At 39.9% G+C, this 72,089-nt stretch overlaps 1 protein-coding gene across 1 annotated transcript; it reads left to right on the top strand.

Moving 5' to 3' along the window:
* Positions 1–34,842: 34,842 nt before the first annotated feature.
* On the top strand, positions 34,843–37,699 carry LOC148037501 (uncharacterized). The gene is made up of 7 exons (XM_087677312.1): positions 34,843–35,309; positions 35,399–35,467; positions 36,614–36,788; positions 36,890–36,936; positions 37,028–37,096; positions 37,242–37,316; positions 37,406–37,699. The coding sequence occupies exons 1-7, from the start codon at positions 34,959–34,961 to the stop codon at positions 37,598–37,600; spliced, it is 981 nt and encodes a 326-aa protein (XP_087533438.1). The 5' UTR covers positions 34,843–34,958; the 3' UTR covers positions 37,601–37,699.
* The last annotated feature ends 34,390 nt before the right edge of the window (positions 37,700–72,089 follow it).

The raw sequence follows: 72,089 nt of genomic DNA, 5'->3' as shown, positions 1-72,089 counted from the left end.
CTTCTATCTTTTTAGGGTCGACTTTAATACCTTCTGATGAAATAATATGTCCTAGATATTCAATTTATGTTTGGAAGAATTCACTCTTTTCTAGATTAGCATATAATTGATTGTCTTTTAACAACTTAAAAACTAAAGACAAATGTTCATAATGCTCATTCTCATTTTTACTAAATACTAATATATCATCAAAGAATACTATGACACAATGCTGATGTTTCAAAAATATGCGATTCATCATACGACTAAATGTGGCTGGTGCATTAGTTAAACCAAAAGGCATAACTAGAAATTCATAGTGTCCAAATTGTGTTCTAAATGTAGTTTTGAATATATCAGATTTGTCCAATCTTACTTGATGATAACTAGATTTAAGATCTATCTTACTGAATATGGCAGACCCTTGTAGTTTATCCATAAGATCATCTACCCTAGAAATTGGATATCTATTCTTAACAGTAATTTTGTTTAGGGCACGATAATCAATGCACATGCGATAAGTATTATTTTTCTTCTTCACTAATAAGACAGGTGCACCAAATGGAGAACTACTAGGTCTAATTAATCCTCTGTTAAGTAATTCTTCTATTTGATTTTGAATTTCTTTCTATTCAATTTGGTTATGTCTATAAGGTGCTTTACATGGTGGTTGTGTTCCAGGAATTAAATCTATCTTATGATCTTCACGTCGTGAAGGTGGTAATCTAGGTGGTAAATCAGCAGCAAAACAATCTTGAAATTGGGCAAGAAATTGTGTATGCCTAGGATGCATTTGTTTTTCTTTAGCTTGAAGTTTATTCACCCATATTAAATAAGATTTGCTACTTTTACGTAATGCACGTTTAGTCTGAGTATGAGTAAGAAGTGGAAAATTATTGGAAGAGTGCATACCATGCAATGTGATTTGTTTTCCTTGAAAATAAATTTTAATTGAATGTGTAGAATAATCTATGTCAGGATTGTATTGATGACGCCAAGGCATTCCTAAGATAATGTCACTAGACTGCAAAGTATAACTAGGAAATTTCTTCGTTCAATATATTCACCAATTTTAATTTCTAAATTATGCACCTCTTATGTTCCATTATATCTCCTACCTAGGAATGCAGCCTTGATGCGATAATGTGTAGAAACAGTTTGTAAATTCAATTCTTTGACTAATTTTGCAGAAATAAAGTCATGTGTGCTCCCATCATCATGTAAAATAGTCTTTTCTTTACCATGCATAAAACATTTCATTGTTAATAAAGAATGAGGAGTTGGCATACCTGGAAAAGTATCCAAAGTAGTACCAATGTCGTCATCATCTTCCGTAAAGTCCAGCATTTCCTCACATTCTTCTTCTTCTATGGCTCCCAGGTAATTGATATGGATAGATGGCTTTTTCAATTGACAATTGGCTGTTAGATGTCCAAGTTGATGGCATTTGTAACAAACTATGGATTTTGATTTGGATACATTATTGGTAATGGCAGGAAGTTTAGGAATGTTGGGATTTGACTGTGAGGATGGCTTAGGGTTTGGATTGGTGTCTGATGGCAAGGCAGGTGGTCGGGTCCAAGATTTACGGAATGAAGATGGAAGAAAACGACTTTGATTGAATCTTTGAAAATTTGAATTGAATTGTTTGGAACCATAGTTACCATTAGTTGAAAATTGTTGTGGTCGCTTGTCTCGTTCTCGAATCTTGTCTTCAGTGTCATGGGCCAAGGAAATTGCATCTTCAAGTGTTGTTGGCTTGAACATATTTACTTCAGCATAGAAATGTCCAAGTAGTCCAGACATAAACTTGCTTTTCTGAGTTGCTTCAGGTATGTCTTCGAGCATACGTAGTTGCATTAGGGCATTCCAGAAATGTTCAGTGTATTGGGAAATAGGTTCGCGATCCCTTTGTTGTAGAAGATCCCATTGCTTGATGGATTTTTCATGGAATTGAGGAGGAAGGAAATTGTGCAAAAATTTCTTTTGGAAAGTCTCCCATGTAGTGGGACAATCAATGCTCTTGTGGACCACAGTCCACCATAAGGATGCTCGATCAACTAAATAGTTAGTGACACATTTAATTTTGTCTTTCTCAGCATATGTTTCTTCATGGAAGTAATCATCAAATTGACTGATAAAAGCAAGTACAGTCTTTCCATCGCGTGATCCATTGAAAGTACAAAATTTGAAGTTTCTTTTACTTATCATTATTTCTTTGCGGATGGATTGGGCTTCAAGTGTTGCATCGATGGTACATCGTATAAGATCTTCGGGTTGCGATTCATCTTGGTCAGTGGTAGATTGTTGTAGATTGGCCAATTGAACTTGCAAAGCTTGTCGGGCTCTTCGTTCTTCTTCGAGCTGCATCATAATCAAATCCAACTTTTGCTCCATCATTGGTTCGGGTAGATCACCTTCAGCCCCATAAGATCGTCCATGTTTTGTTCAGTCATCCTACAAAATCCAAAAGACCTCACACTCTCGAAATCTTATTAGTGGGATGAGCGTAGCTCAAAGGCGGGTTTACAAAGCTTGTATATATATATTCTTTGTTTGGCTTTTATGGTATCTCTCCTTTGCGATTGCGGTATTCGTTGTCACAACCGCCTTCCAAAAGAATAATGTTGTGTAGAAACTGTGTATAATCTACGTATGGCCTACGTATATACTTCTGTACTTGCTGAAACTAGTTCAGTAAGTCTGTAAGTGTGAACAGGGTCTACCAGAGATCAATAAACTGGTTCATGTGCTTCTACGTGTGAACTATCTCTATGATAGTTGTTAAGTAAGTCTTTAGTGACCTTTGTAACTTTGGTGACTCGCAAAACTTGGAAAGCTTAGAATTTAAAGCTTAAGTTACTCAATTGATTTTTGGGAACATGAGTATGTTGGCGGCGGAATCAGCGGCCGTCAATTTATACTGACGCCGCAGGTGAAAATTTTCGATTTTCAGAAGCTTTTAAATAAGCTTATTATTAAGCTTAATAAGCTTTTGGCTTAAGCTTTGAAGCTTTGAGCTATGGAGTTAAGCTTTTCTTATCTGTATGAAGATGACTTGTTGAAGGAAGTATCCGCATCGTCCTCCGCCTACAGAGGCTGGTCTCTCGCGATCAGAGGGTGCAGAAGGGGGTTCTTGACTGCCAAGGACACGTTAGTATCAACTATTCACGACGAAATTGACTGTAGAGCTCGATCGTTCCAAGAGCTCCGCCTTCACGCAAGATGGTAAGCGATTGGAAGCTCTTGATCTCAGCTTCACTCTAATACCACTGGTGCACATATCGGTCACTGTATGCGCGTGTAGTGAGCGTCAGAAGGTCCCCAAGAACAAAAGAACTCTACTTTTTGCACACAAATCAATGAAGAAAGCTTGCATGACATAAATAAGAGACCAATTGGGTGCAATCTCCCCCCCATGCCTTGTGTGAGCGCTCCACAAAGCATGTATTTAATATATTATTCATCTTCAAGCTCAAATAATAGCCCAAATTACAAAATAGCACGCTTTAGCTTTTGAGTTTTCTTTTGTGCCAATAAAGAATTAAAGCTAATGGGCGCCCAAGAAGTCAGGCGGTACCCAAATACAATATCCAATATAAGTATTTAAATCGTGCGCCCATGCACATATAAAAATAATAAATAAATATCAAGCGCTTTGATAAATAAGCGCGACAAAATATAGGTGTCATACCTAAGATACGCGTCCATCAAAATATTGACGATAACTTGAATACACGCTATCCTCCAATGCTTCCCACTGCCACCGCTGCTTGCTCTATACATCAACTGAAGCATTCACAATTGTTAGAAAAATAATACAATTAATTCTACAAAAGTGAATACCTAACAGTCTTCAGCTACATAGATAAATTGGTTAGAAATTAATCCTAACCTTAATTTATTACGAGTTTGCACTCTAAACTCATAAACATTTATTAATTTAAATATGTATTTTGCGGAATCACCCACTATGGAATCACCCATGTACACATAAAATTAACAAAACGCCTGAAAAGGATAGGCGTCCCCATCGACTTCTCACACAAAGAATCCACTTTGTGTATGAGCCCCGGTAATAATTAAATTTTACGGAATCCACCGTGGAATATGCCTCCTAGCATCAACCACCCCAGACAATACACATCCTAGAAAAAAATTCGGCATGGCCTCTACATATGTGCGATCGAAAACTTCATGCGATGCAACAAACAAACACCCAAATTCCTGTATCAGGCAAGAAAGAAATAACTACATACAGCACCCGTAATCGTAACACATAGACAAATCAGACTACCATAAAAATAGACCTCAAGACTTGACCATAACCTTGACCATCAATGTCAACTGAAAGACTTTTACGCGCCCATCCCATGAAGCGTGTTTATTAAAAAGAGGAAAAAAGTGCAATGAGGGGGAATTATTTTAATGAAGGGTTCATTTTAAGAAATTATTAACAATGGGTGACATTTTATTAGGTTATAAACCTTAATAAGAAAACGGCGGTTCCTTCTTAAAATCTTAATTACAAATTATTATGGTAAAACAGTGCTTTATCGCAATCCCGGACTACGATTCCCAGACTGGGTCTCTAAATGCAAATTCTTGAATTAAAAGTTAATAGTGATATGGAGCGCTTTTTTGCCAGTGGTGCTTCTTCATGGTGGCTAGTTCATTTTTATTACAATTTAAGGTGCCTCTTAAGTGCACGTAGTGCGTGCAAAGTGAACGGCTGGTTCATTTTAAATTTATTAAATTGTATTTTTAGTGCGAATGCGCGTGGAAAAGGTGAGTGAATAAATAGTTTATTTTAGCAATTAATTGTGATTAAGGAGGTAATGAAAATAAATGAATCTCGCAAAATAAATACCTGGTAGGGGTGTGTATGCAATGGCCTGAAGGCGCACGGAGGAGTCCCCCAAAAGCAATGAATCCAGTCAAACAAAATCAAAGACCATTGACTGAACAAAAAAGAAAACACCTTAGTGTGTTTGTTGATTTTTAATGTATTTTTAGTTTTTTATTTTGTATTGTGTGTGTTTTATATTTTAGGTATGTTTGTTTTATTTTTATAGTGTGGTTTGGTTTATTTGCTTTTTTTTATAAATTATTTGTGGTTTACTTTTTTTTGTTTTTAAAATAATTATAATTAAATCAAGATATATAGCACATGGATATGTGATGAAGGGGAAAAATGAAATTTCAACCATTTAGGAAATGTCCACAATTTATGTTAATTCAACCATGATTTTCAGATGATTTGTAGGATTAAAATGAATTTTTATGATGGGTGGTATGAAAATTAGGGTTTGTTTTTCAAATAATATTGTTGTCTTTTATGAAAAGATTTTTAAGTGAGAAATTAGTGGAAAAAGGGTAGGGGGTTTGTGGAAATTTTCAAGATTTTGTAGAATTTATTTGTGTATTTTTACTAATTTTAAATGAATTTTAACCATTTTTTAAGTAATTTTGAATGAATATTCAAAATTAAATTTTTTTGTAATTTAGTTGTTTTAATTTTCACCTTAAAAATAGTTCAAATAATTACAAAAAGGGGAAATTTTTTTTGTTTTTTTTGTAATTTTTTTAGTTTAAATGAATTTTTGAAATTAACTAAATCAATTAAATGATGTAAATCACATTAGTTAGGTAAGTGAGATCAAGTCAGGTCAACTAAGTCGGGTTAGTCTAGGTAAGTCGGTTAAGTCAGGATAAGTCAAGTCTGATCTAGTTAGGTTAGTCACGGTTGATTAGGTTAGTTTAAGGTAGTCTTAAGTCAATTAGGTTAGTCTAAGTGGGTTAGTCAAGTTAAGGTAGTTAGTCAAGTCCTAACTAACCAGGGTTAGACTAACTAACCTAGGGTTAGTTAGTGGGGTAGGCAACTAACCATGGTGCAGTTAGTAAGGGTGGAAACAAACTAGGGTGAAGTTAGTGTAGGTAACTAATTGGGGTGAGGTTAGGGGTCAACTAACCCTAGGTTAGGTTAGTGGGTAGGGAACTAACCTGAGTTAGGTTAGTGATACTAACTACACTTAGGTGAGAGGGTACTAACTAAGGTTAGTGAGTAGGGACTAACCCTAGTTAGGTTAGTGACTAACTTTAGTTAGGTTAGGTTTAGGGTTTAGGGTTTAGGTTAGTGAGTAGGGACTAACCCTAGTTAGGTTAGGACTAACTAAGGTTAGGTTAGTGGCTAACTTTAGTTAGGTTAGGTGAACTTAAGTGGGGTTAGGTTAACTTAAGTGGGGTTAAGTTAACTAAATTGGGGTAAGTTAACTAAAGTGGGGTTAGTTAACTAAAGTGAGGTTAGTGACTAACCTGGGCAGTTAGGTGGTGGGGGGAGGAGGAGAGGGAGGAGGTGGAGGGGCAGGGTGGTGGGGGAGGAGGAGGAGGAGAAAGAGGAGGAGGAGGAGGAGGAGGAGAGCGAGGAGAAAGAGGAGGAGGAGAGGGAGGATAAAGAGGAGGAGGAGGAGGAGAAGGAGAGGGAGGAGAAGGAGGAGGAAGAGGAGAAAGAGGAGAGGGGGGAGAAGGAGAAGGAGGAGGAGAAAGAGGAGAGGGAGGAGGAGGAGGAGGAGGAGGAGGAGGAGGAAGAGAGAGAGGAGAGGGAGGTAGAGGCGGACATGGCTGGCGGGGGTGGAGATGGGCGGTCCTCGACGGCCAACGGCTGGATCGTGGGCGGCACAGGTGGCCGTCCTCGAGTAGCACCGGTGGCGGACGAAGAGCGGCGGCGATGTCAGGAGGCTCCATGGCGGAGGGGCATTTTGCAGGCGCAAGCTCGTCAGGAAGGCGGCGTGCTCTGGGCGGCAACAGGCGGCGATCCTCGTGCAGCAACGGCGCTTAGGGGCGGTGGAGGCAGCCGAGCCGCAGGCAGGGGGAGGAGACCAAAGAGTGGGGAGGACGACGCTGACGAGAGGGAGGAAGGAGGCGCTGACGAGAGGGAGGAAGGAGGCGAAGGAAGGAATCGCACGATAGGAACAAGTAGGTGGTTTTTTTTTCCCTTTTTTTTAAATTCTTCTTCTTTTTGTTTTACTTGTTGGTTGTGTTTCTCCTTTTTTTTTTAAGGATTAGGTTGTCAGCTATGTGTTTTTTTTGTTTTTTTTCCCGTAAAATTTTATTTTTTATTTTGAGTTTGATTTTTTTTATTTTTTTGGTGTGGTGGTATTTGTTTTTTTAAATAAACAAATGAAAAATAATTACATAAAAATAAAAAGAAAAACGAGAGGGGCAAAAACACACCCCCGGCCCGTGTGCATGCGTGGGCAGGGGTAAAAAAATTTGCAGTGACAGGGTCAAATGGGTAGGGACAGGGATGCACTAGCCACGGATACCACGGGGAGTCTCGAGGCGCGTAAAACCAAAAACAGGAGTGTTCACGCATGAGGCGAGAAACGTGGTTAACGAGAAAATGAAGAAAAATTAATAAAATCCAAACCGTGTGTCGGATCAAAAATTTGTGAAAAGAAAAAATGGGTCGAGAGATGAGGAAAAAATGTTGGAAACATGCAACAGGGGTTTCGGGACAAAATCAGGGTGTTCACATGGAAAAAATGCAAAAAATAAACTCGAAAACACATATGGGCATTAATATCGGAAAATATGCATATCGGAACAAAGTGCGGAAAGAAGGAAAAGTGTGTAGAACAATATGTCCGACAATCCTTTCATGAGAAAACATAGTTCCGATCAAGATAGGATGTGTTCACATGGAAAAAACCCAAAAAATGGGCCCAAAAATGGACTCGAAAATTAATACGGGAAGAACTGTGCGTCAGAATAGTAGGCGGTAAAAATGAAAAATGTCCAAAAAAAGGAATTCACAGGTTTAGTACACCGAAACTCGGTGTGGGGGAAATTAGGAAGGGTTCACATGGGAAAAACACGAAAAATGCATTAAAAAACACTCGTAAAAATTAATAACTAAAAATCCGACAGGTGAAAAAGGGGGAGGAAAAAGGAAAAGATGGGGAAAAGGATGGCAAGACACGGCTATCAAACTAAAATGGAATTTTGGTGAAAATAGGGTAGGTTCATATGGAAAAATGTGAAAAATAGGCACAAAAAGGCCCTAAAACCTGAAAAAATTAATAACGGATGAACCATACCTCAAAATGACACAGAATAAAAAGAAAAAAATATCAGGGGGAATGGGGAGGACAGACTTGATACATCAGATCAGGGTTCTGAATCAATAAAGACACGTTCACATGGAAAACTGTCCATTTATGGGAATTGCTTCAAAAATTAATAACTTGAAAATCGTCTGTCAGAACAGGGGTTGGTAAAAAGGAAAAATAGACAGTTCAAAGGGACGAACAGGGCTGTGAGGTGGGATTGAGTGTTTGGTGAATGTAAGGTCCGTTCGTATGAAAGAAGCGCAAAACCAAGAATAAGGGCAAACGGTCAAGGGACAACCCCTAGGACAGGGTGAAATAGAACGTAAGGGTGAGAAAGGGACCCCATTAGGGTAAAATGAAATCACAGCATAGATGCATGATTAGAATAGGGTGTATATATGGGGGTATGCAACATAGACGCGCAGGGACGCGTCCCCACACTTAAGGCCTTAGCAAGAAGGGTAAGCCAAACTTCACGAACCTAGTACCTCACATTAGACCAACCATGACATCCCCACACTTAAGACATAACCATCACGATAAACAGAATGTGTAGGGTTAGAAGAACTTGGCCCATATTGTCGAGGAGGAATGTCGACTATCGAGGTTGTGACTGGTATCATTGACGGCTGCAGAATGTGTAGGGTTAGAAGAACTTGGCCCATATTGTTGAGGAGGAATGTCGACTATCGAGGTTGTGACTGGTATCATTGACGACTGCAAGAGGTAACAAGATATCGTCACAGTTGCATGAGATTGGGATCTCCACAACTACCAAAATATGATTTCTAGCTTGATGATTGCATATCCACAACTAGTCAAGGAAGAGACCTTAAAAGAGTTATTATACTCAAATATATGTTTTTAAAGTAGAAATTTACTCTTGAGACCATCCTAAGGATTAAAGAGGGACTATGATGAAAGGGTAAATAAAGTACAATTACATATTTGGGGAGAAGCTGGCTTATCCTTAGTACTAATTGTAATTGTACCTAACATAATGAGAATAAGTTGTTGCTTATTGCATCTTCTTTTACAAAGCATTCAAAGGAAACTTTTTTGGTTTGTTAAACTCAACCTTTAAGAATAGGTTGATTTTAATGGAATATTTAAAGTGATTTTTGAATTGACATTATGAAAAAAGAATATTTTCATAGCTGATGAAGATAGGTTGATTGCTTGGTTGAGTATTTGTACAAAAGTTTTTATGCCCTCGTAAGCCCTCGTCTCCAACAAGAGGCCGTACTTCACTTGCTCCTCTTCTGAGAATGGAAGTTTGTTGCTTAGTGGGTACCTGTCATAAAGCCATAGTTCACCATTAGTGTCCTCAAGGTAATTTGTTACAAAAAGATAAGCATGAATTAATTATGCTTTCTAAGAAAAATTAACATGCTTAATTGGAAGGAGAGCATCTTTTCCTTCAAGGAGCCTACTCATTCCAAAAATTTTACGACTTTCCATCAATCACAAGTTGATTTTTATCTACTCTCTTCCACTCTTAGTCGTTGATGGAGGCTTCATTTGTGCATTTCATTCACCTTACTTGTTCCCATGTTTGATTCCACCTTGCCTGTTGAAAACCAGAGTTGCAACATTGGAATGTGTGCACAAGAGGGAGAAGAGAGCTTAAAGTACAAGAATGAAATCTTGCTTACTGAGTTGCTTAGAGTACAACTTGGGTACACTCTCCCACACTTGATAGTGGCCCATAGGCTGTTTATATAGCCTTTGCCAAGCTAGGGTTAGGGTTTCCCCTACCCTAGGGCTATTCACACTCATTTTCCCTTATTCTCCCTTGCTTACAGTGGGTTCCTATGCCTGCCTTCTAACACCCCCCCTCAATGACAAGGTGGCATTGGATTACAAAGCATGTAAGAGGTTCCCCCAAAGTAGGATCTCGAATGTTGGTGAGAGTGGTTACAAGAGTAGGAAGCACCTGTTTTACAGCTTTTAGGAGAATAGCAATAGCATCTTCTTCATGTATTGGAGCTTGTACAGAGGCAAGCTATGCCATAAGTCCCTTCATATGAGAAATGAATTTTCCCAAATCTTCTCCTGAACGATATTCCAAGCTTAAGAATTCAATTTTAAGGAAGATTTTAGTATTTTTGCCAGTGGCTCCATAGATCTTTTCAAGCTCATCCCATTTTTCTTTAGCAGTGTTTAGTTGATCAACATGATGAATCAGGGATTCATCTAAGTGTAGCATTATGATTGCTTGAGCACGTTGGTCATCCTCTATATCAACCAGATTTGCAATGTTTACAGCTCTACTACCTTGAATGAGAGGCCAATACCCTCTCTCCATCATTTTGTATTTTATAAGTACCTACCATGGGTAGAAATCTTTGCCACCAAACTTTCGAATTTGAGGACGGACATTAGCATATGTTGTGGTCATTGGGAAGGTCTTACCACTTGTTAGGACAAGGGCAGTGTCTAGTCCCTTGCAAACTTCCCACTAAATGCGGAAGCAAATCAAATAATTTGAAATCAAAGTTGCAATGAAGAGAAAGGCTAAAAATCATATAAATGTAATATTTCAAAGTATGACTTTGATGGTCCTTTCTTATGTGCAAACTTCTTCCGAGGTTTAATAGTCTTTTTAGGTTTTAATGAAGTAAACCTAGACTGGACTTCAGGCTCCTCCTTGTGGTATGGCTTAGTGGATGAAGCTTGTGTTGGACAAGGTTGGTCTATGATCTCAATGCTTGTTGCTAATGATACTGAGGAGAGTACAATGACACTCATGCTTTTGGTTTCATTGACCAATGTACTTGAGACAAAGTCACTCATGGTATGCAACACACTTCTAGTGTATGATGGTCTATGTGTTAATTGTACACATAACCTTACAATAATATACAAAGAGAAATAAAAAAATCACTGGATTTTAGTGAATGCCCAACAAGCAATTAACCTGATGATTCATGATTAGTGTTTAGAAAACACTATTGTCAAGCTTAGTGAAATGCTTGAATGGAACCCGATTGGAAGTCAGGTTCCCAATGCTTAGTGATATCCATTGAGCATGCCCAAGAGGTTTAGAATCTGGAATAGGCTTCAGAGACTCTGCTTCAGTGAAAGAATCACTGTTAATGAAGCTCAAAATGAAAAAATGACAAAATGTCAAGCTTGGAGCTTGTTGGCTATGGCTGCCTCAAAAAACACAGTTAGGGTTTGGTAGAGATCTCTCTCTGTGAGAGGAATTTCCAGGAACCCTTTTTACTGAGGATAGCCCACTAGGGGGGCTATCAAAGCCCCAAGATAGCTGTAGGGATCGCGTCGCCTGCTGCGTGTATAGCAGCCCAAATTCCGCACTGTCAAAAACTACGCCTGTTTCTGGGAATCACGCAATGCTGCCACGCCGTTAACTAATCCCGAGGTCTATCATGCCAGGTTGATTTGCCTTGAGATAGAAAAGAAGTCCCTAGAAGAAATTAGAGGGAGATATGGCCTCCTTTGTCCTCCCCAAGTCCTCGAATGGAGGTAGGTTGCAGGCAGCTATGGAGGAAAGAAGGATAAGATTAAGGAGATAGAAGCTCATGTGCACTTAGTGATAGCTGAGGCTGAGGGAAGCTGAGGAGATCAGAGATGGCTTTAATACCATGTTGAAAACTAGAGTTGCAGCATTGGAATGTGTGCACAAGAGGGAGAAGAGAGCTCAAAGTACAAGAATGAAATCTTGCTTACTAAGTTGCTTAGAGTACAACTTGGGTACACTCTCCTACACTTGATAGTGACCCATAGGCTGTTTATATAGCCTTTTCCACGCTAGGGTTAGGGTTTCCCCTGCCCCTAGGGCTATTCACACTCATCTGCCCTTATACTCCCTTGCTTACAGTGGGTTCCTATGCCTGCCTTCTAACATTGCCCCCCTGAATGTTGAGATATCGAGCTCCACTCGTGATACGCCAGGGTGACCGTTGTGTATTTATGTCACCGACTTGTCAGTTGCAGATGCGGTTGGTACACCGCCCCTGAATAATGGCTACATGATAGCTATCCTTATCTACTCTAGTTCGTGGCTCAGTTAGTATGCCACCTTAGTTAGTTGAGTTTGGTTTTGAGACCCATATCTAGGGTTCTTCTATTTCTTTGTACTTGAGTTCTTTTGGCTTACACAACTAAGAAGAGAAAAACTGTTTTCAGCCTCCACCCTTGTGTGTATTCCCCCATTGTGCAAGCAAGAAAGCTACAAGTGAGACTCCTTCCTTCTCTCCCACAATCTTGACACTGAATCCTTCCTAGCATTAAGGTTTGAGGGGTCAAGGGCATTCAACACTAGCTTGCAGTGGTTTACTTTCGCATGAGCCAATCATAGAAGTTTGGATTATAGTCAAGATTAGCATAGCAATCCACGTCGAAAGGACAGATGCCTACTTGAGTGATGTAGGTGAGAACATCTGTGAAGAGGAAGTCATCAAAGTCAATCTTGCTAGCAACGTGTAACTCTTCCTTAGTTAGAATTTGGTCTAAGTATGGGTGGGTCACGATGTGCTCTTCTAGGGGTCGGTCACGAATGGTGGTTAACACCCTATAGGAGGTTGGAGCTACATACGTGGCATCATACTCGGAGGTCTTAATGGCACATCGTTGCTCAGCATTGGTCATGATCTAGAAACCTTCTTGTTCCCATTGGAGTCTGAGAGCATATTACTTCCTCAAGAAAGATGAGTCATTATCGGCTAGCTTGTGGTAGTAACTCTGCTCTTGCTATAGGAGGTGATCAGCCATTGTTTGAGGACTTGGTCTCGAGATATCTCGACATTGGCAATCAATTCCTCTATGACTGTGGGAGTTTTTACCATCACAAATTCGTATTCCTCCCAGGTGCATGGCATGGAGCAAGGACATCCAACGCTAAGGATGGATGAAGCAGGCCTAGGTCTAAACACTCATAGCTCTTAGTGAGTAGAGTGAATGTGGCATCCAAGCCCTTAATGCAGGTGATCAAGTCCTATCCTACGTTCTCGACCAGATCTTTATCCAGTGTGAGGATTGATTGTCATTCATAGGACGGCTTAAGACTTGCTACTAGTGGATAAGGCTTGATTGCACTAGATAATTTGGCAACTAATGGATGCGGCTCTGGTTGTTCCTCTTGAGAGTGTGGTTGTGGGCTCCTTGTGTGGTGGGCTCAAGGATGCCGCACTACTAGATGCCAATGAGGTCTTAGGGACACTAGTAGGATAGGGTTGAGGTAGTGTGTGAGTGGCAAGCTGTGGCTTTGGTGACGATAGACTTGTTGAGTCTCTATCGGCTTATATGTTTGAGGTTCTACAAGCTTTGCAGCTTGAGTTGTTTGTGGCACTTGGGTGTTTTTTGTCATGTAGCTTGGTGTGGTCAAGGTTGTGGTTGGCATTTGAGTAGTGCCCTTGGCCATCTTGGCTTTAGGTACCCATATCTAGGCATTACCCTCGTAATAACCTTGCACTTGCAACAAGATCTTGGGGACCCATTGTTGCTTAACCGTTTGTCGATGCCTATAGTTCCTTCTATGCCTCCTAGGTTTTGAATACGAGTTCCTCGCCTTGCAAGGTCATGATTGGGTGCTTTTGGGTGGTGGATCTTGATGTTTAGGCTTCCATTTGAACTGTGGTGTATGGGCCTTGGCTTTGATTTCAGTAGTTTGCTGGCTTTGAGGTTTGGCAGGTTGTGACGAGTTACAACCCCCCTCTTTAGGCTTGGTGGTGGGTTGCTCTACTAGTGGCCTTGCAAGCTTTGATGGAGCCATGCTGCCCTTACTAAAAGTAGTGACTATTCGTACACTATCAATAGCAAGGTGAATACGCTGCGAGTCGTAGTCAAAGTTTCTACTTTTTAAATGTTCATCCTAAACAGTGATTTTGTACTTGCATTCTTCGCATTCAACAACACATAAAAGATTATTGGTATGCTTTTAGACTCAATAGAGACTACAACCTTGCACTTTCCCACAAGTGTGTGATCGATCCCCAAATGGGCTGAGTTTGGCGTTGGTGGGCTGTAACTATGGTCTACTAAATTAAACCCAATGATTGTGAGTCAAGATATTAAAATCAGTGCCCTCATCAATCAACACCTCAAATGTGTGTGTTTGCTTGGTAGTGATAGTCATTCACAGGTACAGAGCTATGGCTTCCTCATCTTCATCTTCGATTTCTGTGATAGTGGCCACTCGTACCTTGACAGGGGATTCTAGCAGTGGGTAGCAGTCCTCGGCACTGAAGGAGCAGCAATCCTCATATTTTCTCTCATCATTGAAGGGGTGGCAGTCCTTGTATTCATCATGAGAACTATTCTCATTCGATTGCTCATCATCTCCTAAGTCTTAACGTGGCGTTTCCTTTTTATTAGTGACTAAGGCCTGATTGTACATTAATTTCAAGTTGTGCACCTTAGTCCACCACCACTTGGGTTCATCCAAGAGATTGTTGAGAGGTTTCAAGTTAGTGGCAGGGTTGCCGACTAACTTGCTCGCCAGGTAATCCAAGACCTCTTAGAGTTCTGGCCTATTGCAAGGGACACGAAACATGACAGCTTTGGATTGGCTACAAGGGCTTCTAGCCATCATGAAAAGTGGCACTCTAGGCTCCTTCTTGGGCATTCTCTCTTTCTCTGCAACTTGCTTGTACTCCTTTTCCTCATCTGATAATGGCAGATTGATTGTAGCAATTATATGCATCCAATCTTGCTCATCCTCTGGGCAAGGGATATACTTTGTGAGTGGCTCGTAAGAGTTTCTAATCTGTGCATCATCCTTTAGTATGGTGGAGATGGCATCGAGGTCGACTAGTGTGGTCTTCCATGTATCCATCTCTACTCTTATTGCTTTTGTTCGATTGCCCAAGAAGATTAAACCATTGCCCCAGTCTTCTATGACCCGTGCATTGCGCATCCATGGCCGGCCTAACAGGATGTCATAGTCCACTCCCTTCATGACTATAAAGTCAACAAAGAATTCAATTCTTGCAATCTTCAAGGGCCAACTCTTTAACACTCCAAATGGCCACACTTTCATTCCATTGGCCAAGGTAACATTGAACCTAGCATTCTCAACAGGTGGGTTACCCTAGTCCTGGAGTACTGCATGGCTCTGCAAACTTACTCCTACCCCCATATCTACAATTCCCTTCCTTATGGTGTCACATAAAGCTAGGATGGTAAGTCTGCATGCCTTTCGATGCCTTCCCAAAAAGCATTGACATGCAAGGACTTGGGCATCGAGTGCAGCGTCAAACTGGGTATCTGGGTTAATACATCATGATCGTATAGATGAGCTGCCCCTTGCTCCATTGGTCCTTCAACCCACTGCTTCAACTCTTGTCATAGTTTCAAATGTTACCTAAGAAGATCTCCTAGGCCTGGAGTCATCGGGGTGGCCGCTAGCATGGTGAGGAGGTCATTAGCTACTTGCCTCTCTCCTAACTCTATGCTTCTTGGACAATAGCCCTAACTGATTTGCTAGCCCGTAGTGTGTAGGCTCTATTTAAGCGGCACTACTTGTGGTATAGTCACACCCCTCAACTTTGGTTGTGGAGGCGAGGCTAGTGTACTTACACTTAAGAGATCATCGATCTCATCTTCCAATATGGACTCAACATCATTTAGGTGCTCCTAGGCTTCTTTTACCCATTTGACCTTTTCAATAGCCTCAAGTTGGCACTTCTTTAGGTTGGGGTACTCCCCACCAACCTTTGCACTCCCCTTCTCGGTCGTCTTTGGAGCTAACGTTTCTGCCTCTACATTTATCACCTTTTTCTCGATAGGTAGCGTCATAGCGCTCTCGGTTTTAGTGTGACCTTTGCGTCAGCTTTCTTTCTCCTTTGCCTTCAAATTTTATTTTCAATTGAGGCTGTGTCTAAGTTTCTGGGTCCAGGCAATGATATATCAGTCTGCTTTGTTTGTGCTTGCGCAAGTCATGACATGCAATGGGACGGGTATGTCCTCTCTGTTAAATGTCTCAACTCCAAACAGCCCCAATGGTACATTTGGCAACACATGTGAGTGATTCCACACTCTAGGCATCTAAGATCAGCCTTTTTCTGATTAGCCTACTCTGATTTGGGGCAGCATGAGGAGATATGTCCTGGGTATCCATAAGTCCAACACGAGATTGGTTCTTGGGTTTGCCCTCCAAAGTCTCTACCTCTACCTCTACCTCTACCTCTACCTCTACCTCTACCTAATGCCATCATCAATACAACCATAAACATTGCATTGCCATTTTTGTTATACAATATGTAGGGGTGCACATAAGGGTCTTTGTTATTCTGCTCCTCCACATAGTAGACTAGAGCATCACTCGATGCATGGGTTACGTAGGGACCAAGTGATCTTGGTAAACCTTTGGGGTTTATCTTCATCCTAGGAATGGCCAATTAGGCATCATTAGGTGACAAGAGAGCCAATGGGGCTCCCCTCCCAAAAAAGTTTTGCAGCCTATTCGCTAGGTAAGGTTGTTCGTATGGTTGCAAATATGGAAGTCTCCTCAGTAGCCTACAATGCAAGGTATCATGGCCGAACCTATCACAATTGGTGCAAGGTCAAGACTCCGGGTGTCCTGACACTCGGTTGCAGGTGGTTTCCACCACAATACATGCATTAGATGTGAGGACATGTTGGTTGTCTCATCATTTCTTATAATTTGGCTAGCTTTGTCTTCATCTCTGCTAGCTCCTGACTTGCATCCATGCCCTTCCCTTTATCCTAAGTACTTGGGCATGATCTTTCACTTGACATTGAAACTCTCTTAGAGTTTTTGGCATTTGTCTCCTCTCGAGTTGAGCTCTTAGAGCTTCTCTCTTTGAGCTAGTTGCCCACTCTAATTGCCTCATCAAAGACCCTAGCTAGCGTGTCTCACTACAAGCTTGAATTGCCTGCCAAGGCCTTGTAAGGTTCCTCACTGTGTATCCCATTGATGAAGACTATGGAGACTACTCCTTTGGTGGGTCGCTCACCAATTGGGATCCTCTTGAAGAGACTCCACACATGGATGACTTAATCTCTTATGTCCTCCTTTTCTTTTTGCTTAGCATTCATTAGCTGCACTAGAAGGTTATTGGAGTACCCAGGCTCAAAGAATCTCTTGATGAAGAGAATCTTGAGGTTGTTAAAGTCAGTTCGCTTAGGAGCATCATAGACTTGTATACTAGGTACTACCCTTATCTCCTAATCATAGACCAAAAGCTTGAGATCATTGAGTCAAATCGATGAGGCCATTAGCCTCACAAACTTGCTTGAATTGCTCTATGAAACTATATGGACCATCATTTGGCTAGTACTTATCTAGTTGCTTAGCTACGATGAGGATTCTTGATTGCCTCTTAGAGCCCTGGTGAACTCCTAAACTTGCAAGCAATGAGGTTGCCATTGCAGCGGCACTTTGCTTTGTTGATGAGTTGTCTAGCTATTGCTTCATAAGAAGCTCGCTCAATGTGAGATCACCTTCCAGCGCTCTGTCCCTCTCTATATCAATGCCTATCCTATTTCTGCTTGCTAGGGCTAGCAGTCGTTGAATCTCGTGCATTTCTATGCTTTGTCGCAAGCTTCTGGCTTGCTATTCCTGATTGTAGGTTACTATGCCTTGCAAAGCTTCCCCATGCTAGTCTCCTCTCCGCTTTGAGGTCTGCTATGATATCCTCAGACATCCTATCATGGTGGTCTGTCCGAGCCTGTAGGTTGTAATTGGTGACTAGCCACTAGATTTTTGTCCTGTCCAGGTCAAGCTCTTAGCCATGTCTGTGGTTAGTGCTTGACTCTTCCATATTCGTGGTCTCGTGATCCACTAGGTTGTCAATGAGATTGATCAAGTTGGGCCTACTCCTCCAATGGTGTCACTCCTTGCAGCGTTTGACTCTTGGATTGCGTCTATGCTTGGTCCTATACTTAGGGTTCTCGATCACCCAACTATGTTTTAGGGTCTTCTCCTACCCATGGGTTCATTCTGATTGTTAGGTCTTATTATTTACAACAGTCCTCAATTAAACTCACTTAGATTATGTGTGTGCTTGCTCTGTTCCATGCACCGTGCGAAATCAATATTTCATCTTTTCTTATGTGCACTTCAAGTGTTAGAAAACAATGTGGGTGCGAATACAAGATGATGATTGCAACTCTTGCACTCTTGTCAAAGTTCTCAACCTAATGGGGCTTTACGTTCAATTATCGGCTGCTTTCTCTAGTCTCTAGGGTTTGTGCTACATCGTTCAACTTGCTCAGGGTCAAATGGGGTTTGTTGGGTAGCCTACGGCTCTAATTGTGTCGAATATGCTTGCATGTAAGGCTTGTGGTGAATTCTCCTATTGCGGGTTGCACTCTTTGTCATCTTGGACATAATAAATTTGTCAATTTTGATGTGTCAAAATCTGATCTGATTCTGCAGTGTCTGATTTCAGGAATCGAACATCTGTTGGTCTGATTGTCCAATCAAATAGTCCGCGTTTGAGTGGTTCGATTTTGGTCTGATTGTCCGATCAAATAGTCCGAGTTTGAGTGGTCCGATTCTAGTGGTCTGATTATGGGTTGGTCTGATTTTTACATGTCTAATTTTCATGCGTCCGATTCTTAGGTAGTCCAATTGTGAGCGTCCGATTATCTGATTGTCCGAGCGTCCAAATTGGACGAGTCCCATTTGTCCAATCAGACGGGTTTTTAGGGTATCCAAGTCCAAAAAAATGTAAATGTCTTAAGATTATCAAATAGCTAAAACACACCCTCGAGGAAAGCGGGAGGGAGAAAACCCAATGGGTCAATCCCACAAATGGGTGGTCTTGATGAGTTAAGAGCTTTCCTTTTAAGGAGCTAAAATTAAGAAAAGACTGAACGTGTGACTACCTAGTGTGTCATCTTAGAAACCTCATCAATGTTGTTTTAGGAGATCAGACTTGAGAGTATATTCTATGGGTAGAGGGGTCGACATGTATTACTCCCCCTCATTTCTTACTCACTATAAGCCAAGTATAGCATTGATCTGCTTTGGTTTGAGTTGACTTGCAAATGTAGTGCCTCATAGAGCAATACTAGTTAAGCTATTAGATTACCTTAGCATCGAATTAGAAAACCGGCGGATTTGGGTCAATCCTTATGGGTTATGATCAAAATCTTCTATTACAAAGTGGACTCAATAGAATTTTGGTGACAAATCTCGTATTATTCTAAGTAAGGAGCAATATCTCTTGGAAAAATCTCTTGATGGACCATTAAATCATGTCACTAAGGGCTTCTCAATTGTATAGTCGATAACTTGATGTATGCCATAATTGATACACATGTCCACACATTGCCTATGCAAGAGTAGTTAGCAAGTATATGGGAAACCCTCATGAGAAGAATTTGAAGGAAGTAAAGAGTATCGTGAGATAATGAAATGGAACTAGGTTTATGTACATATGCAACAGAAGAAATGTTGTATCTATTCTTGAATATGTAGATGTTAATTTTACAAGGAGTATAAACTCTATGAGTTCTACTATAGGTTTTATCTTCATTTTTATATGTGGTGCAGTCTCTTGGATCCCTTGATAGCAACCATGTACAACTTTATCTACCATTGAGGCAGAGTATATTACAACCACTAAGGCCTACAAGGAATCTTTATGGCTTACTAGTCTAGTAGGAGATTTGGATATTGCAAGAGAGGTGCTTATATTGCATTATGATAGTTAGAGTGCCATTTAGCCCTGTCATCCATGCAAAAACAAACCACATTGAGATGGAATATCACTTCATCAAGGATGTTTTTGGATAAGAAGCGCAAAGAGCTTGTCAAGATCTATATAGATGATAACCCAATAGATCTTTTTAGAAAAAATTTACCTTATGAGCACTTTGAACACTATAGAGTGTTGATGGGCATTGGATAGTATCTTCACTTTTTTCTTATGCTCCCATAAAGGCACATTGGCCTTTAAATGGGAGGTTGTTGGGGTAAAGGCCAATGGCTTATAGTCGAGTGAGAAACCCTTGTATATGCACATAGTGTACCAATGGCTTATAGTCGAGTGAGCACCCATTGCATATGCACATAGATACCAAAGAATAAGGGTACGATTCCTTTTATACCCACATAATTCTCTTGTGTTCTTTTCTCTCTCAACCATCTTGCAATCCATAGCTTCTACCTTGTGTCCTAGCATTGCTTCCCTCTCGCAAAATTTATCAACTGGAGGGAGGGATAAGCTCAGCTACATTGAGTTTTACTAAGTCCACACCCTAGTGCTCTCCCCAAGTGTTTTAAAATGATTTGACCTTTGTACTTCTAGCATGACTTTGAGATTCTTTTCACCAATGGGGAGGCCTCAATAGGTTTGAACTTGGTTGGAGTGAAAATGACAATGTGGAATGGAAGGTTCTTGAATATAGCACAAGATACTACCCTACGCTCTTGAGTTGATACACTATAAGTGATGCCCAACCTTCTTCTATGTTTTCCAAACATCCAATGATCAATTTGTTGGCCAATTTATTTGTAAGGCTGCTTAGATCGATGAGCCCAATCCCACCTTATTTCTTAGGGAGAGTGCACATGTGCCATGATACCTTGGGTATCTTGAATTTACTAGAATCACCTCCCCAAAGAAAATTCATGAACAAAGATTCACTTTGACCCAAACCCCTCTTTTTTTTTTTGGGGGGGGGGGGGGGGGGGGAGGGGGGGAGGGCAGGGTGGCCTTCAGGAGGCTAAGGAAGTACACACAAGTGAGGATAAGGATGTGGTTTAGTACTACGCATCTAGCAACTAACCCATGTCAAAATCCATTTCACTTATCCAATTTTTATACTTGATCAACCACCTATTGCCACCTTTCCTTTAAGGTAACCTGAAAACCCATGGGGATCCCTAGTAGTTGGATGACCTTGCCCCTCCAATATGACTAGACATCCAATAGCTAGGATGGGATTTCTTAATCAAGGTCTTGATACATGTCTTATGATTTAAAATTAAGCCTAAGGCAAGATAGAATGCCTCTAACCATTCCCAAAATATGGAGACAGATTCCTAGTCTTTGTTCAAGGAGGCATTGGTATTATTTGCAAAAAAGTTAAGTTTAGATCATATTCATAATTGTTGGGTAGGTGATTTCCTCTTATTTTCCCTTTTTAAACCTAGCCCTCTATCAACCAACCCACCCAATAGAAGGGGAGCAAGTGGACATCATTCTCTTATGGAACTTCTTATAGAAACTTCTTTTTCCTTAATATGTGTTAAATTAAGTTAAAGTATGAAAATGCTATTTACAAAAATAGGAACTTCCAATTTCCCATTCAAATACAATATAGTCCTGCAAGGGTTTCTCATAGGAAATAGTTTCCAACAATGATCTAAGTTTTAAAAAATGAATCATTTTCATTTGGGGGATTCCTAAAACCCCCTCTTTTCTTTTTTGAACCTTGAAAAAGTGATGCCCCCCACTCACCCTTTCTTCTTCTTCTTCTTTTGCTAGCCACCTCCTCCCCTCACTCCCTACCCCCCACTCACTTTGGCCATGGCCCTCCACATCCTCCATGGTAGTTGTATAGACTTGTGGTGTGCAAAAGTTACTTGTGATCACCGGTCTAAAGAATTCACCTTCACTAGCAATTGACTAGGACATCATGAGTCACTTCAATTGAAAGCTCAATGCAACTAGCTAATTGTGCAAACACTCTACTTGTGTTGTGATCAATTTGATGAGATGGACGATGAATGGAATTTAATTAGTTTGATGAGGATGATGAGTAGCTGGTGATACTAATGCTTTAAATTGTATGGTGGAAAATTGTTTGATACTGAGGCTTCCATGGTACATATTGGCTCAAGGGGGTTACTCATGAATATATGTATGTATAACGTGAATTCAAAATAAGGGTTCTGACTGGCCAAAGACCAAGCCACTTTTAACCTGGATGTCAAGCCAACTCCTAGGAGTTGTTGCACTGAATAGGTGATATTGATAACTAATTTCTATGATTTGTACTAGCCTTCCTCAATAGTTACGACACTCGTTTGTAGTAGTCCAACTAATTTAATATCGAAAACTCAAACAAACATATAACATCAAATTAATTTTATTTTTCTCTAACCCTAAGAACTTTTCATAAAACAGCCAAAACTATATTCTTAGGTTTTCTATAGAAGATCCTAATTTTTGGTTGAATTAAAAACATGATTTTTATCAAAAAATAATGTAATGTTCATCCAAAATAACTATTTTTGATTTTTAAGATATAGTAATCAGTTTCCAAAAATTCTAGAAAAAAAATTAAAAATACTTCCAAAAATACATAATTTATCAAAAAATATCACATATCATAATTGTTTAACCAAATATTTCATAAAAATTTATCTATATCATTTTTAAGCCATTTAAAATATTTTTTTAAAAGTTTTTTATTTTTAAAATAAAATAAGACCTACATAAATTCTAAAAACTATCCAGAGTTGAAATTGAGATTCACAAGTATTTTATAAAAATTCCAAACTAAAGAAATATTTATGTAAAATTATTTTTTTAATGTTAAACAAGTTAAGGCACTTACGTAAAGTACGAGATTCGTAATTGCGTCTTTGGGAGCCGTGTCCTTTGTAGTCCAGCAAAGGGGAGTCTATCCAATCGTTCCCAATGGTGAGCTCATCATTTTCCCTCTCCCAAGAGATCAATTGGTCAATTGCATTGTTGCCATGGAAAAGCCACTTGTAACTCTTTTAAGACTTAATCTTGATTAAGTCCAAACATACGAGCTTAGCTTCCATGGTTTTATGTTGATGACTAAGAGAGAAGAGAAGAGAAAGGCTCCAAAATGGAGGTAGAAGGAGAAGACATGGTAATGGCTATGGAATAGGCATGGGCTTCAATTCTCTCTTCTTGCTCTCTCCAACTTCAATTGTTTCTTCAAGTCCTCTTGCTTGGATGGCTTGAATTGATGGCACTTCCTTCAGGATGATAGTGTCCCCTTCTTGATGATGGCGCCCTTCTCTCCCTTTAGTTTGCTCTCTCTCCCTCTTTATAGGATGGTACCCCCTCCTCTCTTTCTCATGACTCTTCAACTTCCACTAACTCCTCCCCTTCCTCTTCTCCAATTGGCTTTTGGACTTCCTCTCCCTTTCCTCTTCCTCTTCCAGTTAGTCTTTTCCCATTCTCCCTCTCTTCATCTCCCACTATGATGTGCCCCCTAGGATGAGGGCGCCCTCTCCTTGGTCATAACCTCTTCAAATCCACATGCAACATTTTTTCTTTTAGTTATGGTTTTTTTTAAAAACTCATTTCCTAACCTTTAGAACCATAACACATAAAAGAACACCCCCCCCCCCCCCCCCCTTCTCTTTCAACTAGCATCCTCTCTTACATAATTTTTTTTTTTTTTGTTAGGCTAAAATGTTAGCTACTTTTCCACTTTTATTATACGACTAACCTCTCTTGCATTTTTGCCTATCAGGTTGCCATCATCAAAATGTTTACCCTCCTTGCTCATATTAACTCAAATACTCATGGTTCCACTAATAAAAAATAATCCCTTCTGATTAGATAAAACTATCGAATTCTATTTGGTATTTTCCTAAGTACCCTCTAGCACAAAAATCCTTTGAACTAGGATTTTCCACTTGTCGGACTACAGAGACACGTCCTCCAAAGACGACATTACGATCGCATCTACATTAAATTAATGTGAAAATTTGGTAACAATGTGTCAATTGTATAGAAAATTGCTAAAAAGTTTTGCAATGCTAGGCATTGTTTCTAGGTGTTGTCAGGTTCGCTATATATATATCCTCTATATCACGTGCATTCATGGACTATTTATAAATATCCTAATATGTGAATTTCTCTTGAATAAAACACTCAACCCTTTTTTATTCAATTTGTAAGTAACCGCTCTGTATGACACCCTTTTGTATGTTTAAAAATGTATCAAAATAGTATTTTAAAAACCCAAGCATGTTGGTCAAGAGATGTTTTCCTAACACAAGGCAAGTTTGATGAGTTTGATGATGACCAAAATGTGATGGGTTTGTCTCTCATAGTCATATCTATTGTGAAGTGTATACAAACCCACTTACAACTACATCCAACTTCCTACATATAAGTTCATTGATAACACAAAAAAGTTTCATGTTCATAAGATGTCATGCATTGAGATCCCCCAATGGTAGAAAATCTCATAGACCAAAGAATCACATGATATCCTCCATAGTGGCATATCTAGTGAGTCTATGAGTATATTGTAACATACGTATTTTGAAGTCTATGAATACACTAATCCAAACAAGGAGTGTGACATGGTCAAAACAACTTGAACCTTATGGTGCAAATGGGGCTATTTTGATGATATTGGATTCATCCTTACCTATCATAGCTTTTGGCTATATGAGAGAGAGAGAGAGAGAGAGAGAGAGAGAGAGAGAGAGAGAGAGAGAGAGAGAGAGAGAGAGAGAGAGAGAGAGAGAGAGAGAGAGAGAGAGAGAATCAACAAAGAGTTGACTACTTGTTGAATACTAACTTAAAATGGGATGGCTTACAAGATGAAAGAAGGAAATGTAGGAAAGGGTTTAGAGTATGTTTTCCAATGCAGATCTCATTTATAATATTTGGATTGAAACTACTAAGACAAGAATTAATTTGATTAATAGATCACTTAGCAAGCCATTGGATGTCAAGAATTTCTAAAGAGTTATGTTTTGGCAAGAAACCTATGATTAGTTGCAAGTCTTTAGTTGTGAGGCTTATGTGTATATCTCAAAAGAAAAATCAAACCAACTTGATCCAAAAAGTGCATTTTTCTTGGATATGGAGATTCACATGAGATGGGATATTTTCTTTAGGATCTTGAAGCTAAGAAGATGGTTCACAACCATGGTGTTATCTTCAATGAGGAACCTATCAAGAAAGTTAAGATACACAAGGTAGTATTCCAAGGTAATGGATAGGCATCATATCACAGTTGTATGTATGACTTATCCTACATGATGCACAACTAGAATAGGTAAGAAATATTGAGCTAGATATTCCACAACTAAGTGGATGACCTCACATACAACAAGATAGTTGAGATAGGGTGATGAGCCAATGTGAAATGATCAATGAGAATCTCTAGACCACCAAAGAGATAGACTGCATCTCTTGGCTATATCATGGTGATATATTGTGGAGAACCCTCATGTTGATGATATGATTAGGGATGATGGTGATCAATGAAGTGGTCAAAGATGCTACTTAGGAGTTTGTTCCTTTGCCTAAGGAAAATCATGCATTGTGAATGGCTTTACAAGCTAAAAATATCTCCATATGATACATTTCCTAAATACAAGGCAAAGTTGTTGATTGAGGATATTAAGCAAAAGAAAGGCATAGACCTTGATTATATCTTCTCAATAGTATCAAGATGATCGTTCTACATATGCTTATATTGGTTTAGAAGGAGGATATGGAACTTATATAAATAGATGTCAAAATAAATTTCTTGCATGTGGATTTTCCTAAGGATATATATATATGCAAAAGCTAGAAGGGTTTGTTGTGCAAGGCAAGGAACAATTAGTATATGAGCTCTATAAGTGCTTATATGGATTGAAGCAAGATCCTAAGGAATGGTGTCACAAGTTTGATGCCTTCATGAGATCTAAAGGATACACTAGGAGTGAGGCTAATTACATCTCATACACAAGGAAGGCTGTGGATGATAGCCTTCCTTGTATATTGCTTATACATAAGGAAGGCTATGGATTGTATCAAAGGTGGGATCTCAAGGATATACTAGGATTAAGAGGGATTATTGCTTATACACAAGGATATGGGGCTTAAAATCTATACACTAATTTGTGCATTTATAAAAAATGAGAAAACTTTAAAATTTTGGATTTTATATAATTCCTAATGGTTTTTAATTACATCTCTCTATGATGAGGTGGAATTTCTTGGGAGGCCCAAAATTGAGTCCACATTTCTGCTAATGATTGTTCATAGGAGGACTAGCCTTCTAAACTCATGGTCATCATGCACCTTAAAGTCAAAGGCCACCACTATGATAGATCAATGCCTTTCTTGATATTTATACAAGGCTTTAGTAGGGGCTCCTCCTCCTCCTCCTCCTTTCTTCTTCTTCAACCTATGGACATGTTCAATGGGCAGTCTGTCACCTTCTAGTAGGAAGGAGCTCTTGGAACCTTGAGCATCATTTCATAGATTTTCCACTATTCTTGGGTCACTTATTTGGTTCATGTGTTTCTATTAGCCCTTTTTTAATTGTAATCATGAAGCTTTGGTAGTTTTGGTGAGGGTATCTTTGTGAATGGTGATAGCTCCTCCATCTTTGTACTTGTTAATAGAAAGGAACCATAACATAGACACATACACCTAAGGTCATTATCCTCATATCCTTTTGCATGTAGACAAGTCTCTAGTCTTTCCCTAGTTAGCTCAAAATCTATCACTTATCCCCCCCCCAACCCAAGTAAGTCAACTTCATTCAAGGTGGCGATGGCAAGGTTTAGTTCTGCTTTCAACTCTTCTACATAGTCCAATGGTATTTACATTGTGGCAGCATGGTTATGATATAGCTCTTATTGCAATCTGAGAACATATTCGCACATGCATCTTTCTCTTTATAATGGCTTTCTCAAAAGAGTGAGTTGGCCAAGTTCATAGCCATCTAATGAATCACATTAGTCTAGGTCCATTCTACGTCTCTTTCTATCTTAGTTATAGCTTCACTAAGGCTAGCCTCACAAGTGCCTTCTAGGCCATCTAATGAGTCACATCAGTCTAGGTATATTCTACCTCTCTTTTTATCTTAGTTACAACTTCACTAAGGTTGGCCTCACAAGTGGCTTCTAGGCCCATAAGGGCCAAGTCAAGCTAGCTATAGGCCTCTTCTTTATCCATGATCTTCTATGTAAGGGTTGCTACCCTTACCTTTTCTTGCTCTAGATATAATGTTAGTTGAACCACCTCAACGTTGACCTTCTGTTCTTATTACTAAGCTATTTCAAGGTTGCAGAAGGGCTTTAAGCTTTTCTAACTCCCTATTCTTCTCTTCCATTTACTTGCTTCTCTCCTCATTTTTATTCTTCTTCTATTGTCACTTTTCTTCTCTTCTAATTTTGCTTGTTCTTCTCTTCCAAAACTCTTTTCTTCTCCTCTACATCTTTACACTTTTCTTCTAGTGCCTTACTTTTGTCTTTCAGTGCTTTTCCCTTGCCTTTCAATCCTTTGTTTCTATCCTCTAGCTGCTTACTTTCATTCTCTAATTCTTGGTCTTTATCATCAACCTGTTTTTGTAACTCATGGTATTGTTATTTGGTATGTATTAAAAATCTTTTATGGTTTTCTATGGTTGCATCCAATTGCATCTAAAGTTCATGATGCTTCACCTTTAGAGCTTGGGCCTTTTCTCAATAATAATTATTTACATGAATTTTCTAGGGAAACCTGTCAATTGGCATTCCCTAGTAGCTATTGGTCATCTCTTCTATTTCCTCTAGTTTGTGGGCTTCTCCAACTATTGGATTACCTCCCCCCATGGTTGTCTTTCCTATTGTTTTCTCTCTCCTAAGCTCTTGTAGACCTCCCTATAGGGCGTGAGGGGATGTTGCCACATCCATTAAGCTTAGGCCCTCCACCACCTTCCACTTTCCCTTACTAGAGTTCTCTACTCTTTTCTCTCATTATACTCCTAGACTCCCCGTAAACTCCTCTCCTCTCCTTAGCATGTCCTCAAAGAAGGATTATTGTAGGCCTTAGAGTAGGCTCTCTTGGTCCTTCAAGCATTCCACATGTTCTCTTTGCAATTCTTTGAGGGATTCTCTGAAGAATTGGTTGAATTCTTCTATCTCTTGCCTATCCTTTCAATATTTTTAATTCTTTTGCTTTTGCCTCTCCTCCTTTGAGTGCTTTGGACTCTTAACTACCTCCTCATCTCTCTTCCTCTTGTCCCTTCACAAACAAGAACTAAGGCCATCAATCAATCAAAGATTACCTCTTGCTCACACTGTAACAAACAACTTGATCTTATTTCCCACATGATTTTGTTTTTTGTTTTTAAGCATCTCTATGCAAAGAATGTAACAAACAACTTGATCTTATTTATTGTAATGTCCCACTTCAACAGGAAACCCTCTATTTTAATTAAAACTAATCAGAAAAAAATTTCCCCTTGTCATTGCCGACGACAAGTGGGGAGGGGGGGACACAACAGGTGGCGAGAAGGAAAGATGGTGTGGTGATGCCAATAGGGGAGGGAGCCGAGAAGGAGATGACAGGAGAAGGAACATGATGACGGAGAAGACAATGAAGTAGATGAAGATGACGAAGTGGGAGAAGAGGACAATAATGTCGAGGCCACCACCCCTCAAAACCACCAGTCCCAGTTCGTTGCGGCACCGCCACCACTACTCCACTATGCCCCTCCAATAATACCACCTCTCCCCCATTATATAAACCCCCCCAATCACAATAAAGGAGGAGGGCCAAGATGCTGCAAGAGAGAGAGAGAGAGAGAGAGAGAGAGAGAGAGAGAGAGAGAGAGAGAGAGAGAGAGAGAGAGAGAGAGAGAGAGAGAGAGAGAGAGAGAGAGAGAGAGAGAGAGAGAGAGAGAGAGAGAGAGAGAGAGAGAGAGGGGAGGAGAGGGAGAAGAAGAAGAGGAGGAGAAGAAGAAGAGAAGAAGAATAATAATAATAAGAGGGAGAGAGAGAGAGAGAGAGGAGAAGAAGAAGAAGAGAGAGAGAGAGGGGAGAAGAAGAAGAGAAGAGAAAAAGAAAAAGAGAGAGAGAGAGAGAGAGAGAGAGAGAGAGAGAGAGAGAGAGAGAGAGAGAGAGAGAGAGAGAGAGAGAGAGAGAGAGAGAGAGAGAGGTGAGGAGAGGGAGAAGAAGAAGAGGAGGAGAAGAATAATAATAATAAGAGGGAGAGAGAGAGAGAGAAGAGAAGAAGAAGAAGAAGAAGAAGAAGAGAGAGAGAGAGAGGGGAGAAGAAGAAGAGAAGAGAAAAAGAAAGAGAGAGAGAGAGAGAGAGAGAGAGAGAGAGAGAGAGAGAGAGAGAGAGAGAGAGAGAGAGAGAGAGAGAGAGAGAGAGAGAGAGAGAGAGAGAGAGAGAGAGGGGAAGAAGAGGAGGAGAAGAGGAAGAGAAGAAGAAGAAGAAGAAGAAGAAGAAGAAGAAGAAGAAGAGGGAGAGAGAGAGAGGAGAAGAAGAAGAAGAAGAAGAGGGAGAGGGAGGGGGGAGAAGAAGAGGAGGAGGAGAAGAAGAGAAGAAGAAGAAGAAGGAGAGAGAGAGAGGGGGGAGAAGAAGAGGAGAAGAAGAAGAAGAGGAGGAGGGAAAGAGAGATTCATAAGCCGAAAGTATGACCCCCAAACAACAGAGGGAGACTCGTGTCAATGGTAATCCTGCATTTGACAATGGAGCCACCGGCTAGGGCATTTCAATGAATACAAATACAACATTGGGTATGGATAATTCATATCCGAATATCCAGGTATTAATTGCCATCTTCACTATTCATTGAGACATAGGGTATGTCGCTTGGCATGTGCATGAGTTCTTTTTAACAAGTAACCTGAATTGTTTTTCAATAGTTAATGAGCTCATAGGGGATTTTAGAAAATTATTCCGTATCCATAGATGATCGAGCGAAGATTTACTCATATGATGCATTGAGGTTTGCACAAACCCTTGTATTTGAATACAATAATTAGGATTAATACTACAATACCTTGAGATCCATCCGATAGTGATTATGTTTGTCAATCCTATTTGGGAATTGGGCTAGATGTGGCAACATCTCCAAGCCTCAAAGGCAAGAACTCTAGGGATTAGGAAACCCTAAGTCGACCGACACTTTTGAACTTGTTGAGAAGAAGGCTAGGTTATCAATCAATGAAAGTGAATAATAATAATTACGTCATGATCAATGTTTGAAACCCTAATATATGCTTGAGCCAAAGAAAGGAGTGTTAGGTAAATTTTACATAGAATTGCTCTTTGATCCCAAGGGGGAGAGCAAATATGCGATGGCAAGGTTATCATGATTATTCTCGCAATGTTGGGAAAAGATATCACCGTTTTGTTGATTGACCTAATATCATCCTAAATGTTTTTTTGCATTTAGCCTAATTATTGGAATGTGATCTGGATGATTATTCCAAGTGCTTGTGCTTGATGGTAAATGCATGGCAGGGGTCTATGATAACAAGTTGCCATGGGAAATAAAGGAATGTTTCCTTGGAAGATGATATTAGGCTGATTACCTTGATTGTGCTTGATTTTTAATTGGATTAATTAAGAAAGGATATTTGCACAGGTGGATCATCTCCAAGATTGCACCGCAGATTACCTCGAGAGGGCACTGCTCGAGTCATGGGCTGAAGGTCGAGTGGTGAAATGGCCAACCATAGAAATTTGTGTCTCACTCCTAGGTCTCTTGGGGTTAGTGGAGCTTTGGACACCGCTTTCCGAGTCCAGAACAGAGTTGTAGACTACCATGAGCCCAATTCTAGGGTGCTGGAAGATCCTATTCTAGATCATGGATGGAAATTATGGTGCCATGTGATTTGGACTGGGTACTTCTATTGGACATGAGGGATACATAATTTCTCCAGTATGGGTAGGAGACAAAGATTAACGTGAAGATAAGTTAAGGAATTTGTTTGAACTTGGTTGTCAAAGGATTGCTTATTCTGTATTCATGTTTGTGCTATAAATTACGCGAACGAACCTTGTCCCTAAAGGCTTAATTAAAGAAGCTGGTTTTAAATTTCACACATAATTGTGGTAGGATATGATTAGAAAACTAAAGCTATCAAGGGAAGCAAGTGGGCGGAACCCCCACAGGGCTGGGTCCTACGGTAGGGTGGTCCTAGAAATTTGGGAGGCTTCTCACAAGGTTTTTCGACCCTTAAGTATCGTGAGGTTAAAACCTGACTTGTACCATTTTAGGGGACCAAAATGGGACTATGCCCTATGGGAAAAGAGGTTAGTGCATCCCTCTCGTTTCACATTCTCTTTGAACCAAGTGCAATATGGATATGTTTCGGATTGGGTATCTCTGCGTAAAGTAGGATGTCCAAAACTTGACACTTAGAATGTTGTCAGGAGACCTTGACCCTTAGGAACCCAGATTTCAGGTTGATCCTAGTGGGCTTGGGCCATGGGCATTTCGTTGCTAGGCGAACTCGAAAAACCCTAGGTGACAAACCCTGTGACATTCCATGGGAGTGTCGGGCGGTGTCGCTTAGACTTGTCTCTCGATGGACCACTAAAAACATGCTTGGACAGCCAATAGGCGTGCACGTTATAGTTGGTATCAAAGCAAAACTTCATAATTTTTTGTGACTGATTAATGTATGGTTCATAGATATATCTTAAACAGAATAACCTAAATGGTATGGCTTGATTATCAGGTACCTTCTGCGCCCACGAATGCTGACATGCAAGAGAAGAAATTCCTTCTCAAGCAAATTAAGCCACCTGAGTTTGGTGGAGAAGGGATAGACGTCACAACAGAGGTGGAGATATGGATTGAGTCGATGGACAATTATTTCTCTATTTTTGCTGCTATCAATCAAGCAATGATACCCAAACTTAAGTTAGTTGGCCAGGCTCAAATATGGTGGAAACAATGGTGCAAGGACCAAGGTATTTCTGAAGTTGTTGTTACTTAGGCTTAGTTGAAAACTGCAACAACCCAAGGGATTTGAGGAAAAAGGCAGGAAACACCTAGTATGCAGATTGAGAAAGAGCCTTTATGGCTTTAAGCAAGCACTTAGGGAATGGTACCACAAGTTTGATGCTTTTATGCATCCATAGGGCTATGCATGAAATGATATGGATCCATGTTTATACACAAAAAAGGCTCATGATGGCAGCCTTTTGATTTTGGCACTTTATGTGGATGACATGTTGATTGCTGGGAGAGCTCTTGATGAGCTGGATACTCTGAAAAGTCAGGTCAAGAAGAGCTTTGAGATGCAAGATATGGGACAAGCCTCACATATTCTTGGGATGTACATTACACATGACCACTCTCAAGGGCTCCTTTACTTATCACAGAAGGAGTATATCTAGAAGGTCCTTGAGTGGTTTCATATACAAGATGTTAAGCCTATTGGCTATCCTTGCCTTCTCATGTGAAGGTGATCTAGGCAAATTGTCCACATTTTGATGAGAAAAAGGATGAGATGGCCAAGATCTCTTATGCATCTGTAATGGGCAGTTTGATGTATGCCATGATAGCCACTCGTCTTGGCATAGCTTTTGCAATGGGAGTTGTGGCACACTATATAGATACACCTAGTAGGCAGCATTGGGATGCCATTAAGGATATCATGAGGTACCCGAAGGGCACAACAAATATGTGCATATGTTATGGTGGCCAAAATACATGAGTCATAGGGTACATTGACTCTGATTATGCAGGACATACATATAGTAGGAAATCCACCTTTGGCTATTATTTCTTGGATGTCCAAGGTGTATAAATGCACGGCCCTCTCTACTGTAGAGGCCGAATATGTTGTAGCCATTGAGACATGCAAGGAGGCTCTCTAGTTAGGCTAGACCTTGGTATGGTGACTGGTTGGTCCCTACACTGCATTCGGATTCTATGAGTACTATCCAGTTAGGCAAGAATCCAATCTTTCATGTGAAGATGAGGCACATTGAGGTGCAATACAACTTTATCAAAGAGGTCATTGATGAGGACAAGTCTGTTGACCTTGTCAAGATCTCAACTCACCAAAACCTTGTAGATTTGCTCACGAAAAGTCTCTTAGCAGAGTGTTTTGCCTTCCTTAGGAAGTTGATGGGAGTTGGATGAGATGACCTCTATTCCTCATCCTATTGTACTCTATGTATACATTGTATTTTGTCACTTTTTTATTATTCCCTCTTCACTCGAGGCACATTTTCCTTTAATTGGGAGGTTATTGGGAGTAAAGGCACTTGTGCCTAGCCACCAGTGTATTACTACACTGACAATACCCACACCACTTGCACATTGCAGGTGGTTGGGCACCTATCACTGTCACTTTATTCTTTATTATTTCAATGACATTTGAATAAAGGGAAGGCTGGTCACACATTGTGGCTGTTGGAGTTCCCACATCTTGAGTCTCTCTCTCTCTTGCTCTCTTGCTCCATCTGCCTTAGCTCACACCTCTTTTGCTTCTGCTTGCTCGTGCTTTCACTTAGGCTTCTCCCTTCAATAATGTTGTTATTTTTTTTGTAAAGAAAAATTTCTTAATGCATGGCATGTACTCTTTGGGGGATTATGATTTATTATCAATATTAAATACCAATACAAGGAAAAATCACATTACTAAGCACAAAAATATTACTTGAGGCCTATCAACAAAGGAATAGACACAATCAAAATTTTAATAACTTTATTAAAAATAATTGCAATGTACATGGTCATCAAAAACTCATAAATAGATGAAAGGACATTTACAAGAGTCTAATGTCTTTGATGAAGGTAATCCTTAGTAGCATGACAAGGGATTTGTACATTGAATGTAATTCTCAATATGGTAGAGATATAAATTAAAAATCTTTCCTTTCTTTTTGATATTTCCACTCTAATCATCATTATTCAACATAATATACCTTTGGAGATCAATGCTCCACCCCTTGTGTGACTATGTTGATCATTGGTGACTCTATCTTTGTGAGCCCCCCATATAAGAAGAAGGCAATTATGAGCAACACATTAACTTAATAAGTCTTGATTTCAACACTAAATGGAGGTCAAGTGTAGCCAAATAGCTAGAGACAAAACATAGAGGAGGTTGGCACACTACTAGCATGGCTAGATGCATATGTAAAGTAATTACTATACCAAGTCCTTATTTGGAGGGCCTATTGTGACATAGCTTTTCCCACCAAATTTCTTAGGGGGAGGTGCATAGGGGGTGGATCAAATCTACTACATGATTCATGGATCTACCAAATCTATGATTGGTGGTTTGTCTTGATCATATGCTTGAAAAAGCATATATGCAATACTCTATTTTGCATATCAATTTTTGGTTCATTTTACAAGCTTTAGCTATACTTTTCTACATACACAACCTTTGCTCTCTCATGTTTCCTATGTGCTATCAAAGCTTCTTAAATATAGCATATGACTGGGAAGCATCAATTGTAGGCTTTTTTACTGTCCCATTTTTTATTGTGCACCTTTCAAGTTTGCAAGAGACACATGTGTTTGCTTAGTTAATAGATTAAACATATGGTGATCAACAAGTCTTGAGGTTAAATTCTTACATCCATACCAGTCAATAACTAGTCATTTACCTTGGGATGACACAAAGATCATTAGAGAGAGAGAGGGAGAGAGAGAGAGAGAGGCTGGGTGGGTGGATAGGTTCTGGATAGCCTCGAGAGCCACAATGAAGGTGATCCCATCGATTTGACAAGCTTGCTAGAAGGGAATCTCTTAAGCACATGGACGTTGCAAGGCAGAAATATATATCTTCTGTAAGAGTTTTCTTGCTTTGCTTAGGTATTGAAAGCCAACTCATAATCACAACATATTGTTGTGTTGTCAATTGGCAAAACCAGTGGTGGTTGATTTTGATGGCATAGCCCCCATACTAGCCGCATCATGCAAGGCAATATTTCAGTAACTATCATAGCAATTGTTGGTCTCCCTTGTGTGCTCAATGAAAGAGGGCTTTGCACATCTAGATTTTGCTATCAGCGGTCCAACATGGTTTTGCTTTTAACCTATCTCTAGACCCTCTCACACACAATTCGCCTTCTTACCCTACAGCACCTTTCTTTTCTACACTTGGCTCATAAAGCCATCCATGGTAATGGATTGCGAGTAAAGGATCATCGTCTCAAGGCTGGGCCGAGTTTAATCTTCTTGGCTCGCGCTCTCTCTCTCTCTCTCTCTCTCTCTCTCTCTCTCGCATGTGCAATGGGCGAGGCTTGCACTAGCAGCAGCGGCAGCGACGGCACTCTTGGCGAGCTTCGGGCTGCCGAGCGTCTTCTGTCCATTCGCTCTCGCATGCAGCGTCTCTGCAACAATACAGGCAGCGATGCAGGCAGAGCTAGCGGCAACAGCAACCATCATCATCTTCTTCTTGATATGACTGTCAACAAGAACAAGAACAAGAAACATGCCAGTGTTCAAGGAGGAGGAGGAGATGCTGATGATGGTGATGGTGATCCTGATAACGAGATTATAAACACAGAGACCATCTCCAAACGCAGGGTCTTCCAGCTCTTGGAATACTTGTATCGTGATCATCCCGGTGCAGTTTGGCGAGTACACACACACACACACACACACACACACTCTCTCTCTCTCTCTCTCTCTCTCTCTCTCTCTCTCTCATATATCACTTTTGATTGCAGGCTGCCAGCAGAAAGGCCTTGGATGCTCAACAAGAGAGCCAACACATGAAGCATCTTGTCTATGGAGAGGTACTCAAGTCCTCTACCTCCTTTGGATCATGCCTTTCTTTAAGGTCATTCTTAGTATAAGGTCTTTGTAGAGATGATGTGTGATGCCTCATGTGCAGAGTGCTAGGCTCATTTGAATACTTAGTAATTGTTAAGAGATTGTTGAGAAGGGGTTCTCATGCATATAGTATTTGAGTTTAAAACTACTCTAGAAGCTATATTGTAGTTTATCATTAGGCAATCAACATCATTTTGCCATCCAATTTGATAAGAGAGATTCATGGAGTATCATGGCTTTCTTCTACTTGAGATAGTTCAAACCAACATCAGATTGGGCACAATTATGTGCAAATAATTTGTGGTAGGTGTATGTGCCTTTTTAGCCAACTCAACCCAAGATTGCAATCATTTGACAATGAAAATTGACCAATTGTTTGAGCCTCATTTGGCATTCCCTATTATGGAGACAAATGACACTTCATGTTAGGCTAACCATGAATTTCATGTCTAATATTGTGTATAAGAAGTTTTAGGGTTTTCCTAATCACTAGCAACATATGTGTGTTTAGGGTTGTCATGATGAAAATCTACATTATCATGTGAATTAGAACATCGTTACAATGGGAGTGTTTCAACTAATGGGGGTGTTTCAGCTGCTTACACAAGAAGGCATAATGGAGAACATTATCACAAATTACTACATCTAAGAGTATTTCCAAATCCTTGAATTGACATAACTAGAGTAAGTTTTGAGCACAATTAAATTCTATCTTTGTGCTAAGTAGATGTTTGTAATATGCATTTTCAATTTATAAGAGATTTTTGCACCATCTAGCAAGAAATTACTTCTTTAAATATATACTTGAAATGAAGGAAAAGAAGAATAACTTAGTCCAACTGCATCTTGCTTTAACGAAGGTGCTTACAGCAATAAGAGATATAATTCTATTGCTAATTCAATCATCTTGCTATAACAATAGGATTAATTCTGTTTGCGAATTCAATCATATTGTTGTAACAAAGATGCTCAAACCTGAAATAAGAGACATACTCTATTGCCAATTCAATCATATTTCAAGCACTAGATTCACTTGAATGAAGACCTAATTTCTATGATGATATGTATTTTTAGAGATATCTTAGTGACATATCTATTGGCTTTCCCAGATAAGCTTCATTGCTTTAGAGAACCTTTTGTCATTGTATGTTCCGTTGGTAAATCGACAAAAGCATGATGGGATTATATTTTATGACCTTGGTTGTGGAGCTGGTCGTGTGGTGTTTGCAGCTGCACTTCTACACACAAACATTAAGAAGTCATGTGGAGTGGAAATTTTGTCTAGTGAGTGAAGCTTCTTTTTGAAAATTATAAAATGAAATCAAGCGCTCAACTACTTAATGATTTCATGGATAAGAAAATTTGTTGATGAATGAATATTTCAGGCATGCATCATATGAATCAAGAACTACTCCAACTTTACAAGATTGAGGTATGCTTTCAATTGCACTTTCGGATCAACATCCATATGGTTACTTTATGATTTGTTTACCATCACATGCTTGAGGTTTTTTTTTTTCTAGATCCATCCACATCTTCATCCTCTTAAGCAAAATCAACAAGTACAATTTCTATGTGCAAACTTCCTTCAGGTGATTTTTTCTCTAATTGATGAGTTTTAAAAAGCATAGCCAATCTACATCTCAAAGTGGTTTCATGTTCATTGTTTGATTGTTCATATTGATCCACTAGGGGCAAATAAGAAAAATAATGTGATATTTACTTTTTTGTGATTAGGTGGATTGGGGTGATGCAGATATGGTCTTTACAAATGCAACTTGCTTTAATGATGTGCTTTTTGAGAAACTTGAGGTACAATGCTTTAAAATAATTTTAAGCTTATAACTATTTGAAGATCCATAATTAAAAATACTCATTCTTGTTCTTATCCATTCATATAGGAATGTGCAAATGTGTTGATGAAGGAGGGCTCAATAGTGATTACAGTAACAAGACCATTTACAAACCAAACCATTTGGGAAACATTGGAACGACAAGAGAGGAGAATGAGTTGGTCCTCAACGATGGTTTTTGTACATAGGAAGAGAGGAGCTCCATTGAGCACTTTGCAAACCTCATCATCAAGTGTAAAGTAGTTAATGATTTTCTTGTCTATTAGGGCAAAGAATACCTCAAAACCAGTCAAATTATTAATTTTCACTAACAACAAGATTAGAGAATGGAAAATGGAAGAATGTGATTCATATAAAGTGAAATGTTTCATTTGATTTTCATCTCATTTTTCTAATATTAGTCAACTTCTAGCGATGAATTATCTCTAAACTTATCTCCTCTAAGGCATTTGAGATAGAAACTTTGTACTTGATGTAATATTTTTTGCCTACCTTTTTCTTTCATAGTGTTTGACACAACTTTTGAAAGTGATATAATTTTAATGCACCTTCAAATTCTAATAATTATAAAGTTTTGCATCGATCTAAGTGTCACATTCAAATTTAATATGCTTCACACCTTATTGTGCACTTTCAACCCCTTAGGCTAGCATTATTTTTAAAGAACCTTAGCTCAAATCTAATGTTCTTCTTTTGGCACCTCAGTTCTATGGCTTCTTCCATGGCCTTTTCCCCAACCTCTATGACTGTGTAAGAATGCTTTTGACATATCATTTTTCCATATCATGTAAATAAGTAAAAAGTTCCTAAGTTGGTGACTCATATAATTATATTTTAATAAAAAACCATCCATCATTTATTAGATACACGGCTTAAACGTGTGAATAACATAAATCTATGAGCATAACCTAACTATTTAAATTAGAAAATAATACATAAATATTAAAATAGTAGTAAAATTAGAATGTTGTAATTGAAATACTCTTAAGGTCTTTAAAAAAGTCTCTAGGAAATTGGGAAGTGCTAGATGGTTAAGGAGGCCCATATCTAAGCCACACAATATTCCTCGTGTCATTATTTCATTCATGGAATATGCGAATTATTCTTGCTTCTTCCTATAGAACTTGAGCTTTATCATCCTTGTCCATATATGTAGTGGATTATTTATGGTCAATAATCAATGCTTATGTATTTGAATAAAGTCTCTTGTGAAATAATGAGAGGGAAGCAATGGTGGGTTGTGAGGTAGAAGATATGGAGTAAGAGGGTTGAGAGAGAGAAAAGCATAAGAAAGCTTAGTGGGTACAATGAATGGCACCCTGATTCTTTGCTATGTTCACTTATACGTATGAGTGTACAGTGTATCCTTATACAAGGACTACCCACTTGGCTATTAGCCATTGCCCTTTAGCCCTACAACTTGCTAGTTAAAGGTCAATGCACCTTTATGGGAGTATAAGAGAAAAGTGAAGATACCATCCACTACCTATTAACAATTTGCAATGTCTAATGTGTTCAAAAGGTAAACTCTTCTTGTGAGAAAATCTATAGGCTAATAATCTATATGGACCTTGACAAGCTCAACATACTTATTCTCAAGTACCTTTATGACTCGGGGGGTGCACCTTATAGAACATGTAAAATGATACCACGTGAGTTCAAAAGAATGGTATTTGATTTAGTAAAATTTACAGGATTATAATTACAAAATGGGTTTTTAATTACAATTTGAAAACAAATCTATAAGATTGGTAAAGTAAAAGGGCTCATTTTATGGTCTTATAGCATGTAAATAAAGGGTATTTCTTAATATCATTTAACACATGTTATATAGATGATTTCTTATAGGTGCACCCCCGAGCTTTATGATGAAATGGTACTTCACTAATATGACTTGTCTTTGCATAACATGTAGGGTTTCATGCCAATTGAATGGCACTCTCACCATTATAATGTAATGTAGTCACCTCTCTTGCAATGCCCAAGTCTCCTACTAGGTGAGGAAGCCATATACCTTTCTTGCAGGTCTTAATGGCTACAATATACTCGACCTCAGTGGGGTAAATAAAGTTGTACATGATTGCAATCAAGAGTGCCAAGTATTTCAAGAATTCACCATAGCTTAGAATAAAATTGAAGAAATTTGAGAGAACCACTAATTGCAAGAAAATAGAATTGAGAGGCATGAGAGACCAATTGGATACAATTTTCTCCCCGTGTATGGATGAGCACATCCCCCATCTATGTGTTTAGTTAATTTTATTATCTTGGTGCTCAAATTACAAAACATGTCTCAAAATAGATCCATGCATTCTCTTTCTTGCACAGTTCTTTTTTCCCAAATTTTTTCTTAGAAATAGACTATCTTTCCTAAAAATAAGTTCTAAAAATATTAATCCTAATCTGTTTAAGATATAAATTAATAAAATAATAATTTCAATATTTTATAAATCAACCTTCAAATAATCCACTAGCACTTGTGTGCATACAACCCTCATGCTAAAGAGCGAGCATCCAAAATATAATAATTTCGTACTGCTCAAGCACCTAATAAATGAATATCCATTGTGCACTATAAGTACTCTCCTTGAATAATATCTTCACTTAATAATCTGTTGCACCAAGCACAAACCACATTAGTCCTTTCCATTTAACTACAAAGCATGAGCAATCAATGTCAAACATACATCTGCACAAAATACAAGTTAGAATTATTTGATAATTAAACCATTTTGAAAATCCAAAAATTAAATTAAATTATTATCTTATTTTTTTGTAATTCTTCTTGTAATCTTGATAGCATATTGAAGGGTAACAAGTACCTCTTCTCAATTGAATAAAATAATCAACAAATAAATGCAAGGATGGCCATCCACACTACTAATACTGCCTCAATGCAACGAATTTGTACTAAATTAACGAGGAGAATAAAAAAATTATATGCTCCCTTAGTGCAACGAATCTATACATAGCCCAAAAGAAAAATAAGCCAGTCATAGATTTTCATAGGTCACTATCTTAGTGTGGTGAATTTGTGACCTTCGTACTTATAATGTGCTTGTGAATGGTCACACATCAATTGAGGAATTATAAGTGGGAGATAACAAAGATTTTCAAACCCATCAGGATTTCTCAATAAAATGGTTTTTATATTTTTTTATAATTCCGACATAAGGTTACACCAATGATTCTATAGCTTGACTACACCCACATAGTCCATCCTTGGTTATGACACTTTTATTGTGCCACCTCTTCCTTCCTAGCATGTTCACACTTAGTGATCGCATATACATAAGTTGTGGTACTTTCATATTAGTCTGTCATCAAGTTATAGGCTTAGTTCTTTTGTGTGAAAAGAAGAAGAAAGAATAAGAAGAAGATTTTAGTCCTATCTCTTTGTATTCTCAAGTCTCCATTGATTGTGTTTGTGTGTGTGTGTGTGTGCTTTACCTCTCTCCTCTCTTTTTTGTTTTCATGGTATCAAAGTTGTCCCATGGCTACATGAGCTCGATTGAAGGCTGAGGTGAAGGCATAGGAGCACGGAAGCAAGCAAGCAATGGGTAAGAATCTTTTCCACCTTAGGTTATAGCTGTAGGAGCTCCTAAGGCTGGCAGGGCCACAATATTCGAGTATACTGAAACTTTGTGAGAAAGAAGAATGGTGTATATACTACAGATTGGTCCTTTAGGGCTTTCGCACTATGATTTTTGGCATCCAAGGTCATTTCGGCCTCCATTCTAGACCTGTAAATTGGTCCCAACAATAGTTTTTGGGTATTGGCTATATCCGTTGTTTACGTGTGCATATGTTACAAATTTTGAATCTATAAGGTTTTTGGTATTCGATGGGTTGCAGACATAAAAGGCCTTTGCATGTAGATTGCAGATTGCAATTACTATTGTGCAGTCTCACTGAAAAAGGCTTTGTGTTTAGTTGTTATGCATTTGGTATCATCTTGCTTGCAAATTGAAGGTTTTGCTAAGGCTCTCTATTTTGTCAAAATGTCTAATACCTTCAACTAGATTGTTAGCGAGAAGCTTGATAAGAGCAATTAACCTGCATGGAAGTTCAAAATGATAAATTTCTTGAAGAGCAAAGGTTTTTGGAATTACATTGAAGGAGACATGGCAATAGCACCTAAAGTTCTTGTACGAAATGCTATTGCTGAACAATTAAAGGCTACGAAAGATTGGGAAAGCAAACACAAAGTAAAGTTATGTATTGGTTGTCTATCAATCTTACAAATAGCATGATGGGCTATTTGCAAGAATATGAAACCCCCGTTATTGCACGGAAGAGTTTGGTAAGGCTATTCGAAGTAAATACAAAGGCCAGAAAGTTGTAGCTCAACTTAGAGTTGAAAGTCAAAGCTGAACCAAGTGAAAAGAAGGAACTTGTCCGTTAATGATTATGCATTGAAGATCAAGAGTATTTTGAAAGCTCTTTGATCTATCAATGTGGTGGTTGATGGTGATGATATTGTGTGTGTATGCTTAGATGGACTTAGGGATGAATACAAGAGCTTCATGTTATCTATGAATACGAGGGATGGTATCCTTGATTTTGCAAAGTTGATTTCTATGTCGATCCTTGAGGAGAAGAACCTTGGCTTGGATTTCTCTTCATCTAAGCAAGAACAAGTATAAACTTTTACTCTATTAGTAGAGGTAAAGGTCCTGGAAGAGGCCAAGGTGGTGTTCATGTTTAAGATGATGATGCACAACAAAATATAGAAGAACAGTCCTGAGAAAGGGGGAGTCAAGAGGACAATGTATCTTATTCTACTGATTATACTAAAATCTTTGTTCATCAAGGTGATCTTATGAGCTTGAGTAGCAACAATGTAGACATAAATCATAAAGTCAATAACAAAGTCTTCAACTAACTCCTAAAGACAAAGAATCGTTGTTGCAAGCTACCATTTCTTTTGTGTGCCAGTTTTAGTCATTACTTTTGATAATCTATCAAAAATATTATTGACAACTTTGATAAAAGCTGTCTTTGGAATGGCATGCTATAAAGCTCTTCTCTGGGCCTTCCTTATCTCACTAAAACACTTCTACATATAGAAAAACCTAGATCTGGTCTTTCTCCTTGGCTTGGAAGGCTCACTTCCTTGAGCAAAGAGGATCTAGAATGATTTGTTGGCTGATCAGGCACTCTAGGGGAGATTGGAACCTTTTCAGTTGTCTGCTTTGTCATTGCTATCACTATTTCTTGAGAGAGAAAATGACAAAAAGAGTAATACAAAACTATTTGCTAGTATCATCGATATGACGCATAGAGGATAAGTTGATACGATGCAAGAGCATCAAAGCCAAATCTCCGTAGGGTCCTATTCGTGTCGTATTGTGGAGGGAGCAAAGCTGATACGGCACAAGCATGTCAAAGCATAATCTTTGCCATGATCCTTTTCTCTTCGTATCGTGGATGAGCTGATATGGTGCGAGATTGGCACAATGAAATCTCCGTAGGGGTCCTCCTCGCTTCTATATCGTGGAGGAGTAAACAGGCACGTGCAAAGCACAACCCCCCTATTCACGGCAAAGCATAATCTTTGCCACAATCCTTTTCTCTCTGTATCGTGGATGAGGTGATATGGTGCGAGAGTGAAACAATGAAATCTCTATAGGGGTCCTCTCTCTGTATCGTGGAGTAAACAGGTGTGTGCAAAGCACAACCCCCCCCCCCCCCCCCTATTCACATCGTTTTGTAAAGTCTTATTTTTTGTGAGACATTACACCTACCCAAAAAAAAATTTTAAAAATTCCACAAAACATTTAGGATTTGAAAAAATACTGGAATTTTTTAAAAGAATTTTCTAAGCTCGTTTGCTATTTTAAAACTATTTTAAGCAAAAAAGGCCTAAAAATGACAAAAAAACACAAAATATCACCTAAATTAGCATATAATGATATGGCGCAAATAGGGGGCTATTATTTTACTTTTTTTTCTACCTATCATTACATCATTTGGATCCAAAAGAGACTGTCTTTTTAAATATATATTACATCTTATTGTAGCTTGATTTATAAAGCCATCTTATTGTGGATTAAGGGGGAGCATCCTGTCATGGTTTATAATCCAATGCAACTTGGCATTGGGGGGGGGGGGGGGTTATTGAGAGTGTATGCATATGAATCCTCCTTATGCTAGAGAGGATAAGGGGAGCTGAGTGTGAATGGTCTTGAGGGGAAGGGGAAACCCTAACCCAAAAAAAACACAAAAAATCACAAAAAATGCCATCATGATACGGCGCAAATAGGGGGTTGTGCGATGACCCAACCCCCCTATTCGCACCATATCATGATGGCCTTCAAATGTAATATATCTCACTTTCACAAAAAAAATACCTTCAAATGTAATACATCTCACTTTCACAAAAAAAATGCCTTCAAATGTAATATATCTCACTTTCACAAAAAAATAGGTCATCATGATATGGCACGAATAGGGGGTTGGGTCATCATGCAACCCCCCTATTTGTACCATATCATGATGGCCTATTTTTTGTGAAAGTGAGATACATTACATTTGAAGAAAGTCATTTCTATTTCTTCCTACAAATCAAGGGAAAAGATCTTAAGAGATTTGCAGGATATGATAGCATTAATATCATCCCATGACATCAAGCCACCATTTAGGTATTGAAATTTGATAATGCTAATAAGAATCTCAATCGAGGATATTGAAACCCGATAGTGCTTTTAAGAATCACAATTGAGGGTATGATGAGAAAAAGGCTCCCAATAGCTAATATCAAGTAAAAAGTTGTATCCTTCATATTCTCCGAAGCATCATGCACACATAAAATCCTCTTAGTCCTAAAGTTGATCCATTAGTGCTTGCTAAAAAGTTGATATTAGAACACTATATAATGAAGATATTCTATTTTCAAGTGCCAAGGTCAAGGTGAAAATTTTCACTTTCTATTCTTTTAGCTTGAGGTTCATCCTTAGTATATCTATCCCTACCAATTTGTATCAACACTATGGGACTCTTTTAACCATTTTCTTATGAATCAAATTGAATAGATGGAATAAAAATCTTGGATTTGGTTGAAATAAAATCTTATAGAATGGACAGCCACCATTGAGAGTTGTATGTGACAAAGCTTCACACGTGCGAATCATGAGAGAGTTTCATGAAAATCTTTGGGCAAGACATAGAGCTGTTTGGGCAACTTATGAGAAGATTAGAGAGCGCTACTGGTGGAGATGCATGTATAGAGATATCTCACAGTTTGTTGAGACATGCACTAATTGTCAGTTGTTTTCTTTAGTGAGGCATAGAGACGATCTTCACCCTACTTACCCGCTATATATTCACTACAAGTGGGTTCATGATTTGATTACTATGCTTGTTGGATTGTGGTAGATGCGTTACATTGTTTTGGCATGAGAGGATCTCATGAATCAGATGGAAGGAAGAGCATTGAGGACAAAGACTACTTCAGTGGTCTTCTTAAGTTTCTATTGGAGGATGTTATTTGTAGGTATGGATGCATTGGGAAAATTATAGCAGATAGAGGTGAGTTGGATGCTGATGAGGCTAGGGAGTTTTTCTCTCGCCTTGGCATTAAACTTGCTTTGACTTTAGTATATAATCCAAAAGGCAACAAGAAGAGCGAGAGAGACCATCCACTGATTGTGAAAGCCTTATTGGTCTATGACAGCAGTCTAGACAACTAGCACAGTGCTATCCACAAGGTTTCAAGACGATGGTTTGGGCCTTATTTGGTGTAGCATGTCCATGAAAATGCTATGTATCCCTTAGCAGAGCTTGATGGTATGGCCTTGTGGATACTGATTGCAAGAAAGAGAATCAAATTGTTTAAGAGGAGAAATGATGTAGCCTTGAGGAGTTAGATGATGAGTTTTATGATGGACTTGATGTAGGAGATGATGTAGATGAGGATGTGAATATTGCAGATGATTTCACAGAAGATGAGAAGATTATGTTACCGTCGAGCTTGGTGGTGATGAGGATGGGTAGATCTAGGGCCCATCTAGAGGATGTGCAGATTTGGAGGGGGCGAATGTCGTGGCACTACACGTCCACGACTGCAAACTTGTGGGCGGAGTTTTTCGCTAGGAATTTGAACTCATTAGTCAGCATCATTAGGAATTTGTTTTCTGTTGTGTGTCTTTTTGTTTGTAGATGCTTTTGTTTGTAGCACCCTTATGACTATGTATGGTAAATGTGGCAGCCTTTTGGAAGAAAAAAGTGTATTTGCTCATGGATCTAATTGTGGTGCAGTATTTTGGAGTGCTCTACTTTCAGTATATGTGGAACGGGATAAGGGAGAAAAAGCTTTACGCCTCTATAGGCAAATGGTAGAGGATGGTGCAAGTCCAAATCTACAGACATTCATACTCATCTTGGAAGCATGTCTCACCCTTCTTCTAGGAAAGGGGGAAATGCCTAATGGGAGAATGACCTATTTTATCCTATTGTCACCTCACTAGAGAGTGCATCTGTGAGCCCTCTATCCTCCCCGACACGGGTATTCCCTATGAGGAGAACATCCAATGAGATAGGACCATCCACATAGCCTACACTTAAACAAGTTGCTTAGGAGCCACGAGTCGCACTGCTATGCAACTATTCTTTGCCCAAGTAGCATGGTATACCTACCTTTTTCTCATGATCTATATCATCATCTACCTATGGGTAGATAGATCAAGAAGGGACCCAAAGGTCATTGTGAATACCTGTGAGAGAATATAAAGAAGAATCAAATATTGACATATATACCTGTGGAAACATATTTGCAAAAGATTACTAAATCTAGTGTTAAGCTTGTCATTTCATAGTCCCCCTATCTCCATTCTCCTAAATCCTCCCCCTTTGGCAAGGATCCCCGAAAAGGAAAGCAGAATTACCTATGACCACATCAAATTGTCTAATTAAAAAAATCCCCTAACCTAAACATTACTGCATGTGTGAACCTAGTTTAAATCTTTTAATACAAACTAGGTGCTTTGCGCCTAGATTATCCTAGCACTTCACATTGGTGTTCTCTTGATACTTTGCATCAATGTCCAAAAGCATGTTACATGTAGCCATACATTTGGCAAACTATATCGAGAATTACTTCTCCTCCTCCTCCTCCTCCTCCTCCTCTCTCTCTCTCTCTCTCTCTCTCTCTCTCTCTCTCACACATAATTAATCATTAATAATATATATAAATATACATCTTTAATAATTAGTGATTAATATCTAATCAATTACATCATTATACCCACAAAGACTCTATTGTGAGCTTCTCTCTCTTAACCCTCTTGTACTCCATAGCTTTGACTCTTCATCTTACCATTTCCCCCTCCCCCCCAACTAGTATTCGAAAGGTATTTGTCTGAGCTTCTACTTCATGTATTAGAGAGGTCAATCTCTATCATGAGGCCAAGGATTTGAGTCTCTTTTATGACATTCATACTTTGTATCCAAATCAGAAGAGGTACTAATCTCATTGTCAAGCTCTCTATTAAAGTCAAACAAATACTTTCGTTTAAGGAGCCATTAAGGCTTGATTCAAAGTCCTTTATAGACTAATTTGTGTATTTGGGTATCCTATAGTGGCTAGATTCAAGATAAATTTATTGGTATTAGAATGCTCAAGATTAGATTTTGGTCAATGTACTCAATGCATACAAGCCTAGGGGTTTCTTAAGATCGGGGTCTATTTACTAGATTAAGCAATGGACTTGATAAGCTCAAGGTCCACTTGTTTTTAATAGTAATAAAGAAGAGAGAGGATACTCCAAATCTTGGTAGTTTTGGCTTGATAGGGTCCTCTTAAGCGTGGGGTCTGTTTGTTGGATTAGGCAAGGGACTTGCCAAGATCAAGGTCCACTTGTTTTTAATAGTAATAGAGAAGAGAGAGACACTCCAAATCTTGGTGGTTTTGACTTGATAAATATGCCTTGAAGCTTCACAAATCAATCAATTTGAAAACCTATGTGCTTTTTCTGGCATCATGTAGGATGAAAGCATAAAATATTTGAGCAAAGAATGAGTTACTTCTTCTTTTAATTAGATAGGATTTTAAGCCTTAAACTCTCTATACTAAGGTTTAAAGCTTGTCCTTAATTCCCTTGTGTAACCTCCCTAAATCCCTTGCTTCATAAAGCCCATTCACATTGGTAGTTTGGGAGAGAATTATTTTGGAGAAACTAGTTCGACTATATTCTATTTACACTACAACAAGCAAATCACTTACATTAGAGACATAAGGGATTATTTGTATGCAATTGGTTTTGAGTAGCTATTTAACGCAATTGAAAAATAGTCACAAAAATTAAAAAAAAAAATATAAAAATTTAATGTGCATTTGGGGGTGCTAGAATATCATATTTACATTGGTTTTGGGCTAGTTTAATCATTATTTAGCTATTGTTTGTCTTTGTGGGACACTTCAATTGTAGTCCATTAGTTTCTTTTAAATTGCAAGTAAATTGGGCATATCTTGGTGTCCAAGCTATTATTGAGATGTCAAGCTCAACGGGAGCTCACACTTACGTAGCTAAATAACTATTTTTGCATTCATATCACTTACATGGTTGGTACCCACATCAACATATCATTTCCACTTTATAGCTAGTCCATCTACCCAAGCTATGGAATATCTATCTACTCATCTTTCTACTTAACATGTTTACACTATGGATCGCTTGTATGTTATGTATGTTGTACCCTCTCTTATTTGTAGTAGACTCATATAGTGAGAAGAAGAAGAAAGAGTAGGGTTTTTGCTTCCTATCTTATGTGCATTCTTTATGTATATTTTATGTCTTGCAAGAGCTCAATATCCCTCTCTCTCCCCCCATCTTTTCATGGTATTAGAGTAGTGTTCAAGTAAGGAGTTATGAGTCACACACACAAGAGTTTACAAGGAAACCCTACTATGGAGTACACCTATGGAGATCTCTCTCATATGATCTCTGATTGATGAGCCATCGTTGCAAGCTTGGAGTAGTCGAGGGAGTATAAAAAAACCTTTGACTATCCTAAGGTTAAATTCATGTCCTATGTACATTTTGGCTCTTGTTCGGGAGTTTGAGGATGTTTATACGTGTGTCACACACATGTACACTATAGGTGGCAAGCACCCATCACTATCACTTCATTCTTTATTCTTTCAATGACATTTGAATAAAGGAAAGGCCGATCACACATTGTCATTGTTGGCGTTCCCACATCTTGTGTGTGTCTCTCTCTCTTGCTCTTGCTCCTTTGACCATAGCTCTTGCTTCCACTCCATGCTTCCACTTCAAGGTTCACTCCATTCAACTAGTATTAGAGCCATCTTCCCTAAGAGCTCAAGCTTAACCTAGCATTGCTTGAGCTTGTGGAGAATACCTACAATTTATAGGTTTCATGGTAGCCATGCCTGAGCTTGGAGAGGTATGAGTTTGTATACTTCTCCTTCCCGATGATCCAAGGCTTGTTGAGGCTTGCTCCAAGGCTTGTTGGCTTGCTCCAAGCCTTCTCTTGAATATATGCAACATTGCTTTGGGGTCCTACTATGGGTAGCAATGGTAGCCAATAACACCAACAAATCTACGTGATTTGTGATTGTTTGCTAGCTACTCAACCTGATCACTCCTCCAACTCATGTATGGTCATTGGCACTTAGGCAATCATCTTCGACACTTTCCAATATTGGTCACTTGAGTCTTGGAGCTCCCAACATCCATTTCTTGTTGTCATATACAATAGACCTGCAGTTATACAAGTCTAAACAAAGTTTTCTCAGACATTGGAGCCTATATATGCTTTTTGGGATGCTCATATGCTTATGTATTGATGCCATGGGGGATCCACCCATGATCTAAAACAAGCCTTACTCACAACCTGAAAACGAGACGTTAAGGAGTGCCTATTAGGGAATTGACTTTGCTGAAGGATAACTCAAAACAAAAATTTTATTTGTTTCACGAACAAAACAACACAACCAACACATGAACCCAAACAAACAACTATGCCTCTTGTAGCTAAAAAACATCAAAAACACATTCTAGGTAGAGCATCTAACTCCTTGCACAATATTCAAAGCACAAACTTCAAAAGCATAACATTCTCATAACTAGGCAGATATATCTCTAGATGCATTTTTAGTTGCACTTTGTGAAAATTTGATTGTCTTCATTAAAATGTTCGCCCCTACAATCTAATATTTGTCAACACAATTCATGATGAAAATAAGTGCAACAATGAAGGCCTAATCTACAATAGCACAAGTCGACATCACAGAAATGCACTTATCCAACAACATATTCTAACATAAATTGCACTCCATCCCGAGAAACTAGCAATGCTAGGAATAGCATCAACCCTAGTTGTCTATGTCATGTTTTCAATACTGAGCTTTGCAAAGCCTGAGCATAGGAGAAATACCTTTGTAAACAACCTTGTTCTTTGCAAGGAAATAGAACACTTCACTCTAGACCTTCTTTGTGACTTCAAGAGTCCTTTCAATGCTATGATCTCCATCTAGAAGAACCTCTGGTTCCACAATTGGGAGCAGGCCATTGTCCTGAGTGGCGTATTATTGTGTAGTCCCCATGCAGCTTTCTGATATTCTTCACAAGTTTTTTGGCCACCTCCTTGTCATGTTTAAAACATGGCTTGCCTTTCCAAGTAAAATTGCAAGAATTAAGTTGAAATATCATTGATCAACTTGATAATGTTATTGAATGACTCTTGCTAAAAACCCTCAATGTCTCTTTTGCAATTCCAAAAATACTATCTACATATCTTTGCATTATGAGCACTACAAGACCGATAATGCCACCAAGATCACTAGTTCTAAGTTGTTATTGAACCCCTTTGAGTAGAAATATTTTTTGTCTACATGTTCCCTAGAAGAGCAAGACCTCGAAAGTTGCCAAGAAAGACATCATAACCTTGATCATAAGATGCAAAGGCTTGTGACCCAACAACTCCCTTTACTCCAAACTTGTCATTGGTATATCCTCTAATTTTTTGTTTCATTCATAGCACCTGCAATTGCTATTTCAATGATAATCTCCTTTTGTCCTCCTACTTTCGATTTCATCATGCAATGTGACCTAGTAGAGATATGATATTGAAAATAAACTTCATGACCAATCATATATGTGATTGATAAGAAATGCAAATTTGAATCCACACCATGCAATCAAACAAGCAATGCTCCACATTAAAAGATGGATGTAATGGAAAATAGAGTGCCTAGCCTATTTACATGTGCTAGTGTATCATGCAAAATGCAAACACAATTCCTTGATTAGATTAAGTCCTTAACCTCACCTCTTAATACTCAGGAAGACCAATATTTTACTTCGCTCTATCCACCCAAAATCTCACAATCTCTCGGGAAAATAATGGTCCTCAAGGTGTTGACCAAGAAAACAACCCATCTCACAATTGGCTGTGTCCTTCACGACCCTCAAACTCACCCAACCACCTTTCCCACTCAACTAGAGATTCCTAACTCGGTGATGAAAATCCCAACTCTGGTGTGTGCAAAGAATTGTGCATGCACAATTAAAGGTGCTCTCTCAAGTGCACGTGCATCTAAGATTTACTACATATAGTTGTAGCAGGCATCATGTTGTGCTAGTGCTCAACAATGGTGCAAAACGTGCATCAACCCAACCCATAGCATGGAAGTATTTGATAAAATCAGGAGATAACCCCCGAGTGCAATGTATTTGACAAGTGCAACATGAAGTGTTAGTGAACCCATAATCCCTGTGATGTGCAAGAGCATTGGCAAGAAATTATACCTATTCTAAAATGTTCAACAACTACCAACAAATTGTGACTCCAACCTATCCAAAAAACTCCAAACTTGACCAAGGCTATCAAGTTTCCACACTCGAAAATCCAAATTAAAATGACAAAAACAATTCATAAGCTAGACAGACATAGAAAATCCAACTATGAAACAACAAAACAAACAATCATGAAAATAACTAAGCTGACAAAAAAATTCAATCTATCTATAGTTTTTCTAGGGGTTTTCAGTTTTCGAAAAAATGCTTGATAATGTGCGTTCAAAAGATATTAAGAAATACCCTTTATTTACATGCTAGAAGGTCTTAAAATGGCCCCTTTTACTTTACTAAACTTATGGATTTTTTTCAAATTGTAATTAAGAAACCCCTTTTGTAAATATAATCCTATAAATTTTACTAAATATAATACCCTTTCTTTTGAACTCACATAGTATCTTCTACAAGGTGAACTCCTTGGGATTGATGCCAAATACTTGGGATATGATATGGCATTGATGTGAGATGCTATTGGACTAATTTGAGCACTTATTTTCTCAATTTTACAGAGGGTTTTTTTACTACTATAATAAGTAGAGCTAAATACTACTTTATCATGATCTTGTATGTCTATTGCCATTGGATGCTTTCCGAGCACTTTGGATGCTACACTGGGGTCTACCATTGATCTTACATGCTTGGTTATGCTTTTTACATGCTCTTGACTAAGATTGGAGCTTTGACTCTTGACATTGGCTATCATTCACTATTATATATTGTCATTGGATACTATAGTAAGAGCTTTGATGGTTACTTGGGTTGGATGCTCCTGCATATATGCTACTTGGATCTTGGATATATAGATGCCTTTCACATGATGTTTTGAGCCTTGTTTGCTTGTTTGGCATTTGAATTTTGTTGTAGTGGGAGCCATTGAGCTTTATGTATTGAGCCCACTTGTGACACTTGACATTGAGCATTTGGTTATGTAGTTGAGTTTGAGGGTCTTATAGTGAGACTATGGGACTTGGTGACATATACATATTCTTGTCATGCTTTATGTACACAGATGATGCTTAATGGATTGATCTGACATTGTTTTTGGACTGGCACCTATCTTTCTCACATTGTTGTCAATGATGTATGCATCTTGGTTGGCTATGTATTGAGCTTCAGTTACATTGCTCAATCATTCAGTTGTGCCCTTGATTGGTCTCTTTTGTTACCTATTTGAGACCTACTCTATGCATAATGGTTATGCTTATGGGATGTATCTTAGTCTAAAATATTGATCCTTTGATAGTTTTCAATGCCAGCCACATATTCACACTACTAGTTGCAGATATTCCCTAGCACTTGCAATTTGTATTTTATCACTGGATTGCCCCTCTTTGGTATTTCTTTCTTACTAATGTATTTCATTTTTTTAATGCTATAATTGCAATTTACTATATTGTTTATGTGAGCAGTTAGTCTTTTGCATTGAGTTTGTGGACATCTCATTACTTGGTCAGTATCTCTTGTTTTAGCTTGATCTAATAGTGGTTTTGGGGTTGATTTGTAGGTCATTACAACAACATGTTTTGCATTTATGTGTACTTTCTTAGTTCCATTATGGATGGTGGTTCTAATGATAGTGTTGTCTTTAATATTGAAAATTGGATGGCACCAACTACAGCTATTAGAAGGCCCAAATCTAGCAAGTTTTAGTACAGAAAATGTAGACTAAGCCTTTGAAACATGAGGGTATCAAGCCTAAACGTATTGATGCAAATGATTTGGGCTGAACTAGATGAGCTATGTAATTCCACCATCAATTTATCCCTCTCTAAGCAAGTTTTCTATAATGTTGTCTTTGATGGGCAGTCTCTGGCAAGTAGAGCCCCCCTTCTCAAATGTGTTGGTTGAAGTAACTCATGGATCTTCGTATGAAGGAGGCGACTTCCATGTCAGACCGCTTAAATGAGTTTCATTCTATTCTCAACCATTTGTCTTCATAGGGGATTGAATTTGAGGGTAATCTCCCTCCCTTGTTCCTCTTGGTTACATTGCATGAATCATGGGATACCTTTCATTATTGTGGTCACATTGACCTAGTCTTGGCTAAAATGGAAAGTCTTGGCTACCTTTCAACGTTGGCTTGCTTTCATTATTAAGCGAAAATGGAAAGTCTTGGCTACCTTTCAACGTTGGCTTGCTTTGGTTGAGAACTAGTCTAGGTATAGGCTAAAATGTGTACGGTCAAATAGTAGGGGTGAGTATGTCTCTAAAGCCTTTGAGCAATTTTGTGACGAGAGCGGTATTAAGTGCCAGTTGACTACCTCATACATCCATCCCAGAATGGTATGGCTTGAGCGTATGAATATGACAATTCAAGAGCGAGTCTATAGTAGCCAGACAATAGGCTTACCACAATATTTTTGGATTGATGCAGTTCCTATTGTCGTACACTTAATAAATTGGTCCCCATGTATTGCTCTTGACTATCAAGTTAAAGAGGAGGTATGGTATGGAAAACCTCCATCATATACTCATTTGTGTATCTTTGGTTGTGAGGCTTTCTGCCATGTTTCCAAGGACAAACGCAATAAGCTAGATCCTATGTTTAGGAAATGCATCTTTCTTGGTTATGGAGATGCAAGTGAGATTGGCTATTGCTTATGGAATTTGCAAGCTCATAAGATTATCCACAGCCATGATGTTGTTTTTCATGAGGAGAAAATGCATAAGTAGGATAAGCATGTCGTTGAGATATGATGTGGACTTTGGTGGAGTCTTTTCTTTTATTGTGAAGATAACTACCCTACACTTGGTACTAGCTTTGGTTGCTCAGCTTGACTTGGATCGTTATCAAATGTGTCAAGATGGATTTTCTTCATGGGGATTTACATGGAGCAACCTAAGGTCTTTGCAGAACCTGGTAGGGACAACCTAGTGTGCAAAATGAGAAAGAGCATTTATGGCCTTAAGCAAGCACCTAGGGAATAGTACCACAAATTTGATGCTTTTATGCATTCACATGGATATTTTTGTGATATGGATCCATGTTTATACATAAAGAAGGCTCATGATATCAGCCTTATAATTTTGATCTTCTATTTGGATGATATGCTAATTGTTAAGAGTGCTCATGATGAGCTAGATGCCTTGAAATTTTAGCTCAAGAAAAGCTTTGAGATGAAGGACATGGAGCACATTATGTGTGATCACTCTAAGGGGCTCCTTTACTTTCCATAGAAGGAGTACATCCAAAAGGTCCTTGAGCGGTTTCATCTACAGGATGTTAAGCCTATTGTTTGTCTTTTACCTTCTCATGTGAAGGTTAGTCAAGTTGATTGTTCTTAGTTTGATGAGGAGAAGCTCGAGATGGCCAAGATCCCCTATGCATCCATAGTGGATAGTTTGATGTATGCCATGATAGCCATCCGCCTTGACGTAGTATTTGCAATGGGAGTTGTGGCACCCTATATGGTTACACCTGGAAAATTCTCATTAGGATGCCATCAAGGGTATCATGAGATACCTGAAGGGCACAACAACTATGTGCATCTGTTATGGTGGCTAGGATATAGGAGTCGTGGGGTATACTGACTCTAATTATGCAGGACATGTAGACAATAGAAAGTCTACCTTTGGCTATATCTTTACCTTTTCTAGAGGTGTTGTCTCTTGGATGTCTAGGGTGTAGAGTTGCACTGACCTATCTACTACAAAGGCATAGTATATTGCAACCATTGAGGTCTGCAAGCAACAAGGAGGTTCTCTGGTTAGGCTATTTGGTGGCAGAACATGGGAATTTTTGATGAGGTCCTTACATTGCATTTGGATTTTATGAGTGCTATTTAGTTGGCCAAGAATCTAGTCTTCCATGTGAAGACAACACATATTGAGGTGTGTTACCACTTTATTAGAGAGGTTATTGATGACAAGTCCATTGAGCTTGTTTAAAATCTCAATATTGAGGTGTGTTTTGCCTTCCTTAAGAAGTTGATGGGCATTAGATGAGATGGCACATTTCCTCATCTTATTGTACTTATGTATATTTGTACTTTGTCACCTCTTTTCTTGTTCTCTCCTCACTAGGGCACATCCACATTTAGGTGGGAGGTTGTTGGGGATAAAGGTGCTTGCACCTAGCCGTGATGTATTAGTTACACTGACAATACTTGCACCATGTATCAGCTATGTGCACAATTGTACACTGTAAGTGGCAGATACCCATCACTATCACTTCATTCTTTATTCTTTTAGTAACATTTGAATAAAGGGAAGACTGGTCACACATTGTGACTATTGGAGTTCCCACATCCTCTCTCTCTCTCTCTCTCTCTCTCTCTCTCTCTCTCTCTCTCTCTCTCATTTTTGCTCCTTTCACTAACCATAACTCTTGCTTCTACTCCATGCTTCCACTTCGAGGCTCATTCCCTTCAAAAAAATGGATAATAAGAATAGATAATCTATGTCGTAGAATTTACAACAACTTTAGAAAGCAAATTTCCACTTCTCTAGATATAATTTGAAAAGGGATAAAAAGGAGAGATTGTATACATTACAAAAATTGCAATAGAGCTGTAAAACACAGATGCCCTCTTCTTTGATAATACTCATATGTAACTATATAATTAAAAAAGAAAAAAAATCATTCTTGCAACAACATGATTGAGCTCCAACCATTAAAGAAATCATGTAATAAGATACCTGAATAGATGGTACTATAAAAGGCATGTTTAGTGGTGGCAGTATTCATAGAATGTCAAGAAAGTCCCTAGCACAATCATGTACATATTCATGCAAAAGCTGCATTCATGCTAGCACAATCATACATTTATGCCTAGAATAAGAAATAAGAAATATTCCTAAGTGTATAAAATCTCCATTTCTACTTGATAAAAAGCAAACATACTAGATTGAAATGAAACATAGAAATCAAATATACTAGATTGAAATCCCTACTACTTCATAGATTTCAAGTACACATGAGGAGATGATATTGCTAAAGTTGCTCAACACCATGATTATGGCATTTCTTTGTCTATGGCAACAAGCTTGTTCTATGAAAAAATAAGTTGTTAGGATCAAAGCACAAAAATATGATCAAGGCACAAAAATAACATTATATGCAAGACAAGAGGTGATTGTTATCAAACCTATTCTAGAGATGAGCTAATCAGTAGATGGAAGCCATCACATAGACGAAGAGATTACAGGAGAAAGGATGATTATTAATATAGCAAGGAATATGAAACCTATTGTAGAGATGAGTTGATAATTGGTAGAAGCTTTAGAGATGAACAACTTCGATCACATGAATAAATAGGTTGAGGATGAGGATGATAGAATTGAATACTCAGGAGCTGCATATATAACCTGTCAGAGCCATGCCAAGGTGGCGAGTGAGATAGATTGGTGGAGAAGGGGAAAGAAATTATGTGATATGGGAGGAGAAGGGGAAAGAAGCTGAGGGCGGGTACACACTACGTCGAACGGCTGGGGTAGCATGCACTCCATCCTTTATTATGTTTATACACTAAACTGCAAGAAAGTTTTCATAAAAAGAGGGATGGCCTAGAGGTAATAAGGCCTTTGACCAACACCCACTGGTGGAGGCTCAATTGCTGCCAAGCACAGTATATTTTTTTAATGTATAGAATTTGTCACCTAGTGTGTTGGGCATGGATGATTTTTAGGACGAGGAGATCCCCTGCCCAAAATTGTTTGGTGCTCATGAATTTTGCAGCCTGATATAACGCGACATGTCATCGACGAACACTCTCTTTTTCCTGAAATGGCTATCCACATCACGGTGTGTAACCAACGTGAGAAGGGTTTTGAAAGAAGATGCAAAGAAAGGAGATGCACCAAAAAAAGGGCAATCAAAAGCCTCCGTGAGCACTATGTGCCATGGGATGGTGAGAGTCAAGATCGACAATGGAGGATGCCTATGGATCGCAAAGAGAACCTCGCCCAAAATCGGGGGTCGACCCCGCTGGAAAAGGTTGGTGGGGATACAAAGTACCATGACCGCACCTCGATCGATGTGAGGGCTTGACGGGCCATCATCTTCCTTTTGCTGGGCAAGCCGAAAGGCTGGAATGCATCACCCCCTCACCATTTTCTGCATCTTTTTTTTTGTATGTGCCATCGCCTAGCCTTAGCATCATCGTGCAGCCATCGCCCAAATAGGGTTATGCTTGCCCTATCACCATGACCTCTAGCCTAATAAATCTTTCCTTCTAGCTAAAGAAGAAGGGAAAGAAGAATGTTAACCCTCAAACAACAAGGTGGAAAAGTCGGAAAATCCAAAGCAAAAGACAAGGCCAAGAAAAAAGTGAAACAGAAGACGAAGGCATGCCAAGAAGAATCTAGAAACACAAGAAGTGTTGAAAAGTCCTAAATCAAGGAAAAATGCGCACGAGAAAAAGCGCGAGTCTATACTTTTGTAAAAAAGTGCAAGGCACACCATGATTTATTTTAAGAGTATCAAGCTCTCACCCGTGCAATTTATAAAGGTGGTTGGGCAGTAGGAAGGAAGCTAGGAAGATAGAAGAACAATGGGACAAAGGGCCTAGGCAACGACTGGCCTTGTAAAAAAGGGGATAAGGGGATGACAGCCCAAAAGGGATTTAGGGTTTTGTATATAAAGTTGAAATGTGAATGAGAAGCTCATTCTTGTGTGTAGAAAAAAGCTTCTTCTTCTTCTTCTATTCTTCTTGCCTTCTTTCTTATGCTTGAGAGAGGGAGTGAGTGAGTATGAGGGAGTGAGGAAGTGAGTGTGTGAGAGTGAGGGATTGAGGAGAAGAAGCTCCCCATCTCCTCTCTTCATCTTCTTCTCTTCTCTACTCTTCTCTTGTCTCATGCGGCTATGGAGGATGGAGCTTGTTGGAGAGGGATTGAGGTTGCTTGAGCTTGCCTCAAGGATCGTGGAGCTACTGGTGTGCACGGGAGAGGAGGGTACTCGATCAGGCATCAAGGTAAGCTTACTACATCCCATAGGTTGGGAGGGCTCATCGGCTATGTGAGAGGTAGCCATGGCCGCTCGGCTTGAAACACTTGACCAATAAGGGAGCTACAAGCTCAACCCCTAAGACCTACAGACTGCTTATTGGTCAATCGTTTCAAGCCGAGCGGCCATGGCTACCTCTCACATAGCTGATGAGACACCGCTTATTGGTCAAGCATTTCAAGCTCGAGACCTTCGGATTGCTTATTGGTCAAGCATTTCAAGTCGAGCGGCCATGGCTACCTCTCACATAGCCAACACGCCCTCCCTACCTATGGGGTGTAGTGTGTAAGAAATCAAGCTCACCATCAATGTGTCTTCATCTATGACCGACATCTATGACAGCTAGTGTGTACAGCTGTCTACATGTGACTACATTAAATAAGTCGGGTTAGTAGTCAGTCAGTGACCTGACTAGAGTTAGTCAGTCTAGTCTACATTTATCTTGTAGTGTGTGTGTGCTTTTCAGTTGAGTGTGTGAAAATGAAGGAATGAGCTTGAGAGCCTGAAGGCTCATGGATATGGAGTCTTTCCCTTTCTCTCTCTCTACTCTTTGAACATGGTATCAGAGCTTCATCCATGAGGCTGTGGGAGAATGGGCATGACAACTTGCAGTGCAAAGGAGATGGAAGTAAGGAATGAGGAAGAAGCTGGACACTTGCAAATAAAGCCATAGTCAAAGGACGGAATCAGCGTGGACTGCCTTCTGAAAATCGTGGACTGCCTCCTGAAAATCAGCAACCTGTGTTTGAAAATCGTGGACTGCCTTGAAAAACAGCAACCTGTATCTGAAAATCCGCGCCTGCTGATCTGAATGGACAGCAACCTGTATCTGAAAATCTGCGCCTATTGATATGAGTGGACAGCAACCTGTGCCTGAAAATCTGCGCCCCCTGGTTTGAAAATCTGCGCTTGCTAATCTGAGTGGACAGTAACCTGTCAATCTTCAGTGGGGCACCTGGACAAGGTTCATAGAGCATGTATGCTCACTATTGAAGGTATTTGAAGTGTGCAAGGAGTAAATGCTTGTGTGGGAGCTCTGTTATGAGCTGGAGTGACAGACACGGACCTGTAATCATTTCTGAAATGCTGTAAACATGAATGGACAGCATGCATTCAGTCATTACTAACACACAGGAGCCTTGTACTACACTCAGAAGGCATCTTTGGAGCACAAGAATGTGTCAAAGCATGTATACATTGGATCAAATGTCTTGGAGCTGAGATCTTTTGCTCAGAATACTCAGATCTGAAAATCAATGACAGGCTGAAAACTGTCATACACTTTTGCTCAGAATACTCAGATCTGAAAATCAATGACAGGCTGAAAACTGTCATACACAGTTGCTCAGAATACTCAGATCTGAAAATCAATGACATGCTGAAAACTGTCATACACAGTCAATGATAGAATACTCAGATCTGAAAATCAATGACATGCTGAAAACTGTCATACACAGTCAATGACAAGTACTGTGCATTACTAAAGCAATACAGGTCATCTTGGGGGTTCCATCATCTATGTGAACTGGCCTATACATGCTGAATGCATGGAGAATTGAAGCAAGCAATGAGCATCATTGAAAACTGAATTTTGAAGCTGAAGTAAATGCAGTTACACTATCCTGGTCAATTACAAACAGCTCATGAGGTTTATGCCATTGGTCAATGAAGACAGGTTATCTATGCCTACTCAGATGCTCATGCATTGAACTTGCCACTACAAAGTAAATGTATGACATGGTCAAAAGACATTTTGGAGCTGCTTGGAGCTTGGTATGCTGAATTCTGGTTGACTGCAACCTGAAACCGAATTTGTTGACACACTCAGTTTTGGACTTGAAATTGCTGTTGGTTACTCATAGTTTACAGTTTTCAGACTGCATGTATGTACCCTGGCAGTGAGGTTACATAAGCTTAACCTGAAGCAAACACATAGCTTATGTATTGACAATTATATCTACAGTTGAGACCACTTGTTTGAGGGTTGTTTTGGGGTGTCAGTGGGCTGAAATACCCTGGTTTTTTTCTGCAATTTAGTGCAGAAAACTGTCATAAACTGTTATGGACTGAACTTAGTCAGTCATACTTATTGGACTGCAGGGAGTCAGGCACTTGATAGACAGTCTATTGCATCATGGCTAATGCACATGGGACTGACAATATCACTCAGATAGTTGGAGAGAAGTTGGATAATAAGAACTTTACATTATGGAAATTCAGAATGAAAAACTTTCTGGTTGGCAGAGGTTATTGGGATTTATGTACAGGAGATGAAGTTGCTCCTGAGTTGCCTACACACAATCCAACAAATGAACAGAAAAGAGCCTACAGGCTATGGAATGAAAGAGCATGCAAGGTGCTGCATTGGTTTTCCTTATGTATATCTGATGCTATGGTAATTCAAATCACTGGATGTGAGACTCCGAAGGATGCTTGGGACATACTGATGAAAAATTATGGAACCATGACACATGCAAGAAAGATCCAGTTGAAACAACTGTTCAACAAAATGTCTAGGAATGGCAAGAGCATCCAGACGTATACCATGGAGATTAAGACCATAGCTGATCAACTTGCTAATATTGGCTCAAGTGTATCAGAAGATGATATGATTGCTGTTGCTTTGAATGGCTTAGGCAAAGAGTACAAAGCTTTTAACACTTCCATTTCTGTCAGAGAAGAGCCCCCTAGCTGGGAAGAGCTAGTTGCTTTGTTGCTGCATGTGGAAGTCAAACTTGGTTTGAATATAGGTTCTAGTGCATCTCAGAGTAGAGACACTGTGTTGTACTCTAGCCAGCGTGGCAGAGGATCTAGAGGTCGTGGTTCATTTCGAGGTCGTGGTGACACTCGTAATACTTATGGACAGTAGCAACAGCAGCAGAGTAATTGGCATGGTGCAAATACACAAGGCCAGCGTGGATCTGGTGGGTTTAGAGGCAGGAGGAGATCACCCCGAGGTAGAAGTGGTGGTTCTGGTTCATGGCAGTCATTTGATCAGTCCAACAGGGACAAGGACTACCATTATTGTGGCCGGTATGGGCATATTGCAAAGGATTGTTATAAGAAGCAAGGAGATATGAAGGCAAAGGGCAGATAGCATGGGCACTATGCATCTTCCAGTGGTGCTCATGATGAGTCAGTTGATAGACTCTTTGCCATGCAGCATATATCTAAAAATGCATTGAGACATGATAGAGATGATAGATGGTACGTTGACTCTGGAGCGTCAAACCACATGACCCCGCATGGAGAGTGGTTTGATGAGATAGTTGCAGGTACACATGGTCATGTATGTACTGGGGATGATACCCAACATGACATAAAGCATAAAGGGATTGTTCCATTGATGATGCCTGATGGCAAGAAGAAAGGCCTGCATGATGTCTTACATGTACTGACCATAACAAAGAATTTGTTGTCTGTGGGTCAAATGGCAGAACAGAATCTGCAAGTGAGGTTTAACAAGGATAGATGTTTCATTGAGGAGTATGGAAATGACTGCAAGCTAATTGCCAAGGGCAGAAGGGATGGCAGGATGTTTACTTTGGAAGCGACCATTCCTGAACTTAAAGCAGCTATGTTTGCTCATGATGAGAGTGCCATTCGGGATGTAGAGATTTGGCACAAGCGGATTGGACATGTCAATGTACAAAAGCTGAAATCTATGCAGGAGAAAGAAGTAGTACTTGGATTACCCAATTTCAAGTATAATGATTTTGGTCATGTATGCCCTGCATGTTAGTTTGGGAAGCAAGCACGGTTTCCTTTCATGAGACATGTAAAAAACAGCACTAGGCCTTTACAGTTGGTACACTCTAATATCTGGGGTCCTTCACATAATGCTTCCTTTAGCGGTGCACGATATTATGTCTCATTTATTGATGCTTTCAGCAGGTACACTTGGCTTTATATCTTGAAACATAAGGATGATATGTTTGATGCATTCAAAGACTTCAAAAAACATGCTGAAAATGAATTGGGCTGTTACATATCATGTTTGAGATCAGATGGAGGAGGTGAATACGTCTCAAACTACTTTGATAGGTATCTTGCTAAACATGGGATCAGAAGACAGCTCACATGCAGTTATACACCGCAGCAAAATGATGTTGCAGAGAGGAAAAATAGGGTTTTGATGGAGTCAGCTAGAGCTATGCTGAATGAAAAATGTCTGCCAAATGGTTATTGGGCTGAAGTAGTGGTGACTGCTGTATATGTGCTGAATCGAACCCCTATAGCAGGGATTCATGATGTCACTCCGTATGAACGGCTGTATGGTCATAAACCTGATATTTCACACTTGAAGGTATTTGGCAGCATTGCATATGTGCATATACCGGATGAGAAGAGGAAGAAATTGGATCCTAAGGTAGTGAAAAGTATGTTTATTGGATATGCACAGGAACGAAAAGCTTATAAGTGTTATGTACCTTCTACGCATGAGACACTCATAAGCAGAGATGTGGTATTTGATGAGTTAGCATCTTGGTATGGGAATCCTGTTGCAGTGCCTACTGATGGCTCACCCAGTATGAGTCATGCTGAAAATACTCCTCCAGAGAGTACTTCCATGACTGGTCAGACAGGTGATGTATCATCTACAGTGAGTCCTTGGACAGGACGATTACTGAGTCGCACTACTGCATCCACTGACACGGATATGTCAGTGAGGGGGAGAACAGATAAGGGAAAAGAAAAGGTTTTTGAAGATGTAACAGGTCCACTCACTGCAGGTTATGATTCATCTAGCAGTGACAGCTTAGATAGTGAATTGGGGATTCCGTCTGTTATGACGCTAGGTGCTAGACAGAGCCGTTATGTGCCACCTCATGAGAGGCAAGCTCATAATGAGCCACAACTCAGGAGATCAGAGAGGGTCAGATGACCTGTTGACAGGTATACTTACACTGGATATTCAGCCCGTCATTATGCTTATATGACGAAAGTAACAGGTTTTAGAGAACCAAGTAAGTTTGATGAGGCAGTTTCAGATGAGAATTGGCGTGCTACTATGGATGAGGAATATTCAGCTTTGGCTGAAAATTGTACATGGGATTTGGTACAGTTGCCTGAGGGCAAAACACCTATTGGATGCAAGTGGGTGTATAAGGTAAAATGTAAATCAGATGGATCATTGGAAAGATATAAGGCCAGGTTGGTTGCAAAAGGGTATGCGTAGTAGTATGGTCTTGATTATGAGGAGACTTTTAGCCCTGTAGCAAAGATGGCTACAATTAGAACTGTGATTACTTTGGCTACAGCTAGAGGCTGGAAACTATGGCAGATGGATGTAAAGAATGCATTTCTCAATGGAGAATTACAGGAAGAGGTTTACATGGAACAGCCTGAAGGCTATGCACATCCAGAATTTCCAGCACATGTATGTCGACTGAAAAAGGCATTATATGGGTTGAAACAGGCACCCAGAGCATGGAATGCTCGCATCAGCAGTTATTTGCAGCAACATGGTTTCCGATTGGGAGATGCTGATCATAGTTTGTTTGCGAAGAAGACAGATAGTGGCTATGTTTTTCTAGTTGTCTATGTTGATGACTTAATCATTACAGGAGATGATGAAAATGGGATTGCAGAAATAAAGACATGTTTACAAGCTGAGTTTAAGGTCAAGGATCTTGGAGAGCTGAAATATTTTTTGGCGATTGAGGTTGTCTCTACACCTCGAGGCATATGGCTGCTACAGAAGCAGTATGCTCATGACATGTTACAAAAATATAGTATGGCTGATTGCAAGCCTATGGATATGCCTTTGGAGCAGAATGTCAAACTGCAGATTGATGTTGGGACAAAGATTGAGAATGTTACTATGTACAGGCAAATGGTAGGCAGCTTGATCTATCTCATGATCACTAGACCTGACTTGAGTTATGCTGTGGGGCTGATTAGTCAGTTCATGCAGAAGCCTCGCAAACCACACTTGGATGCAGTCAGAAGAATTCTGAGATATGTAAAGGGTACCACAGATCATGGGCTATTTTATGCATATGGGAAAAGCCTTGACTTGATGGGGTACACTGATGCTGACTGGGCTGGTTGCACATATGACAGGAGGTCAACCAGTGGCTATGCATTTGGATTGGGTAGTAGCATGATCAGTTGGCAGAGTAAGAAACAGCCTACAGTTGCATTGTCCAGTACGGAAGCAGAGTATCGTGGTGCGGCCTTAGCGGCCTGTGAAGCTAAGTGGTTACAGAAGTTACTGAATGACTTGGGAGTACACTTGGACAGCAAAGTCAAGCTGTACTGTGACAATTTGAGCAGTGTTATGTTAGCAAGCAATCATGTTTATCATGCAAGATCAAAACACATTGAGGTTCACTGCCATTTCATCAGGGAAATGGTTTTAGCATATCAGATTGACTTGGAGCATGTGAAGACTGAAGATCACGTAGCAGACATCTTTACCAAATCACTTGGTAAAGATAAGTTCATTCACTTTAGACAGCTACTTGGAGTGATGCAGATGATTTGAGTTTTGTTTTTGAGCTTGAGGGGGAGTGTTAGAAATCAAGCTCACCGTCAGTGTGTCTTCATCTATGACCGACATCTATGACAGCTAGTGTGTACAGATGTCTACATGTGACTACATTAAATAAGTCGGGTTAGTAGTCAGTCAGTGACCTGACTAGAGTTAGTCAGTCTAGTCTACATTTACACTAGGTCACTTTATCTTGTAGTGTGTGTGTGCTTTTCAGTTGAGTGTGTGGAAATGAAGGAATGAGCTTGAAAGCCTGAAGGCTCATGGATATGGAGTCTTTCTCTTTCTCTCTCTCTACTCTTTGAACATAGTGAGCTTACCTTGATGCCTGATGGAATACCCTCCTTCCCCATGCACACTGGTAGCTCCACAATCCTTGAGGCAAGCTCAAGCAACCTCAATCCCTCTCCAACAAGCTCCATCCTCCATAGCCACACGAGACAAGAGAAGAGTAGAGAAGAGAAGAAGATAAAGAGAGGAGATGGGGAGCTTCTTCTCCTCGATCCCTCACTCTCACACACTCACTCACTCCCTCTCTCAAGCACAAGCAAGAAGGTAAGAAGAAGAGAAGAAGAAGAGAAGAAGAAGAAAAATTTTTTTGCCACACACAAGAATAAGCTTCTCATTCACTTTTCAACTTTATATACAAAACCCTAAATCCCTTTTGGGCGGTCATCCCCTTATCCCCTTTTTTACATGGCCGGTCGTTGCCTAGAGGCCCTTTGTCCCATTGTTCTTCTATCTTCCTAGCTTCCTTCCTACCGCCCACCACCTTTACAAATTACACGGGTGAGAGCTGCTCGGCACTCTTAAAATAAATCATGGTGTCCCTTGCACTTTTTTACAAAAGCATAGACTCGCACTTTTTCTCGTGTGCCTTTTTCCTTGATTTAGGACTTTTATGCACTTCTTGTGTTTCCAGATTCTTCTTGGTGCACCTTCGTCTTCTGTTTCACTTTTTCCTTGGCCTTGTCTTCTACTTTAGATTTTTCGGCTTTTCCACCTTGTTGTTTGAGGGTTAACTGTGGTAGGTAGCAGGCTTTGGCATGCAACACTGAAGATGTGGGTGGAAGGGACTACTATGGTGGGAGTTGGAGAAGTTTTAGTGGTGGTGTGGAAGAAGGTGGTTGGTAGCACCTTGTTGGCCTGCTTGGTTGGTGATAGGGGTGTTGAAGTTGGGGATAGTACCAGTTTTTTTTGGGAGTTGCATTCACGGGTTGGCACAGGTGTTGATGTTCGGGGGATTCTGGGGTGGGCGACGATTCGTTGGTGGGCTTGCAGGATGATGAAGGATAATAATTTAGAGTGGAGTGCTGATGAAGAGCTGACGGTACTTCCATTGGAGTCTGCAATACCTGCAATTGAAAAGCTTTATATATAGTCTCTCGCTAGGGTTAGTGCTCGTCTTCTTATCATGCACAAGACGTAGTTTGATTAGTTTGGGAGACACGTCAAACTCTCAGCAAGTTGAGAGTATTGTCCTACACTTGAGGACCCAAACTGTATATATATTGTGGTGGTGCAGATTATGTGAGTGCACGTGCATACTTAGATATTATATAGTTAGGAGATCGCTGGTCTGGTGCCTTGTAGCAATGGCTGGATGAAGCAAGGGTTCAATGGGATGGGAAACATTGTCAATGTTGAGGAGAAGTACACTTGAAGGCTTATTGAGACATCATTTGTGATTTTGACAACACGATGTAGCATAATTGATCTCATTGATGCCTTAGCTTTGGTAGTTGGTGGCTACTTGTAGTGGTTGAAGAGTGCAATGTACTTTTCATGGGTTTCGATGCCTTGCTTACCACCACTATTGATTGCAATGACACTAAGATGGAGTGAGAAAAAGAATTGTGTAAATGGTTTAGGGTGACAGGTCCCCAACCATAGGCGAGAAGAGCTCCCTAGGTATGTCCTGCCCTTGATGTGCCACCCTAAACAATTGTGCGAGATGTGGAAAAGGGCTAGGGGATTAGGGATGGAGCTAGCCAGCTATGGTCACTAGACGTACCTAATTTGAGGACCCCTAGGTGCTGGTGTTGTGATCATGGGTGCCCCCTTTTTTTGTGTGGATAAAATGAATACAACCATTGCAATACATTGAGGCTATCATTCTTTCATTTGGATTGGGAAATGTCAAGATCCAAAGGCTGTGAAAAATGGGTATTACAAAGATGATTGTGTTATTAGCCTCGATGCTAGAGGAACAATTGTTGAGATGGAGAGATACACTTGAGATTTTGCAAACCTCTTTGTAACATGTGAGAAATCGATATAATTGAGGTAGCGACTACAGTGAGCTATACATGGACAAGGGATAGAGCATCTGGTAGCAAATGGCATCCTGGTAGACAAAGAACTATTTGCCTTGTCATTCTTGAGAGCATGGCTCCTACCCGGTTGTTGAGTTTGGCTAAGAAAGAAAGAGTAGCCAATGACTATGCTTTGGGCCATGCTCAAATGCACTGTGTGCTTTTTGTATGGTTGATTTTCTCTTCCAACTGGGCTTCTGTCATCACAGCTCTTTGCTCTCGGTATTTCTGTCACTTTCTCCATAATGGTTCTTTGTGGGGTTGGTGGTCTTGTGGTGACTTGGACCTTAAACACTTTCGTTACGAAAACCTGTGGTGTCTTGCATCCATTTGATGCTTCGTGAGAGTATATGAAAATCACATGCGTCAATTATGATGAACAGATGCAACATAAGAAGATATTACTTCATCTAAATTCTATGGTGTTGATCTGCGATGCATCTCATTGGCACTTGTTAAAGACATGCCATGTATTAGTAGTAAGGGAGGTTTGTACAGTTGGGGGGAGCTTGCCCCTTTAACCACTTAAGAACAAAAAGTTATGGCAAGATGGACTTTGTTAAGCAGCTTATACAACATAGGGGCTATTCTATTTGTATGAGGTGGGGTGAGTTTGGGTGGTCAGGCGACTGGGGTTGTGCCGCTGAGGGGACTCCCATTAGCTCAAGTAGGAAAGATATTGGCCGGGACCCGAATGGTGTAGTCCCTGGTGGCCACAACTGTTTCAAGAATCCTTTTAAATAATTCATCAAATTCCCACTTTTTTCTAGGTGCCTTCTCCTCTTTCGAGCACCTGGTGCCCGAGTGTCTGGTGAGGGCTTGTATGGCCGATGTTGCTACACCCCGAGTGCTCCCTTGAGCCTTCGTCCTCTTGGCTTGGGGAGCTTTTGGCATGCATCCTATGCAGTGTCTCTTGGGGCCTCTTTTTGGCACATACCTCTTTAGAGTAGGCATGTAGAGTTCTGGTGGAGGCGCTAGTGCCTTATGCTCCCTCCGACGACAGAGAGCTTCCTTGCAGTTCAGCTACACTATGTGCTCCATGATGGCTACTGGTGGGGAACCTAAAAAATGTGAACCAAGGGTTAGGCCCTAAGGCAAGACAGAATTATTCACATAACAGGGATTAAATAGTGGATTATCAAGTGCACATGACGTGGGGTGCGGTGGGGCATGCAGTGATTGTTGTAGAGGGACGACCCCCGTGATGATGTTCATTTTGCCTGGACTGCAGGGTGTATTCTAGCTAGCAGCTTTGCTCTTAAGTTTTTATGTGTAGTTCAACTCTTCATTATGTTTTTCCTTTGTGTTATGTTTTCTTGATCACCTTACCCCCTCCCCCTTGTGGAAAGATGAAAATCCTTCCTAGGATTGAATAGGATGAGGCAAGGGCATTAAAGCACAACATGGTGTGTTTAATTTGACAACAGCCACTGGTAGAAATTTGGGTTGTATTCCAATTGGGAATGACGGTCAAGTTCATGTGGTCTAATGGATGCTTGCATGATATACGTTAGGACATCGTGTAGCACATCGCCAGATTTGAGGCGACTAGCAATGTGTAGCTCTTCTTCTGTAAGGACTTGGTCAATGTAAGGATGGGCCAATAAATGGTTGTCAAGCAGTTTGTTATGCAGGATGGCCATAACCCTAAAAGAAGTAGGAGCTACGTACGTGGGGTCATATTCTGCAGCCTTGATTGCATGTCTCTGCTTAGCATTCGTCATAATTTGGCAACCTTTTTTGCTCCCATTGGAGGTGTAAGGTGTACCATTGTTATAAGAATGAAGAGGTAGAGTTTGCAAGACTCGGGAGCTCTTCAAGCTTTGGGATTGGTGCAGAGCCGGCAGGCTTTTGGTATGAGGTTAGCATCATGTCAATGATTGCTTGTTCCTTTGAGACTTCGTTGCTAGTGATAAGCTCAGCTACAACCTTGGGAATTTGATGGTCATGAGCTCATACTCTTCCTAGGTGCATGGTAAAGCATGGACTTCAGAAGCAAGTGGTTCATCAAGAAGGCCAAGGTCTAGCCGCTCATAACTTCAGGCGAAGGTCGTGAATGTGTTGTCCAGCATTTTAATGCAAGTAACCAAGTCATCACCTGAATTGGCAGCAAGGTCCTTGGCCATAGCAAGAAATGAGTGTCGCTTATATGAAGGCCTAAGTCTTGCTGATGGCTTGCGTGGAACAGAACTAGATGGATGCATTAGCGATGATGTTCCACTAGATTGCTCCTTGGGATGAGCATTCGCTTGGAAGGTTAGTTGTGTGTCCTGTGGCTTGGAAGACGTGCAGCCTTCATCGTGAGCTACTTTGAGCATGCAAGATTCGGTCGCATTAGATGATTGCAGGACATCTAGCTGTTGCATAAGTTGATAGGTTTGTGAGATCTCAAGAGACATAGTGGGTTCAGGCTGTAGGGACTGATTGGTTGAGTCTTTAGAGACTTTGCTCTGGCATTAGTAGTGGTTGATTTAGAGCCAGCGGGTTGGGGCTTTGGTCGATAGATGGGCTTAGATTTTGGGGCTTCAGCCTTTGTGGTTTTCATAAATTTAACAACTTGGGTCTTAGGTATGGCTGGTTGTTTAGTGAACACGCTGCTTGAAGTAGGTGTGGGCGCAAGATGTGTAAGGGGTTTGTTCTTAAGGACTGATGACTTGGGCACCCAAATCCAGGTGTTGCCCTCATAGTATCCTTGAGCACATAATATGGTTATGGGGACCCATCGCAGCTTAAGGGTGCGTTTACGGCTTTGGCATCTAGACTGCTTTCTAGGCTTTGCATGAGAGTTCCTCTATCTGTGTGGTCACATTTGCTTATTGTGGGAAGGATTGCCTTGATGTTTAGGTACCCATTAAAGTGTAGGTTGCTTAAACTTAGGAGTGGGTTTGGTGGGGTGGTGTTTTGTGGGCTGAGTGGGGTGTGACACATCACGACCCCCCTCCTTAGCCTTAGGCATGGTCTTCTCTATTGGTGGAGTGGCAGTCTTGGAGGGACCCGCACTGCCCTTGCTGAAAGTTGTCACGATGCACACATTTCCTATGGCAAGGTGGATATGCTGCAGGTCGTATTCGACGTAACAATGGGTTTGTTTTTTGAAAGTGCGCCCTAGTAGTGATGCCTTGCCTGCCTCTTTCATGTTGGGCAACACATAGAAGATGATTGGCAAACTTTCAGACTCAATAGAGACAACGACTTTGCACTTCCCAAGGAGTGCATAGGATTCTCCCCAAATGGCTAAGTTTAGCATTAGCTAGCTACAACTCGGGTTGACCAATGAGGGTCCAATGAGCATGGGTTAGGATATTGACGTTAGCTCCCTCATCGATCAAAGCATCAAAAGAATGTGTCTTTTGGGCTATGGCCATGATTCGTAAATAAGCTAGAGCAACAACTTCCTCATCATCCTCTATCTCAGTGATGGTTGCAACGTAGACATTGACAGTGGCCTCTATCATAGCGGGCTCATGTAAAGGGTGTGGGAGGGTTGTACTTCTTCATGCGACTTCCATTGAAAAAGCCTATGTCCTCGCCTTCTAGTGTTTCAAGTTTGACATTTTCCGTCCTACTGATGGCATGCACTCTAAAAGGTCCTAACCCTCGGAGCTTCATTTTCTACTTATGGCCCTTCATAGAGTACAACAACACAAGGTCGCCCTAGTCAAAATCACGTTGTTTGACGTGCTTGTCAAACCACATCTTTCATCAGGCCTTTTCACAAATTAGAGCATGGGTGGTAATGAGTCTAGTTTCATGAGGCGTTCCAACTCAATAAGATGGTTCGTCCAAGCCTCTTTCCCTCCCCAATGCTCCTACACCACTATCCTCAAGCTAGGGATAAAAAATTCTAAATGCAGGATAGCCTCAGTTCCGTATGTCAGCCTAAAGGGCGTTTGTCCCATAGCCATTTTATAGGCTGTTCGATAGGCCCATAAAGTTGCCATGAGCTTGTTATCCCAGCCGCTCCGAGAAGTGGCAACCACCTTTGTGAGCACGTTGACCAGGATCTTATTCGTTGATTCTGCTTGGCCATTGGCTTGAGGATAGTACGGTGAAGACTTCCTATGGATGATCAAGAAGGTTGAGAGCAGCTGGGCAATCACCTCATTGATGAAGCTCACTACCAAATCTCAAGATGACCTGCTCCCATAAGAACTTCGTTGTGGTCCTTGCATCGTTCTTCCTTGTGGCTCTTGCTTCATCCCATTTTGTCAAATAGTTAGTTGCTATGATGATATATCGAGTATGTGAATACTGGGCCACAAGACTAATGGATCCGATGAAGTCAATGTCCTATTTCTTGAAAGGTTGTTGTGCTATTACAGGGGTCAATTCCATTCTTCCGCGCGGGGACCTTGGTCCTTTGGCACTCATCACAGTGCTTGACAAATCTAGCTGCATCAAGGAATAGTGTCGTGTCTCCACTGAAATGCCCCCCAGCGATTCTGATGTGTCCCTCTCTCAACGTGTCGTGCATCTCATGTTGGCACACACACCTGCGTAGCAACCCGTCTTGCCCTAACCTATAAAGTTAGCCGGCAATCAGTTGATAGGGTTGGATCTTCACAATAAGCCTCCTAAGCTTGGACTTCTCGATAGGTCTCTCGGGTAGATCGTGTTCAAGCATGTGGATGACATTGTCAGCCTAGTATGGCATTAAATCGGCCTTGAATAATTCCTTGTCACTGGATAGGCCAAAGAGATGCGCATCTGGAAGGTCGTCCATTATGCCTTGTCCAACGGCTTCACCTGTGGGTATGCGAGACATGTGATCTACCATGTAATGATGTTTCCCTTTGCATACAACCACAAAGAAGTCAAACTCTAGAAGAAGCAATAACCATCATGCAATGCATCCTATAGCGCAAGGCTTGTTCACTAGATAGAGCAATGCTTGATGGTCAACAAGAAAGGTGAAGGGTGTGGCCAAAAGATAATATCTAAATTTCTTAATGGCAAACACCATGGCCAGCCCCTCCCTTTTCGTAGTGGAATAGTTCATCTCTGTGTCAGTGAGCTTCCTACTAGCAAAGCTCAGTGGGTAATCAAGGTTGTGATCGCCAGGTTGGCACAAAACAGCTCTAATGGCAAACTTAGATGCATCTATATGCACATGGAATGTTCTGGTCCAATTTGGGGCTTGTAAGATGGGTGCGGTGTT

This window comes from Lygodium microphyllum, chromosome 4 (genome assembly GCF_053477565.2).
Source record: "Lygodium microphyllum isolate KBCC chromosome 4, Lygodium_microphyllum_v1.1.10, whole genome shotgun sequence".
Classification (NCBI taxonomy): Eukaryota; Viridiplantae; Streptophyta; class Polypodiopsida; order Schizaeales; family Lygodiaceae; genus Lygodium; species Lygodium microphyllum.
The sequence above is the reverse complement of the archived record's forward strand: the minus strand, read 5'-3'. Positions and strand labels throughout refer to the sequence as shown.

What these genes read in the sequence shown, in the direction of transcription:
- LOC148037501 (XM_087677312.1), top strand. Translation starts at nt 34,959, where the DNA reads ATGGGCGAGGCTTGCACTAGCAGCAGCGGCAGCGACGGCACTCTTGGC. An exon ending in AGCATCTTGTCTATGGAGAG is followed by an intron (nt 35,468 to 36,613) that starts GTACTCAAGTCC and finishes TGGCTTTCCCAG; the next exon opens with ATAAGCTTCATTGCTTTAGA. An exon ending in TATGTGCAAACTTCCTTCAG is followed by an intron (nt 37,097 to 37,241) that starts GTGATTTTTTCT and finishes TTTTGTGATTAG; the next exon opens with GTGGATTGGGGTGATGCAGA.